This window comes from Hyla sarda, chromosome 3, assembly GCF_029499605.1.
Source record: "Hyla sarda isolate aHylSar1 chromosome 3, aHylSar1.hap1, whole genome shotgun sequence".
Classification (NCBI taxonomy): Eukaryota; Metazoa; Chordata; class Amphibia; order Anura; family Hylidae; genus Hyla; species Hyla sarda.
The window spans coordinates 216,331,834-216,403,922 of NC_079191.1; the positions used below are offsets into that span (position 1 = coordinate 216,331,834).

A 72,089-nucleotide genomic window follows, 5' to 3' on the forward strand; every position below is an offset into this window, starting at 1 on the left:
CACCTCTGGGTACAATCAGGTACTTTATTGTGAATACCCTACATTTTGTATTCAACAGCTGAATATACAGATGAGTGATCTTCTTCACTTGCTATGTGAATCTATAATGTATTCTTTCTACAAGTAGCAAAAAAGTCAAAGTTTGTAGACTTTTTACTGCCTTTCCTTATGCAGAGAAACCGATGATATACTGCTGGATGTTACACTGGACTAGAGTTTAAGAGCTTATATGCAGAGTACATATTTAAATTCTCTTGTTGCCTAATCCTTATATTTTTACATGGTTATATTACTCCTCAGAAAAAAAGAATGGAGTTTATATTGTTTAACGTATAGTTTTGGGATTTAGCCTTGCAGCAAATTTAAACTTTTGCAATGTAACATGCATCTAATAATTATTTTCAATGCATTGTTTTTGCCTACAGCCTTTAACTGTGCCTTACAAAACAGAAAACAGAACTTAAAGGGGTTATCCAGTGGAAAAAATTTTTTTTAAATGAACTGATGCCAGAAAGTTAAACAGATTTGTAAATTACTTCTATTAAAAAATCATTACCCTTCCAGTACTTTTTAGCAGCTGTATGCTATGGAGGAAATTATTTTCTTTTTTATCTTGTCCACAGTGCTCTCTTCTGACACCTCTGTCCGTGTCAGGAACTGTTCAGAGCAGCATAGGTTTGCAATGGGGATTTTCTCCTGCTCTGGACAGATCCTGATATGGGCATCAGGTGTCAGCAGAGAGCATTGTGGACAACACAAAAAAGAAATTAAAAAAGAAAAGAATTTTCTCTGTAGCATACAGCTGCTAAAAATTACTGGAAGGGTAAAGATTTTTTAATAGAAGTAATTTACAGATCTGTTTAACTTTCTGGCACCAGTTGATTTTTAAAAAAATGTTTTCCACCAGAGTACCCCTTTAAGCAGAATATAGATAGATCATTTGATTTGTCATTTGATTTGATCAGTAGAGTAAGCCAGGTGAAGTGTCCAAGATGGTCTCATACTATAAATCTATAGGGTCCTCTTAGCATTTGAACACTCAGACGCCAACCAATGAAAAGTTTTGACCTGTCCCTACAACATGTCTCTAAGAAGTTTATATACTCAGTAGCTATGTTTTCTAAGTCCAAATATCATGCATGCAGTGTCATCTTAAATATTCACAGCTCAAAAAAAAAGGGAACACTTAAACAACACAATATAACTCCAAGTCAATCACACTTCTGTGAAATCGCACTGTCCACTCAGGAAACAACACTGCTTGACAATCAATTTCACATGCTGTTGTGCAAATGGACCAGACAACAGGTGGAAATTATAGGCAATTAGCAAGACACCCCCAATAAAGGAGTGGTTCTGCAGGTGATCACCACAGACCACTTCTCAATTCCTATGCTTCCTGGCTGATGTTTTGGTCTCTTTTGAATGCTGGCGGTGCTTTCACTCTAGTGGTGGCATGAGACGGAGTCTACAACCCACACAATTGGCTCAGGTAGTGCAGATCATCCAGGATGGCACATCAATGCGAGCTGTGGCAAAAAGGATTGCTTTGTCTGTCAGCATAGTGTCCAGAGCATGGAGGCGCTACAAGGAGACAGGCCAGTACATCAGGAGACATGGAGGAGGCCATAGGAGGGCAGCAACCCGGAGGCAGGACAGTTATCTCTGTGCAATGAGGAGCAGGAGGAGCACTGCCATAGCCATGCAAAATGACCTCCAACAGGCCGCAAATGTGCATGTGTCCACTCAAACGGTCAGAAACAGACTCCATGCGGTCGGTATGGGGGCCCAACATCCACAGGTGGGGGTTGTGCTTACAGCCCAACACCATGCAGGAAGTTTGGCATTTGCTCGAGAACACCAAAATTGCAGGCACCGATGATTGAAGTCATCAATGCCTGCACTGCGTGAGGGCGGACGTCACATCTCCTCTCTGTGTAGGCCGCAGATACGGCTCACACAGAGAGGATGCTTTCTGCTGTATGTGCGTGAGCCGCACTTACAACAGAAAGCAGCGCTCTTCTGTCTGGGGATCCGGGACAAGTATCCCGGATCCTCAGTAGCAGCGTCCAAACGGACCAGCTGGTCAGTCCGCCCCTGATATTTACATCAAAATAGCCTCCATGGTCCCATTGCAGAAAATGTATATAAAATGTGACACTATACAGGTAAGAAAAAATGGATTGGAAGTCATTATTATGCAGACTTTTCTGCCTTTTTTTAGGACAGTCTTTAGTACATAAGGACTTATGAAGAAAAATTTATCGAAGCCTGTGCAGAGGAAAAGTTGACCAGTTGCCTATAGAAACCAGATTACCTTTTTGCTTTTTAAAAAGGCTTCTAAAAGTAAAAGAAGCGATCTGATTGGTTTCCATGGACAACTGATCCGCCTTTCCTATGCACAGGTATTGAATAATCTCACCAATACTGTTTAGACATATGTATTCTAAAGTGGATAGTAAGGGAGAATACGAAAGAATACATGGAAGTGCCCTGTAAACTGTACAAGAGTAGACTAATAGAAAAAATGGTGCAGCTCACAATTAATCACTATCCGAGTTATAATGGGCAAACACCGATACCCAAGGTTTATATACAATATATGGCAAAAAAGAGAAAAATTGCCCAACCTCTAGGGTAGTGAGAAATAATAATTATAGAATACTGTTTGACTAAGACCGTGCTTCAAATAACAATGAATTCTTTCTTTATATAAAATAATGAATGCATAAAAATTCCCCTCACAGGGCCCTTGTGGGAGGAATATTAAGTTACATATACACTAAAATCATTCAGAGTGAGTGGATAGTTTTAGTTATATGACCAACTGATAGTCCGGCAAGGTTCAAGCAAAGTTCAATCAAATTGCAATATCTACAATGGAATATTAAATATATGTCCATATACTGTTACATATTCTGCTCATATGATAATTATACCGCTATGCCGTAATGCTATATATTACCAGCTGTATTTATAAATGCTGGCTCCTTTCGTTGTAAGTATTATGCTCAATGGAGCGCAAGCTGACCTTTAAGCGCTGGCGGGAGCTGTGTGAAGCTGGTCCAGACTGTGCTGGACCCGATGTTTGTCACACGGAGACTCCAGAGGTGCGTGTGTTCACACGGATGGCAGTTCCGCGTGATGTTGGCATCTGACGTCATCAGGCAATGGCAATGGTAGGTGGAAAACAGGAGCGGCAGTTGTCAGCGGGGAGCTGAGGCATTAGATGGAAAGCAAAAGCAGCAGATGGATCTCAGGAACAGCAGCTGTGTCTTTTAGAGCAGGTAGATGGATCACACAGAGAGATCTCAGAGATGTCAAATAAGCAAGTGTATTTGTAAAAACAGCTCTCAGTGGTTCGGACTGACACAGGCTTTCAATCCACAAACTCACAATGCGTCTTTTTTCTCAGCTAAATGCATTTCAGGGTGCTTGGCATAAAGTATTCGACCCCTTCCTCAGTAGCTATAAATATATAAATGGCTACTGAAGAAGGGGTGCCCCAAATACCCCAATGTTAATAACATGGGATTGAAATTACTATAAAATTTAGATCCTGCCTTACATTTTGAGCACATATACACTTACCCTTAGACAACTGTATTCCTTCTCTCACTATTGACAGAATTCTTAGAGCAATTGCTTTAGAAAATATGTGATGGACAAAGAGCCTGGGATTACATAGGCACTCGTGTTCTTGTATTATATATGTATTATTTAGTCCAAATTGAATAGGAGATATGTAATTATTCAGTGACACCCTATGTATCTCAGATGGACTTAGTTTCAAATCAACTGGGGACAGAAAGTTACACAGATTTTTCAGTTACTTTTATAAAAGAAAAAAAATTAAATACATTAACCCTTTCAGTACTTTTCAGGTGCTGTATGCCCCAGAGGAAGTTGTGTAGTTCTTTCCAGTTAGGCACTGTGCTCTCTGCTGCTACCTCTGTCCATGTTAGGAACTATCCAAAGCAGTAGCAAATCCCCATGTCAAAGCATTGTGTTCAGACTGGAAAGAACTACACAACTTTCTTCTGAGCATACAGCAGCTGATTACTCAAGTACTGGAAGGCTTGAGTTTTTAAAGAGAAATATAACTTACTTTCACCAGTTGATTTGAAACCTTTTTTTTCTCCAAAGTACTCCTTGTATAGCGTGCTAACATTTAAGAGAATATCTAATTTATTGAAGACTCTGCATCCCAAAGTCTAGCATGGGATATAATAAAAGCATGTATTCATTTAGTGTATATCAAATATTTTAACTAAACAGATTAGGAATGAACAGTTGGTATTTTGCCAATTCAAGTCACAGATGATATGTAATATCTTCATTCCTATCTTGAGAGTATCGTTCTACCTGTCATGTCTACCTGTCATGCCTATTATGGTGGAAGAGCCCCAATTGATGGCCAGTCTGTCAAACAAAATTAAATTATTTCGAGATTATTTGATCCTAAAGTTATGGTTATTTTAATCATTTTAATCATAGGAGTGACCATGAGGTGATGGGGCATACACACCCATCAATGTACAACAATTACACCCCATGACTGTATAATCCTGCCCATCACCTGATTATCATTTTATTTATTAAGTCCCGCACATCTGACTGATTTCCTGAATTGGTGGACAAACTAAAAAGGCAAATGACCAGGACAACCTAAGCTATTTAATGACAGTAACATCTAATTTTATTTGAGTTGGCTACAGATCCTCTTTAAAATCAATCACAGGATCTAAATTCATCGGGACTCAGTAGTGCGATCACAGGTTCCCCATCAGCTAACAAGATGGCCAGAGTGTCCCTACTTGGACCCGTGCTGTCTGATATTGACTTTGCTTTTCCAGGCTGCTTTACAGGCTGGTGAAGAAAAGCAACAATAACATTGATCAATGCTATACTATGAAATAGCAGTGAAAAGTGTTCACAATCGAAAGGTATAATAGTGCATGTAATAGTTTGAATTTAAAAAAAAACTTTTCTATTATAGACATGAACACATTTGGCATCACCGCATGCAATCATGTCCGAACGATCAAAATATTATGTTAATGAAACAGCATGAAGAATAGCAGAAATGACATCGATAAAAACTTCAGCTCATGACACAAATAATTTGTTACCATACAGCCCCCTATACAGAAAAATAAGAAGAAAGTTAATCAAATGGCAATTTAGAATTTTTAAAACTAGTAAAGCATGAGGAAAACTAAACAAATTGGGTATTGTCGTAATAATACTGAAGGGAATAATAAAGATATCATGTTAGCTTGACCATATGGTAAATGGTCTAAGAAGAAGCCTCTCTCAACTAATCAAAATTGTGTTTTTTTTTTTTTACATTTTGCCCCACAGATATTTTTTTTTTCCTTCGGTGGTAAAATTTATAATGTCATTACAAAATACACTTGGCACTACAAAAATAAGCTATCATATGGGCTTGTAGATTCAAAAAATTTAAAGAGTTATACATTTTAAAAGGCAAAGAGGAAAAAAGAAAAAACGCAAAAATGAAAATTTGCTCCATCATAAAAGGATTAAAAGGGTACACCGCCAAAGAATAGGGGATCCCCACAATCTCAGCGCAGCACCCAGCATTCTGAACGAATGCTGGGTTCCAGCAGCAGTGGTCATGACATCACGTTACACCCCCTCGAGATGTCACGTCACGCCCCCCATCCCACCCTACAGACATGCATGGATAGGGGATAAGATGCCTAGTGGAAGAGTTCTGGTCAAATAAAACTCCATAAAAATGTAGTATATAATGATTAATGTACATTGTTATAAAACTGGTTGCTAGACAGCAAAATTGAGCTTCACCTACAGCGGTCTCCTTTCCCGGTTCCTAACTGTTGCTTTCAACCTCCAAGACTTACAGGAGAGCTGGAAAGTAACAAAAATGAGTTTGGTAACTCAACATTAGATGTCTGTAACTTGAGATGATAGATTACATTATGATGCAAACAAATGATAATGAGGATGAAAGAAAGAAAGAAAGAAAGAAAGAAAGAAGAAAGAAATAGAAAGCCAAGAAAGAAATAGAAGATGACAATCAGGAACCAATACAAGTGCAGGCAGGAGCTCTCTCTAATCTTTCCCTAGATCATTCCCTAAACTTTACACTAACACCATTAAACCTCACTTTCCCTGCAATATCCCTATGATACTCCTAGACTATGAACTATAAACTAGATTGGAGAAAAAGAACAGAGGGAAGATTTCTGCTATTTGTAACAATGAACACATTTTTTTAAATTCAAGAGATGTCTTTGTGACGTATGATGTCTTTGTAACGTATGACTGGATATTCTGATGGGAAAGTGTAGATATTGTGATTGCATGGGGTTGACTGCACAATGGTGAACTCAATGGTGACTGCACAATGGTGAACTCAATGGTGACTGCACAATGGTGGACTCAATGGTGACTGCACAATGGTGGACTCAATGCTGGCTGCATGGAAAGGCAAGGGGACCTGGTGGATGCTTGCTTCAGCTTTGTTTCTGTATAAAAAAAACTAATTTATGTAAAGATGTTCTCTCTTATAAATGAGAACTTATAGATTTGTTTAGCTAGTTATGGGGTGTTATGGTAAAGTTTAATTACTGATATATAGAAATATAAAGACTCTAATGACCACTAGCGATGTCTATCTCCATATGCCCTCACTAAGTGTGTCAGCTAAAGGATGAGATAAAACCATGTGATAGGAAAAGAACATAAAACTAAAATAGTTACTGGAAGCACAAGCAATATAAAACTAAGTGCAATTTTTCATGTATGGGTAACTGGTAAGAAGAGTATAGGTTTTGTAGCTTTACAGGCAACAAGTTAAGTTACTTTCATTAGCTTTGAGTTAAAGGGGTACTCCGGTGGAAAACATTTTTTTTTTTTAAATCAACTGGTGCCAGAAAGTTAAATAGATTTGTAAATTACTTCTATTAAAAGTCTCAATCCTTCCAGTACTTATCAGCTGCTGTATACTACAGAGGAAGTTCTTTTCTTTGTGAATTTATTTTCTGTCTGACCACAGTGCTCTCTGCTGACACCTCTGTCCATGTCAGGAACTGTCCAAAGCAGGAGCAAATCCCCATAGTAAAACCTCTCCTGCTCTAAACAGTTCCTGACATGGACAGAGGTGTCAGCAGAGAGCACTGTGGTCAGACAGAAAAGAAAGGAACTTCCTGTGGAGCATACAGCTGCTGTTAAGCACTGGAAGGGTTTAGATTTTTAAATTGAAGTAATTTACAAATTGGTCAAACTTTCTGGCGCCTATTGATTTAAACAAATGTTTTCCACTGGAGTACCCCTTTAAGTATTAATATTAATGAGGATTAATATATCAATACATATCACACCAAAGTCTATCAACAGCGCTACATTCTTCCATAAGTATAAATGTGCTAGTTGTAAAAATATAAGCATATGTGAGATAAAGATGTTGAATGTCTGAAAATAACAGATGTCTGCATGAAGGAAGCTTTGCCCTTTATACCTAGAACCGCAATATATCACTATGGTGACTAATATAGTTAGAGTTGCTAAAGGACATTTTCCAGGACATATAATACTCATGTCAGATTATGTATTAGAAAGAATGCTTTCAATGGGATTTTAGTTGTATAACGGGTTTATGAGTACAGTAGAACATCAAAGGGTTATATTGCCAGCTATCCTTTTTTTGTGTACAAGCCTTGCAGAATCCTTTAACATTAAAGCATGCTTCTATTTTCAAGCCTCTCATTTATTTTAAAAGCAATTGTTACACAGATGAATAGCAAAATCTGTATATTTGTCATTGTTTACATTAGATAATCTAAAGTGTAAGATAATGGCGAAGTTAGTACAACGCGTAGGGAAGGCCATTGAGGTTACCCTTTATGTAATCACACAATAATAATAATTTTATTTATATAGCCCCAACAGATTCTGCAGTACTTTACAATTTCACATTGATATGACAAGACGAATGCTCAAATGCAAAGCATTATTACCCGAGAGTCTATTCAAATTTCTTTTTATTTTACAATATTCTGTAATTTTTTCAATGGTGACATGCGGTAGATTTGTGAATTTTGGTCATTGATGCTGCCAAGTATTTTCAATGTATAATATATGTGATAGGTGATCATTCCAACATATATCATACATAAATATATATATATATATATATATATATATATATATATATATTGAAACAGGATATGGCAGGTGGCTGATTCCTCTGGGCCTGTGTGAATGATGTCGTGAGCCGTGCCAAGAAGCGGATTCTAAGGTCCCGCTGGTTTTCACCAGAGCCCGCCGCAAAGTGGGATGGTCTTGCTGCGGCAGGCGGCACCCAGGTTGCTACCCCTAGCATGACTCGTCCACACAGGTAGCTGGGAGGTGGCGTGGCACAGAAGGAGACGGGTCGGACGTTGCAAGATGACAGTAGGTCAGGGCAGGAACACAGGTGCAGGGTAGGTAGGTAGCAAGGAACAGGTACACAGTAACGGAGACACAGAACTTTCACTATGGCAATAGACAACCAAATATCTGGCAGGGAACCAAGGAAGGAGCTGATATTTAAGGACCAGGATGCAGGTGTAGACACTTAATTAAGTGAGAGCTGGCCCTTGAAGAATGAGAGCTCCGGCACGCACGCACCCTAGGAGGGGGGGTACGCGCGTCGGGGCTGCGAGGACACAGAGAGGCGGGAGGTGATTGATGGACTGGGATTCGCATGCGGGTGCATCATGTGATGTGAATCCCAGCCCCTCTGGCAGCGGGGACATGATCAAAGAGTGCTCACGTCCGGCATGTCCGGCCAGAGTGCAGGCGTTACAGTACCCCCCCTTTGGTCTCCCCCTCTTCTTTGTAATTCAGAGAGTTCCCCACTACATGAGACCAGGTGATTTCTGGAATGGGCAAAGGCTGTAAGGAACTTGCAGGCTTCTGTCGTGGATTCTTCCGTCTTCTAAGGTGACCAACTGGCAAGGAAGAATGTCCCCAATTCAAGACTTTACATCTGAGTTTAACAGGCACGGAAGGTATCACTGGAGGAACAAGACAGTAATCTTGGTGATATTGTCCCCAACAAGTGATTTCACCAGATGTCCAGTCAAGATGTGGAGAATGACGTCGAAGCCAAGGAAGACCAAGAAGAAGCTCCGAAGTATAATGTGGTAGCACACAGAACTCAATTTTTTCCTTATGCAAATTTCCTACTTGCATGACGAGAGGTTCCGTGCGAAATTGCACCTTAAAGATCAGATTTTGTCCATTAACAGAAGAGATGTAGAAGGGCTTGGCAAGCCGAGACACTGGAAGACGGTGCTTATGGACCTGGGAGGCACCAATGAAGTTACCTGCAGAACCGGAGTCCAAAAGAGCAGAAGCGATGAAAGAAGTCTTGGCAGAGGTAAACACTTGAACCGGGGTGGTCAAGTCAAGAGAGGAAATATTCCCATCAAGGGATGCCACTCCAACTTGTCCAAGATGAGAGAGTTCTCCCGAACTCGGAGGACATACAGTAGAGTCTTTGAGAAAGTGCTCCGGACTGGCACAATACACAAATTCTCATTGCGTCGAAGGGATCTTTCCTGCTGCATTAAGCGAAAACGGTCCACTTCCATAGCCTCTTCGGCAGGAGGGAAAGAAGACAGTAGAAGTGGATGTTGGAACACGGGTGCCAGACAAGGTAATCGGCATGTTCGGGCAGGTTCTTTTTCCAAAGGAAGTTTTTCCTGCCTCTCGGCAAAACGCACATCTATTCGAGTGGCTAAATGGATAAGTTCGCTCATGTTATTCGGAGAATCCCATGCAGCGAGAGCATCCTTGAGTCGAGAGGAAAGTCCTTTTTTAAAAGTAGCACACAAGGCCTCGTCGTTCCAAGAAAGTTCAGAGGTAAGAGTGCGGAACTGAACCGCATAGTTGCCAATGGAGGAGTTCCCTTGGCAAAGGTTCAGTATAGCCGTCTCGGCAGAGGAGGCTCGCACGGGTTCTTCAAAAGCATTGCGGAATTCTGGAAGGCTGACAGGTTCAAGGAGACCGGATCTCTACGATCCCAGAGAGGAGTAGCCCAGGCCAAAACTTTTCCAGACAGTAGACTGAACACAAACGCTACTTTAGCATGCTTCGTCGGGAACAAATCCGCCATGAGTTCAAGATGGATAGAACACTGACTAATCAAAGAGCCATGGGCTCTACCCAATATAACCAGACGAGTGCTACCAATGCTTCTGGTATATATACTAAACTACCGAACAAGAAAAGCATGTGCATAAAAGAAGTGCACACCAATTAATATGCAAACAATCATTTTATTATAGAAATCACACCAAAATAGCCTCACATGATAAAAGCATTTACAATGAGAAGGCATAATCTCCTAGCCACCCTCAGCCACAGAGGGGAACTCCGGAGTCCTGGAAGCTCCCCCCCCAAGGGACACCTGCTAGATCTCAATTTTACAACACACACTCCCTCAAATATCCTGCAACCCCCACAATATTGCACAATACAATTGAATAATATCAACAGAAGCTATATCAAAATAAATATATTTAAGTGCACAGTCAAAGCAAGAGTATACCAAGTGGCAACAAGGTGAACAATAGCAGCTGAGTAGTTGTAAACAGTTACACTAAAGTAAGCATGCAAGGGAGGAAATAGAGATACATCACACAATCATAAGGGCCAGTGTACCCCCAGAAAGGTCCCCACGTGTTCCGTCACTAACTAGTGACTTCCTCAGGGTCGCATTATCACAATGTGTCACAAAGCCTGTACACAGCTTGGGATCTCTGTCATACTTTGAAGGCAAGGACAGATGAAATTTGGTCCCGGAGGAAGCTGCAGAAACACGAGGCTCAGGAACAAGTGGCTGCTGCTGAGCGGCAAGGAGCTGTTGCACCATGGCTGAAAGTTGATCCAGTTGTTGTGCCTGATGGGCTAACTGCTGCGACTGCTAAGCCACGATGGTGGAAAGATCCGAGACATCTGGCAAAGGCACCCCAGCGGGATCCACTGCCGGATCTTACTGTAAAGGGATACGGCAGGTGGTGGACCCTCTGGGCCTGTGTGGATGATGACGTGAGCCGTGCCAGGGAGTGGAGTCTAAGGTGCCACAGGTTTTCATCAGAGCCCGCCGCAAAGTGGGATGGTCTTGCTGCGGCAGGCGGCTCCCAGGTCACTATCCCTGGCGTGACTCGTCCACACAGGTAGCTGGGAGCTGGCGTGGCACAGAAAGAGACTGGAAGGAAGTGGCAAGATGACAGTAGGTCGGGAACACAGGTGCAAGGTAGGTAGGAAGCAAGTGAGAGAAGGTGAAAGGTATTGTGTTGGATGGGCGATATGTGTCACCAAGGCTCCTGGCTTTGGTAAAGTAAGAGCCGATATTCATTCAGTGTCTGTGCTGCAATGCAGACTGACACTATGGCCGTAGTATGGCTGGAAGGCCAATCCGGAATGGCTCTTACTGGGAATGACCAAGTGCAGGGTGGGGGTCATTCCCCACAATCCACGTTGCCTTTTGTTGGCCTTAAAGGCAACCTGTTTCACCAGCTGAGGGGGATTTGCTAGTTGCAGCTCACACTCTCAGAGAGAGCTGAGAGTGGAGTTCTTCCCTACGTTTGCTCCAAGGTTGGAAGCTGGTGAGCAGCCTGCCTTGAGACCTGGAAAAGCCTTGCTTGATGTCGCATGGCATGGTCTGATGTGTGAACAAACACTAAAGGACTTTTGTTACGTTTTCCTTTCTTCTGCATTTAAAGACTGTTTGCTGTGAGATAAGTGTGAATAAAACACTGAGCTTTGATTTGGAAAATACTGTTTCCTGAGTTCTGCTGTACATGCTTTTCAGTGTCAGTTCTGATATACAGACTGTAGCACATGTAGTGTCTGCAGTACACGTGCAAGTTTCACAGTTTTTACTCTGCTATACATGCTGTGCAGCATCAACTCTGCTATGTGGCAGGAAGTTTTGACTGAGGGAAAATCGTCTGAGGGGTGACAGCGTTTTGGATGAGGGAGTTTCGGATGAGGGAGGAGGGAGTTGTGGCTGACGACTGACAGAGGATTGGTGTGAGGGAAGAGGCGGGATCCTGTTTCACCTAATGGGGGACTGAGTTGCGGCTGATGACTGACAGAGATTGGTCTGAGGGAGGAGGTGGGATGGAATTACAGCTGATGACTGACAATGTCCTAAAATGGATGCCGTATTATCAAAATATCTCCAGCCGTTTGGAAGTTATGCAGTAACAAATATTTCCCATAGACTTGTATGGGATTTAACCCCTTTCTGTTTTTGCACTTTTGTTTTTTCCTCCTTACCTTTTAAAAATCATAACCCTTTAAATTTTGCACCTAAAAATCCATATGAGGGCTTATTTTTTGCGCCACCAATTCTACTTTGTAATGACATCAGTCATTTTACCCAAAAATCTACGGCGAAAGGGAAGAAAACATAATTATGCGACAAAATTGAAGAAAAAACACAATTTTGTAAATTTTGTGGGCTTCCATTTCTACGCCGTACATTATTCTGTAGGTCCATACAATTAAAATGATACCCTACCTGTATATATAAAAATGACATTCATTTTTATGTGCAAAAAAGAAAGGAACGTTCCCATGTTTGAGTTGCCAAAATTGTAACAGCATTATAAAAACTGATGTGATTTGTCATCCATTAACAGGTACTAAAATTCCTATAAAAGGCTGGTACAATTGCAACTCTAAACATTTAGTTTACATGTTAAAATGTCCCTGTGGACAAGTTTATGTGGGGCAGAGGATGAGGAATATAAAATGCCGGATTAATGAACATCGATGCGCAATCCGGAATATGAAAGGAGGTTCAAGCCAGATAGAAATAGGGAATAAGTTCGATGAAACAGGAGTAGCAAAACATTTTTATGATTTTGGTCATCAAGTCAGGGAATTACGCTGGTTGGTTATTGAAGAGATAGAAGGTGACTGAGAAGAGAAAATTAAAAGAAAATGACTACAATGAGAAGTGTATTGGATAGAAACTTTAAACTCTCTGAGTCTAGATGGGCTCAACGAATTATGCAATTTCTCAGTTTTCCTGTAAGTTGTTGTTAACATCTAACTTAATATTGCTGTGATGGAATGTTTTTAATTATGAAGCATGCGTGTGCCCATATTTTAATATGAAAACTTTCACTTTCAGAAATCAGCTCTCGCGAGATATGAATGCTATGTAATGGGTGCACGATAGGGTTACTTGAGAAAGGGAGTGTGTCCTCCGAAATGTCGGAAGTGTCCGGCAAACACTCACCTGTCTACCCCTTCATGAGAGGAAGGAAGACCAGCTCCAATATGCCCGTAAAAGGGTGAAACTATACTGGCTGCTGGATCAGGACTGTCGGACGTTTATTAGTGAGCACTGTGGGTGAAGTAACTTTTGTATCTTTTTACTTTCAAATAATGGAGATTGCTCCGATTTTGTACTAAGAAGTTGAAACTACTAAAAGCATTTCTTAAAAATGCATATTGTTGTCAAGTGTGAATTACTTTTTATGTTTAAAGCCTGGTCCTGCCAGGCTTTATCATTCTGGGCACCGGAGGGACCGCAGCAGGAGAGGTAAGCCCTCAGGCTACCTCAGAAGTGGATCGCCCCTCCGCGATCACGCTGCAGGGGGGGGGCGATCCACCCCACTGGACCACCAGGGAATGGATACAGGCACCTTTAGACCTATCTAAAGGATTAATAGCCGGCCGCGGCGATCGCCGCATGTTGGCTATTAACGCCGGTCCCCAGCTACAGGAATCAGCTGGGGGCCGGCCGGTATGACGCGGCTCGAGTCGAGAGCCCGCGTCATACCCCGTTAACGGCCATTGGACAAGCATAGACGTCCATGGTCGTTATTGAGTTAAAACAAAAACCTGGACTCTCACAAATGGGGGTGTGAAAGGGTTAAATTACCTATCCTATGTTTGTTGTTTACATATAAGTAACGTGTACCAAGTTTCATGTTAATATCTTTAGCCGTTTGGAAGTGATGCTGGAACATACACACGTACACACATACATACACACATTGGGGGAGATTTAACAAAACCTGTGCAAAGGAAAAGTTGCCTAGTTGCCCATACCAATCAGATTGCTTCATTCATTTTGCAGAGGCCTTGCCAAAAATATAAGAAGCAATCTAATTGGTTGCTATGGGCAACTAGGCAACTTTTCCTCTGGAAAGGTTGTGATAAATCTCCCCCCTTGAGTTTTATATATTGTGATGACTCGCTCTTACAGATAGGTGCAGTTGCAGTAGAGAGGCAAGGAGACAGTGCTTTCCAAATCAAAGTTCAGTGTTTTATTCACACTAAGCCCATGGCAAACAGTCTTTAATACAGAACAAAGGGAAAACATTACAAAAGTCCACCTGAATTTCCTAGGTGTTTGTTCACACCTGAGTTTCTGCCATGCGGCATCAAGCAAAACTTTTCCAGGCCTCCAGCTATGCTGTTCAGCAGCTTCCACTCTTGAAGCAACCACAGGGAAGAACTCCACACACAGCTTTCTCTGGCAGTGTGAGCTGCAACTAGCAAATCCCCCTCAGCTGGTGAGGCAGAATAGCTTTAAGGCCAACAAAAGCCGACCTGGATTGTGAGGAATGACTCCCACCCTACACTTGATCATTCTCAGTAAGAGCCATCTCAGATTGGCCTTCCAGCCATACTACGGCCATAGTGTCAGTCTGCATCACATATCCCGTCCTCATATCCCTACCTCATATCCTGACCTCATATCCCGTCCTCATATCCCATCCTCATATCCCGGCCACATATCCCGACCTCATATCCCGACCTCATATCCCGTCCTCATATCCCGTCCTCATATCCTGTCCTCATATCCAGTCCTCATATCCCGTCCTCATATCCCTTTCTCCTATCTCGACCTCCTATCTCGACATCCTATATCGACCTCCTATCCCGACCTCCTATCCCAACCTTATATCCTGTCCTCTTATCCCGACCTGTAATATGTGTACCAGGTATTGAAATATCTCCAGCCATACATACATTTCCCATTGATTTGCTTTAAACAAAAACCCTGACCCTCAAAAACCGGGGTAGTTAAGGGTTAAATTAACTATCCTATATTTTAAGTGGACATATAAGTAACATGTGAACAAGTATTATCGAAATATCTCCAGCCGTTTGGAAGTTATGCAGTAACATATATCTCCCATAGACTTGTATGGGACTTTAAACAAAAACCCCAACCCTGGCAAATGGAGGTGACTAAGGGTTAAGTCACCTACCCTATGTTTGTTGTTGACATATAAGTAACGTATGTGCCAAGCTTCATGTTAATATCTTTAGCCGTTTGGACGTGATGCTGGAACATACACATACACACACACAAACACACATACACACATTGGGTTTTATATATATGACCCCAAATCCCCTCCTCTTATTCCGACCTCATATCCTGTCCTAATATCCCCATCCTCATATCCCGTCCTCATATCCCATCCTCATGTCCCATCCTTATATCCCGACCTCATATCCCGTCCCCATATCCCATCCCATATCCCGACCTCATAGCCCCTCTTCATATCCAATCCTCATATCCTGTCCCCATATCCAGACCTCATATTCTGACCTCATATTCTGCCCTCATATCCCGTCCTTATATCCCATCCCAATGTCCCATCCCCATATCCCAACCTCATATCTTGTCCTAATATCCTGTCCCCACATCCCAACCTCATATCCAACCTCATAACCTGACCTCATATCCTGTCCCAATGTCCTGTTCCCAATATCTAATCCTGGTTTCTAATTCTCATATCTCGCCCTCAGGTGGGGCTGAGTTGTGATGAAGATATTATAAGCTGAAAATAAAAGGGGTGTGGATTAAATGGTGGGCGTGTCTTTTCAAGATGGGGCATGGAATGCGGGGAGGATGCGGCTTGCCAGCCGAGCTGGCGCATTCACCAGGAGATGCAGAGCGGAGCTTGTGGAGTAAGGTACCAGAATTTCCATACTTGAAACAGACTTGAAACAAAAAACCCATACTTCACATAAAGGGGTAGGTTAGGGTTAATTTAACCATTATATATTTTTATAAGTAACATGTATGAGTAACGGAAGTTATGCTGGAACATACATTTCCCATAGAATTGCATTGGACTTAAAGCAAAAACCCAGACCCTTGCAAATGGGGGGGGGGGGGGGGGTAGGTTGGGGTCAAATTAACTATCCTATATTTTCAGTGGACTTATAGGTAACATATAACGTATTATCGAAATACCTCCAGCTGTTTGGAAGTTATGCAGTAACATATATTTCCCTTAGACCTGTATGGGTCTGTAAACAAAAACCCCAACAAAAATTGTGTGGGTAAGGGCTATCCTATGTTTGTTGTTGACATAAGTAACATGTGTACCAAGTTTCATGGCAATATCTTTAGTCGCTTGGAAGTGATGCTGGAACACACACACACACATTTTTTTCATCCGTCTGTAAGACGGCTTCCACTAATAAGCCTGAAAATTAAAATTAAAATACTCACCACCCTGGCTTCTGGGCTGTAGCTCCACCTCTAATGATGTAATCACTAGGGGGGGGGGGAGTTACACAGTTCTGGCCTGGCCGAGCTAGGGTGGTAAATGGCTTCTGTATAAAGTATATACAGCTATGTTTAGATAGCTGTATACACTTTAAAACCCCCAAAGGGTTCACCAACACTGCACAGCATAGTGCACAGCCCAGCAAGTGGACCAGCGATCGATGTGTGTACTGTATACACATTGTAGCTTCACTGTAAATTCTAGCTGGGCAGTAGATATATGACATATCCAGATCTCTGCAGGGATAGTTTCTAGTGCAGCACTATGCTGCGCTGGAATACTGTATGGCTGCGGAGGGAAGTAGGGATGCTATGCTAAAAATTCAAAACAAATCCAGATGAAAATGTGTAGATTGTGTTGCAGATTTGCTGCAGGTCTGGTGCAAATTTTACCTTTCACATCCACTATCCCATAGACTTACATAGAGCACATATATTTAGCAAAAATGGGTGCAAATTTTCCACAATTGCTCTGATGCATTTTTTTTAAATGGGTACTCCGGCCCCAAGACATCTTATCCCCTATCCAAAGTATAGGGGATAAGATGTCTGATCGCGGGAGTCCTGCCACTGGGGACCCCCGCAATCTAGCATGCAGCTACCACCTGCAAGCACTGCTGGAAGCGCTGGAGGCTTTCAGTGCCTCCCGACCACGGGGACTGAGTGTCGTGACGTCATGACCCCACCCCCGTTTGACGTCACACCCCGCCCCCTCAATGCAAGTCTATGGGAGGGGGCGTGATGTCCGTCACGCCCCCTCCCATAGACTTGCATTGAGGGGGCGGGACAGGGCGGGACGGGGCGGGACGTCACACGGGGCGGGGTCGTGACGTGACAATACTCCCTCCCCGTGGTCGGGAGGCATAACACTGAGAGTTTCCAGCAGTGCTTACAGGTGGGTGCTGCATGCTAGATTGTGGGGATCCCCAGTGGCGAGACCCCCACAATCAGACATCTTATCCCCTATCCTTTGGACAGGGGATAAGATGTCTTGGGGCCGAGGTACCCCTTTAAATATAAAATACCTGAAAATACACTGTGTGAACATGATCTAAAACTGAAAAGTACACAAGTCTAGTTAAAAAAGGAGGCCCAGTTTTTTCAATCTGAGGCAAAAATGTGAACAGTAACCAATTGCATATTTTTTCTGGGAAACAGAAATTGGTTGCTTTCCATCAGAAACAAAAATCAGACACATTTTTATCTCAGACAGATTGATAAATCTGGGTCAGTGTTCATGCCTAGACTACCAAGATGAATAAAATAGTGTCTTATCATCTCTGATGTTGAAATAGAAAGGAGTAAACTTATTTGTACACTACACAATGATAACAACTCATTTCCATATAAAGTGCAGGTATTCCAATTTTTTTTCATTGTATCTAGAGTGGACTTTGATATGCTCAGCCTGAGACAGCTTAGAGGAAAACACATTTTTACTTAAATCTTTTCATGCATCATCAACAGAGAAGTGGAACAGAACAAGGTGACAAGGCGGAATGTAAAACTTTTTGCTGTAGCTTATGGAAAGGAAATCTGTAAGGAATATATATATATATATATATATATATATATATATATATATATATGTATATATATATATATAAATACATACATCTGTTTATTTTTGAGTTTTTACAAAAATTTCCATTAAAGGGGTACTCCAGCGAAAAACTTTTTCTAAATCAACTGGTGCCAGAAAGTTAAACAGATTTGTAAATTACTTCTATTAAAAAATCTTAATCCTTCCTGTACTTATTAGCTGCTGAATACTACAGTGGAAATTCTTTTCTTTTTGAAACACAGAGCTGTCTGCTGACATCATGACCACATTGCTCTCTGCTGACATCTCTGTCCATTTTAGGAACTGTTCAGAACAGCATATGTTTGCTATGGGGATTTCCTTTTACTCTGGACAGTTCCTAAAATGGACAGAGATGTCAGCAGGGAGCACTGTGCTCATGATGTCAGCAGACAGCTCTGTGTTTCAAACGGAAAAGAATTTCCACTGTAGTATTCAGCAGCTAATAAGTACAAGAAGGATTAAGATTTTTTAATAGAAGAAATTTACAAATCTGTTTAACTTTCTGGCACCAGTTGATTTAAAAAAAAAATATTTTTCACCGGAGTAACCCTTTAACATATGGATAACATACAGGAACAAAAGACAAAGAAGAAAGAAAATTACAATTCTTAAGAGTTACCATCTACACATGTCCATCTGAAACAAAACATCAGTAAGGCAAATCCGAGACACATATATAATTAAGACTTATATCATCAATTGGATGTCTCCTACCTATATAAACTTTTCTAACAATATTTAAAGACAGGATGTTTATCATGTAAGGTGAAAACAAAATGAGAATCCCTTCACCAGATCTTACCCAAGAAATAAGAGTATCCAACAGAAATGGTACACCTTGGGCAAATTTTAATCAGACTTCATTAGGTCATATGTTCAAGTGAAAGGGAAGAATATGATAACTTAGGTTTGTGTTCGGGGCTACACAATCATGCTCGTAATTACCATGGTATATACTTACTTGTTATGTAAGACATTTAAACCTAACATATCGGTCTGAATTGTGCCCAATGACCGAGACCGAGGCCACGCCTTTAGTGGGCATGCCCTATAATGGATGAATTTTAAATGAAATGGAGAAAAAGAGGGAGGTTTGGGAGGTGTCCGCAAATGTCATGAACGCCCTCCTCATAGGAGGCAGGGGAATTATATACCCCTGCCCCCACCAACAACCCCTTATGTCCCGCCTGGCCGTGCAGTGGGGTGGAGATACATCCGCCCCTCTCACAAACAAAGCCTAATTAGGCTTTCACTTGTGATCAGGGCTACACAATCGTGCTCGTGATTACCATGGTATATACTTACTTGTTATGCAAGACATTTAAACCTAACATATCGGTCTGAATTGTGCCCAATGACCGAGACCGAGGCCACGCCTTCAGTGGGCAAAAATCAATATGGTAGGGGAAAAATTAATATAATAATCATGAAACTGATGCCCCTAACTTGACACAAACCAAGATATAGCTCTAAAGGTAAGACTGACGTTAACTGAGAGCGAACTGACTGTCCTGGGATACAATGCTTAGAAACTGAAGAACTGTGGTAGTCATGCCTACTCTAAGTGAAACCTGAGTTGGCACTTTGAGCAGGGTTGAGCTAATATCCGAGCTGCCAATTGGTTTTGCATGCTTGCCCAATATCTCAGGATGAGATTGAACAATTATAACCTGTCAGGCCTAATGAAGCTCATCATGTCTCTGCTATTAAGTGGCAAAATACAAACTGCTAGCAAGATGACGCACAAGCACCACAACCCGAGTAACCTGGCGGCAACAGCCTGTAGATCAAACAATGTCCGAAAACACCTTTCCTAAACTGGCCAAACCTGAACTGCCCCATTCCTGACTCCACTAGTAACAGGAGTGGTGTCCCCCTGCGAGTGACCCATCCTTTGATTCCACTGTGTCTATAGTTTTAGCAAACCCAAAGAACCTGCAGACATTAATGCTCTATGCGTGAGCCATCGTACCCTCAACTGGGCCCTTGAGCATATGATGGTGCTGAAGTGTCAGGCACTGACCGGATATTAGTCATACAGATAACCGACCGCCTGTGTGCCTACAGGTCTATTGCTCTGAGGCTGTGTCAATAACGGTGAATTGCATGAAACCTTCCCCTGCAGACGTGGCAGGCATAACGAGTAAACAGCCACCTAAGTGACGAATATTTTTTTTAAGACGTGTCAGTAATCAATAACCTATGTGGTATCTCCCCCTGAAGCCTTGGCAGTTATATCAGGTAACAATCCCCTATGTATCGATAAGTTATTGCTCTGAAATAATTCAGTAACAACAACCTGTGTGGTGCCTCCCCCTGCAGACATGGCAGGCATATCAAGTAAACAACCACCTAGGTGTCGAAATGTTATTGCTCTGAAAAATGTGTCAGTAACAACAACCTGTATGGTGCTTCCCCCTGCAGACGTGGCAGGAATAACGGGTTAACAACCACCTATGCGTCGAAATGTTATTGCTCTGAAAATGTGTCAGTAACAATAACCTGTGTGGTGCCCCCCCCCCATGCAGACGTGGCAGGAATAACGGGTAAACCACCTATGCGTCCAAATGTTATTGCTCTGAGGACGTGTCAGTAACAATAACCTGCGTGGTGCCCCCCCCCTGCAGACGTGGCAGGCATAACGGGTAAACAACCACCTATGTGTTGAAATGTTATTGTTCTGAAAACGTGTCAGTAACAACAACCTGTGTGGTGCCTCCCCCTGCAGATGTGGTAGGAATAACAGGTAAAAACCACCTATGCGTCGAAATGTTATTGCTCTGAAAACGTGTCAGTAACAATAATCTGTGTGGTGCCCCCCTGCAGACGTGGCAGGAATAACGGGTAAACCACCTGTGCGTTGAAATGTTATTGCTCTGAGGATGTGTCAGTAACAATAACCTGCGTGGTGCCCCCCCTGCAGACGTGGCAGGCATAACGGGTAAACAACCACCTATGTGACGAAATGTTATTGCTCTGAAAATGTGTTAGTAACAATATGCTGTGTGGTGCCTCCCCCTGCAGACGTGGCAGGAATAACGGGTAAACAACCACCTATGCATCGAAACGTTATTGCTCAGAAAACATGTCAGTAACAAGAACCTATGTGGTGCCCCCCTGCAAACGTGGCAGGAATAACGGGTAAACCACCTGTGCATTGAAATGTTATTGCTCTGAGGACGTGTCAGTAACAAGAACCTGCATGGTCCCCCCCCTGCAGACGTGGCAGGCATAACGGGGAAACAACCACCTAGGTGTCAAAATGTTATTGCTCTGAAAACGTGTCAGTAACAATAAGCTGTGTGGTGCCCCCCCCCCTCAGACGTGGCAGGAATAACAGGTAAAGCCACCTGTGCGTTGAGATGTTATTGCTCTGAAGACGTGACAGTAACAATAACCTGTGTGGTGCCCCCCCCCCTGCAGACGTGACAGGCATAACAGGTAAACAACCACCTATGTGTCGAAATGTTATTGCTCTGAAAACATGTCAGTAACAATAGCCTACGTGGTGCCCCCTTGCAGTCGTGGCAGGCATAATGGGTATACAACCACCTATGTGTCGAAAATTATTGCTCTGAAGACGTGTCATTACCAATAACCTGAGTGGTGCTCCCCCTGCAGACGTTGCAGGCAAACGGGTAACAACCACCTATGGGTCAAATGTGATTGCTCAGAAACGCGTCCGTAAGAATAACCAGATGTGGCGGAATAACCACATATATGTCGTAAAGTTATGCTCTGAAGCTGTGCCAATGACGGTAAACTGTGTGAAAACTGCCCCTGCAGACGACAGGCATAACCGATAAACCAAATACCTATGTGACATTATGTTGTTGTTCTAAAAAGTGTTAGTGAGAACAATTATGCCTCCCCCTGCAGATGTGGCAGGTATACTGGGTATGCAACCACCTGTATGTCGTGATGTTGTGCTCTGAAGATGTGACAGTAACAAATGACTATGTAGTGCATCCCCTTTCCGATGCGGCAGGTACGCAGGGTAAACAACCGCCTATGTGTCATAACGATGTTGCTCCAGATACATGTCAGTAACAACAACTGTGCAATGTAATACCCTGAAAACGTGGCAGGAATGTTGGGAAACTGCTATGAATCATGATGTAATTTGCAAAAGCGTGCCTGTGGCAATGACCATAGTGCGTGCCCTTTGGGTAAAAGACTAAAAAGTGGAGACTGGATATGACATGTCAAAATAGAAGTGCTAATATGTGACCGAGATGCTGACTTGTAACTAAGAAGTCGCCCAGCTACTGACATAACCTATCAGCTGCGGAAACAAAAGCTAAATTTAACAGCAATGTAGCGTATGCACAAGATATGAACTGTAACATGCGAGGTCAACTAAGTTTGAGTGGTGTGCTGAACCAATCCTCGCAATGAATGAGACTGCCGGAATGCAAAGCAGTTATGTACGGAATGATAACAGTATGAAAGCTATGATGTATGTCCGTATCCAGACATGGCCTGGGCACCTATGAGCATGAATTAAGTGTGAGTGACAAGAGCGAAATCATATAAACAATGCGATCAGAACTTGAGGCTGTGATCGTATGTGCCCTATAAATGTAATCATGTGCACCATGTTTGCCGGAATGCTACGCATATATGCACCAAGTAATTATAAACAAAATACATGCATAAACTATGACCATTTGTACCACATCAATGCTAGACCTACTGAATGAATCGAAAATGCTGCAAGCCTATGAAGCATGACTGGAGAGAAATGCTACGTGGTTTACGACTAATACAACGTATGTATATATGCACAGTATAACGGTAAGAGCTTGTTAACAGTATAGCTGTGAGCATATGTATAGTAACGCAGTGTCACGCTAAATGAAGTTACCGCTATGATCGCATGTTCCTTGTAAATGGCACAAACGTATGTACAGTATAACTAGCATGAGCATGAAAAACGATATAACAAGGGAATCTGCGGTACTAATGATATGACCGTGTGTACATTAGAAGTATCAGCATGTGTACTATGTCAATGGTATCGGCAAGTACAGTGTAATTACTAGCGTGAATAGTGCAAGACCTAATTCATGTATCAAAATTCTGCGAGCCTATGAAGCAGGACTGGAGAGAAATGTGACGTAGTTATGAAACAACCAATGTATGTATAGTATGTACAGCATCACGCTATAAGCTTGTGAACAGTATGTTGTGAGCATGTATGGTGACACAGTGTAAGCTAAGTGAAGTTACAGCTATAATCGTATGTTCCGTATAAATGGCGCAAACATACACACAGTATAACTTGCCAGAGCATAATGTACTATATGACACTGATCAAATCTGCAGTACTAATGATATGAGCGAGAGAACCTGGAACTATCAACGTGTGTACTGTGACAATGGTATCGGCAAGTACAGCGTGATTACTAACGTAAATAATGCAAGATCTAATGCATGCATCGAAAAGCTGTGAGCCTATGAAGCAGGATTGAAGAGAAATGCTATGTGGTTACGAAACTACAAACGTATGTATAGTATGTACAGTATCACAATAAAAGTTTGTGAACAGTATAGTTGTGAGCATATATATTCACAAAGTATAAGCTAAAATGAAGTTACAGCTATGATCGCATGTTCCGTATAAAAGCGCCAACGTTGTTCAGTATGACTTGCCCTAGCATAATGTGCAATATGACACCAAGTGAATCTACAGTACTGATGATATGAGCGTGTGTATCTTGAAATTGTCCCTAGCGTGCACGGTACAGGCGTATGTACATAAACCAACTACTGTTGTACCAACCACTAACCTATTGTACCGTATAAATTGATGCCAGCTTATGTACCGTATACAAGTGTGTGTACATATAACAACTACTAACACATGTACTATAAAGACCCTACTACAGTCACAACTACTAGCATGAGTACAGTATCAATGGTTCGAAAACGTTTGTACAGCAATCAACTACCAGCGTGTGTACCGTATAACTACAACAGGGAAACAACCATTGATGTATGATCATTGTGCAGAACCAAGTTCTATCGTATGTAGTGATTGACAATTACCATAGTAGACAACAACTACTAGCACATGTACAGTATAACAACTACTACGGTTGCTAACACTAGCATATGAACCGTGTGAATGCACAAAAACAAGTATGCAACAAACAACTACCTGCATGTGTACCGTATAACTAAAACAGTGAAACAATCATTGATATATGTTGTTTGTACTAGCGTATGAACAATGTGAATGGTACAGGCGTATGCGTAGTGACCAACTACTGGCGTATGTACAGCATGACCATTACTATAGTAACTACTAGCGGATGTACGGTATAAATGAAACCTGCGTATGTATAGACTAAACCATTGTAGTTTAAACAACCACTAACGTATAATCAGTATGGATTATGAAGCAGTATAAGAGATATGGTTGTGCAAGATTTATATATATATATATATATATATATATATATATATATATTATTTTTCCCTTCTTCTTCTGGAGCACAGCCACAATGTTATGAAATGAAGAACAGAAAGAACAATATGAATATCATGAGCACGTAACCAGTATAAATACCATGACAGTATGAACCGTATAAAGCCATGAGCGGGTGATACAGTATAAAACATGATCATATTAACGATATTAGTGCCACAGTATTGACGCTTTGAAATATAACATGGCTGCCCGGTTAAAAATGCTAGCTGTTTAACAGCGAAAAAATGTCTTATCGACAGACAAGCAATACCATCCTATTAAAAAGAGGTTGTTCATCAGCCAGGTGTGCCCCCTTTTATTTTTTTTAAATGTGTATATAACTCTGCAACTTAAACGTACCAAGGTTTGCAATGCAACGTCAACACAGTAAGGCTAAAGAATGTGCACATAGTATGATGACATCAGACCGCACTACTCGCAGCATGCCCCGGACAGCGTAGCTCCAGAAGAGTGAGTGCCTGCCGGAGGCATGAAGCAAGGAATGGTAAGTATGATTTCCAACAGTATCTCCCCTGCACTACAAGCCTGTACCCAAAGGTAAATGCGGGTGATACTGACGGCAGATTTGGTTCAATAGGCATAATTAGTTCATTTCATGTCAAATAGTAGGACTGAAATGCAATGAACCTAATAAATAACGTAATGTTATTTATCCCAGTTCTTAAAATCATCTTGTTTTAGAAATGTACACAGCACAAGCCATCATATCACTGTATTGTAATTTTTGTGCAGGAAATGATACTCCAAGTGCACACTAGTGATCCCTTTTCTGAAAAAAGATGCAAACATCCTACAATTCTGTCACAGGTTTGGTTTGCTAGCTGTCAACACACGTGGTGTTAATTACATGGTGGTACATCTATTCTAATTAGAATGTACTACACAGAATTGGCCTTCTGCCACAGGAAAGGATTGCCAACATTGTACTGCTTCAGCTTTGCCTTCTGCCAGATTAACACTCCTACCTTATGTACTGCACTGTCTATGTCTCCCTTTAATTCCCAGGAAATCAGCTGTATGCTATCAAGTAGAAAAGGCTTTTTGTGTTTGCACTAGAATCTAGGAAAAGAGTAAGATTATAAGCATGGGATGTAAACAATACAGGTCCTGCGCCAGCATAGGTGCAAATGTAAAGCAAAGGCATATCACTTACAGATGTATGAAGAGTACAATAAATCATATTCCTCAAAATATTCAGCTTTGTATTTGAAGCAATATCATTATTTATGGCACATATACATATGACAAAACTACATATGAAAATTATTATTTATTAATAATTTAGCATTGACATTATATACAGTGGTGTAGCTATAGAGGTCCCATTGGTCGCAATCGCGACCGGGCCCCATAATACTATGTGCTACAGCAGCAGGTCCGGCTGACAAGTCGGCCATCGCTGTCAGCACATTGTACTGTGTGTTTATACACTTGTGTAGTGTGTGTCTCTGTATGTAAGGGTGTGTATTTATATGATGTCTGTTATGTATGTAGCATGATGCTTTTTGTCAGTTATGTAGAGATACCAAAGAGGTTGTGCAGCAGCTCTTCCTTTCTCCCACTCTGGCATTGAGGATGGAGGGATGTTGTTTCTTGCTAGGGAAGACAATAGCCACGGAATCTAGATGACTCCCAGCAGGTATCCAAATAATTAAAGTAGGTCATATGTATAGAACACGCTAAGCTTTAGTCATTTCCTTGACAATTGTCTTGTCTGCAATAACGTCCCTCCATGCTTGATGTCAGATTGGGCAAACTCTAAGGGTCTATTCACATGGCAGAATTTCCAAAATGTCAACAGGAGTGCAGAATCCCATTTGAGGTGGAATTCCACTAGCAAAATTCCGCCGTGTCAAAAGGCCCTTAAAGTGCATCTGTCAGGCTGCGTTCACATCACGTTTTATGCAATACGGGACTGCATACGGCTGGGGGGAGCTAAAACTGGGCACTCTCGTATCCCTGCCGTATGCGACCCGTATATAATTTATTTCAATGAGCCGACTGGAGTGAATCGCTGACTCCGGTCGGCTCATTTTTGTCCCGTTTTCCCACCAGACCTAAAGCCACAGCATTGCATAAAAAAGGTATGGTTAGCATGAGAAAACTAACCCCTGTTGGGCTGCAAGGGCAGGTTTATAGGGTGAAGATATACACTGGCCCATCATTATTATGATATGCTTATATGTGAGAAATCATGACAATTACTAATTGATGTGAAAAAAAATCTGCAATATATAAAAAAAACTCAACTTGACCCACCGCAGTGTCAGATTGTGTGGCAGGGTTAAATTTAGAGGGTACAGTGTCTAGCAGTATCAATGGGGCACAGTGTGTATCATTATTATATTCAGAGGGTACAGTGTGTGGCAGTATTTTATTCAGGGGGTTCAGTATTAGTGTTGAGCAGCATAGGCTATATTCGAATTTGTGATATTTTGCGAATATATGGACGAATATTCGTCATATATTTCGCGAATAAAATTCGCATTGCCAACATTCGCGAGCAACAGTATGGGGTAGTATTACATTCAGGTAGTATAGTATTTGGCAGCATTATAATGATTATTGTTTTGATAGAGGATGAGGATCTTCCCATAAAGTGAGAAACCAATGATATCTGGCTGTCAGACTTTGCAAAGAGTAGACATACCTGGAAGAAGTCCTGGTGCTGGACCAACAGAGAAGACGTCACTCTGGTCACTGATATCATTGTGTATTCTCCTCACTGTCCTATCACTTGTAAGTTCTGCAGTGATGATGGGTGACGATGTACCCCAATCTGTGGGTCTCCAACTGTTGCAAAACTACAACTCCCATAATGCCTGAGACTCTCCAGAGACGATGGGAGTTGCAGCTTAGTAATAGCCGGAGAGCCACTTAAACCGAGCTGATCAGCATATATATATATATATATATATATATATATATATATATATATATATATACACATAGATAGATAGATAGATAGATAGATAGATGGACAGATAGATATATAGACATCCCTTTGTATTCCATTTTTTTCTATCATGTGATGTGACCAAAAATCTGCAATTTGGAGTTGGGTATTTTTTAACATTTACACCATTCATCATATGGGATTATTAACATTAAATTTGAATAGTTTTTTATTACTCACTTTACATTTTTTAAGTCTAAAAGTCCCCACAATTAATAGCAATCACTAGATTGCGATTACATTTCAGCACTATTCAATAGCATAGCACTGATCAGTAATATCAGGGATACACTTGTACAGCTTGCCAGATGGCAGACTATGTAAGAATATCCTTGAAGAATGGCATAAAGCAGGTGAGGAGACTTCTGGCCTCCATCTTTACTTATTGGACCCCCGTGATCATGCTATGGGTGGCCAATAAGAGTCACCAAAGCCCTGCAACTGCTTTAGATGCTAAAATCAGTATTGATCACGGAATCTAAAGGGTTACTGGTAAACACCAACAAGATTGCTGATGTCAGCCATTAGCGGTGAGATCCTGGTAGCTGATAGCAGCTGGGACCCACCATTTTCATAGATTGTGAACATTTTAGAGTGTAAATGTACACCTTGGTGCATGAAGTCCCGGACAGCCAGGGCATACATTAATGCCCTGTATCTTTAAAGGGTTAATTTGACTTGGAGATATTTGACTTGGAAGGTGTTCTACCATAATATATTCCACCTGAAGTTTAGATAAACATTACATGCTAACACCTGTCTGTATAATTTTCTGTAATTGGGAATTGAAAATAGAAGTAGGATTGGCAGGCAATTGTTTATATGTCTTTTTAGCCGACAGTGTAGACATATTGAGAGACTGATACAACCCCCTGTCAAGGAGAAGGATGGCAAAACCCTTCATCTGCTTGGCATATAATAAATTCAACCTGTTCTTTTAATTCTTGCAAAGCCATCCTTTCCCTGAATTTAAAGCTGCTTTATCTCTCAACAGGTGTATGATGCAAAACTGTTACCTCCTATTATACTGCATCCTGAAAAACATCTAGGACCGAAGTCCCAGATGAGACTGACTAGAACTGAGGGATTGAGTGTGTTAAATTCAGGTGTAGATATGTTCTCATGAATAGACATCAGCCATTGACTGCAGCTCCAATATCATACATAATTCCTCTAATGTTTGGGCATGGAACCAGTGGTACACCCATTTCTCCAAAGTGTCCCAAGAACCACATGTGAAAAATTGGCCTAACTTTTAAAAACTAACATTATTTATCCCAAAGGATAAATAGCAGTAAAAAAATAACAACATTTATACATCATTGCATTATAGTAATTGTGCTGATCAATCTAATACATTCAAAATGTCAGTTCTACCTCATAGCCGGGTTGAATTCTATTGTAAATAAAGTATGCCCCTACAAAAATTTATCCCTCAAAAATCAAGCCCCCATATATTTCTGGCAATGTTAAAATGGCACAGCATTGTTCAGTGAATGCATTAAAAAGACTGCATGTAATATTCCCATATTGGTAAAAGGAAAAAATGTTAATAAATGTGTAAAAGCCCCTTCCCAAATTAAAGTTGAAATCAACCTCCTTTTCCCATTTTATAAATAGTAATAATGTAAACAAAGATAAACATATGTGGTATCATAACCCAGCGAAAATTTCCAAAGTCCAAAATAGTGCATTTTTGGTGACTTTTTAAATCATGAAAAAATGTACCTTAAAGGGGTACTCCACTTTCCAGCTATGCCCCCTCCCATAGACTTGCATTGAGGAGGCGCAGCCTGCCATCACGAGGGGGCATGGTCGACCCTTGCAGCGCGAACACAGGATGGGTAAATCCCCGTCCTTCCCTGGCAACCCATCTGCAGCCTGTGATTACATCGCGGAGCTACAGATGGGTCCCCATAGACCCCAGAGATTACCGACATTTAATGTTTAATGTTTAGGTACCAGTACATCATAGGTCGGGAAGGGGTTAATGTCTGAACTATTAAAATATAATTAAAATCTAGAATTTATATTTTGCGGTCCCTTTATATAGCAAAAAAAAATGTATAAAAAGACCCATCAAAAGAAAAAAACTAGTGCGAATAATAAACTACAGTTCATGACACAAAAAATGAGCCCTCATATAGCCCTGACTACTCTAAAATAAAAGTGTTATAGGGGTCAGAAGAAGGCATGTTTAAGCATACAAATTGTTGCACAAAATGTTGTAATTTATGTAGTAGTAAAATAAAACAAAACCTATATAACTTGGGTATCATTTTAATCGTATGGACCTACAGAATAGAGGTAACATGTCAATTCTACTGGAAAGTGCACTGCAAAGCAACAAAGGTCCCCAAAAGTTTTAAAATGGTGATTGTTTGTTTTTTTTTTTCAATTTTGCGCTGCAAATATATATATATATATTTTTGTTTCACCATAGATTTGGTGGTAAAAAGAGTGATGTCATTACAAATTAAAACTGGTAGAGCAAAGAACAAGTCCTTAAATAAGTATAAAAACTTATTGCTATTAGAGCAAGAGGGGGGGAAGAATGTGCAAAATATTTAGATGTCTACGATAGTGTAGTTGTTTAGGGAATAAACAGAGGACGGGGGTCTGTTAAAGCAACATCCTATGCAGACTTAAAGGGGTTATCCAGGAAAAAACATTTTTTAAATATCAACTGGCTCCAGAAAGTTAAACAGATTTGTAAATTACTTCTATTAAAAAATCTTAATCCTTTCAGTACTTATGAGCTTCTGAAGTTAAGGTTGTTCCTTTCTGTCCAAGTGCTCTTGTGACACGTGTGACACGTGTCTCGGGAACCGCCCAGTTTAGAAGAAGTTTGCTATGGGGATTTGCTTCTAAACTGGGCGGTTCCCGAGACACGTGTCATCATAGAGCACCTGTGGGGTGTTCAGGCTCACTATACCCCTTGTTACATTCCGTGAGGGGTGTAGTTTCCAAAATGGGGTCACATGTCGGTATTTATTTTTTTGCGTTTATGTGCAAATCATCCAATTTAGGCCTCAAATGTACATAGTGCACTCTCATTCCTGAGCCTTGTTGTGTGTCCGCAGAGCATTTTACGCCCACATATGGGGTATTTCCGTACTCAGGAGAAATTGTGTTACAAATTTTGGGGGTCTTTTTTTCCTTTTACCTCTTGTGAAAATAAAAAGTAAAGGGCAACTCCAGCATGTTAGTGTAAAAAATTTTTTTTTTACACTAACAGGCTGGTGTAGACCCCAACTTTTCCTTTTCATAAGGGGTAAAAGGAGAAAAAGCCCCCCAAAATTTGTAATGTAATTTCTCCCAAGTACGGAAATACCCCATATGTGGCCCTAAACTGGGCTCCGATGTGAGAGAGCGCCATGCGCATTTGAGGACTAAATTAGGGATTGCATAGGGGTGGACATAGGGGTATTCTACGCCAGTGATTCCCAAACAGGGTGCCTCCAGCTGTTGCTAAACTCCCAGCATGCCTGGACAGTCAGTGGCTGTCCAGAAATGCTGAGAGTTGTTGTTTTGCAACAGCTGGAGGCTCCGTTTTGGAAACACTGCTGTAAAATACGTTTTAAATTTTTATTGGGGGGGGGGGGGACAGTGTAAGGGGGTGTATACGTTCACATGGGGGGGCAAACCTCCAGCTGTTTCAAAACTACAACTCCCAGCATGTACTGATCAGTACATGCTGGGAGTTGTACTTTTGCAACAGCTGGAGGCACACTGGTTGGAAAACCTTCAGTTAGGTTCTGTTATCTAACTCAATATTTTCCAACCAGTGTGCCTCCAGCTGTTGCAAAACTACAATTCCCAGCATGTACTGATCACCGAAGGGCATGCTGGGAGATGTAGTTATGCAACAGCTGGAGGGATCGCAACTACAACTCCCAGCATGCTGGGATTTGCAGTTTTGCAACATCTGGAGAGCTACAGTATAGAGACCACTGCAAACTGTGGCCCTCCAGATGCTGCAAAACTACAAATCTCAGCATGCCCAGACAGCAAGCCATTGTGTGGGCATGCTAGGAGTTGTAGCAAGATCTGGAGGGCTATAGTTCAGAGACTAGCATATAGTGGTCTCAAACTGTAGCCCTCCAGCTGTTGCAAAACTACAACTCCCAGCATGCCCAAACAGCTGTCTGGGCATGCTGGGAGTTGTAGTTTTGCAACATCTGGAGTGCTACAGTATAGAGACCACTATATAGTGGTCTCGGACTGCAGCCCTACAGATGTTGCTAGGCAACTTACCAGCTTCCGTCAGATCCAGGGAGCTTGCTGCACGACATCGCCGCCTGCCGATCTCTGACGCCGATCGTCGCCCGCAGCCTCCGCAGATCGGTAAGTGGTCTCGGGCGGCCGGTCCTCTGTCATTTCCCCGTTCTGCCCCGCCTATTGTGGGTGGGCAGAATGGGGAAAACGAAAGTTAACCCCCCCGCCCCCGATCTGCTATTGGTGGTCGCGTCTAGACCACCAATAGCAGCGATAGGAGGGGTGGCACCCCTGCCACCTCACTCCTATCTCTTCAGGGGGATTGTGGGTGCCTTAGACACCCGCGATCCCCCTTATATTCCGGGTCACCGGGTCACCATAGACCCGTAATGACCCGGAATCGCGCAAATCGCAAGTGTAAATTCACTTGCGATTTGCGCCGATCGCCGACATGGGGGGGTCTGATGACCCCCCCCCCCCGGGCATTTGCGCAGGGTGCCTGCTGATAGATATTAGCAGTCACCCCGGTCCGGTCCCCGCCCGGCACGTGGCGGTGACCGAAATTCCCACGGACGTACAGGTACGCCCTTGGTCCTTAAGTACCAGGGAGCAAAGGCGTACCTGTATGCCCTTGGTCCTTAAGGGGTTAATGATCTTGAAAAATGGCTGCTTTTCTGTCACATCACATTCCCAAAAAAATTTATAAAAAGTGATTAAAAAGTCACATATGAGCATTAAAATAAAATGTAATAAAAAAAATCCTATGTGGTGCTGCCACGTGGGTAAATGTCCAAAGTATTAAAATATAAGGTTAGCTAAACCACATGGTCAATGGCTTTACACGTAAAATAAAAAAAGATACCAAAGTCCAAAATTGTGCATTTTTGGTCACTTCATATATCATAAATTTTTTTTTTATAAAAAGCAATAAGAAAAATCCCATCAAAACAAAAATGGTATCGATAAAAACGACAGACCACAATGTAAAAAATCACTGTATGCAGAAAAATAAAAAAGTTATAGGGGCCAAAATATGACAATTTTAAACATACTAATTTTGGTGCTAAGTAGTTATAGTTTTTTTTGTGATTCAGGGTCATCCCGCCTACTTCCCTTCCTGCCTTGCCTTCCCGCCTTCCCAGCGTTCCTTGCCCCATGTACTGACATGTGGATCCGCCATTTTAGATGCCCTGGAGCCTGAACAGCAGCAAATGGAGTTTAATGAAGAGATTTGCGCGATCGAATATTTCGTCAGCTTCAATTTGCTCATCTCTAGTTAATACTCAGAATACATGACAAAATACAGACAAAATCTAAGGTGCATCATAAACCAGACATGGTCAGAGTACAGGTCTAATTAACAGCATAGAACAGCACCTGAAGAGGCCTTAAATATTATCCCAATGCTAGAGTTAGGAAGGTTAACTCTTCCCTTCCCAGGGAGAATTAACGCAGAAACTGTTCAGACACAAACCTAAATTTGAAACAGGACCCAAAGCAGAAAATACAAAATACAGATAAAAAGACATTACAAGTCTTCCATAGAAGTCAGTAGTGTCAGCTTCAGTCTATTGTTCCTATGTTCATGAGTATTGATGTAAAGCATATCTGTAAATGCTGTTAAAAGCAGCTAAGGTTAATAAAAAATTATATATATAAATATATATATATATATATATATATATATATATATATGTAAAAAACTACAATCATATAACAAATTCGAAAAAAAAACATATTTCAGTATCTGACTTATGTATTCCCTTTTAGTTACTAATAAACCTTGTCTCCGTCACGATTCTATCATATTATTGTGGTGTACATATCTGTTACCATTATACTCCAAAGTGACAAAAATATACTTTTCTTCCACCTACATATTTACATCTCTAAACTGCCACCTACTCATTTGTAATGGAAATTTTGTGACTGTCTATAATGATCCTGTTGTTGCCATCACTGATTACATTTCCAAATTGCTAAGGATGACAATAAAAACAATTAGGTTTAGAAAATACATGATTTATCAATGTCACTGACACGTATAACTGTGAGCCTGAAATGTCACTCATTCCCCATCTAATGCAATATCAAATCTAATCTGAATGTTAAAGAATACAAAGTGTCATAATTTATAATTTTTGGGATAGTCAAGAACAAAAGTTTGTTAAGAATGCAAAATGTACAACTACACAGTGGAGTTGCTTAAGATGGATAGAGAGATGGATAGATATATAGATAGATAGATGATAGATAGATGATAGATAGATAATAGATAGATAGATAGATGATAGATAGATAGATAGATAGATACATGATAGATAGATAGATAGATAGATAGATGATAGATAATAGATAGATAGATAGATGATAGATAGATATATAGATAGATAGATAGATGATAGATAGATAGATAGATAGATAGATGATAGATAGACTAAGTCTATAAATAATAGATCATTTGACAGTATCCAAAGAGGCAAGTTTAATAAGAATTTTAAAAAGCTTTATTCCTCCATACATTGATATGCATCAATATTTTGAGCCCAAAGGGGTCTTTTTATGGTTGTGCTGAGTATAATTAGGTTAGGAGAGAAGAGACACTCATCCTGAGAAAGGAGATTTAATTCTCCCCAAAATCAACAGTGAGGACCTCTCAGCCACAGCTTCATTCATTGTTTAGAGGCCCCTGTGCTGCACTGAATGCTGGAATTGTCCGGTGGCCCCACAGGGAAGGAATACCTTCTCTGATACCCACTAATCTACTTGTTATCCCCTATCCTATCCCAGTTGATAGTGGATAACTTAATGAGATGTTAGAATAGACACATGTACATACACACAAATTAAAAAGAAAATCCTGCACTTTCATAAAACTTTCATAAAATACCATAAAAGTTCAAGTGCACATGATCAACGCGTTTCAGGCTGCAACCCCTTAGTCATGATGTATGTAATGTTAAAAATGGGTGGTTTATGTATCAATAAACCCCACCCACAACACCTGTAGCATATTTAAGAGCCTGTGTCCACTTAAAACAACAGACCATACAGAATTCAAAACAACATAGGTGCAAATATCAAATGTACTTGTTTCTTAGAGAAAAAAAATGACTATAGATTATAACCACTCATTTGTAACATTACATAGATCATGACAAAGGGCTAACAGCCTGAAACGTGCCGATTAGGGCTTTTCCTGCATATTTGTACCTTGACTGTGCAATCCTTTTTTTTCAAGCATTTACGCAAGTTCTGGAATTTCTTCCATTTTGTCTGGAAGTCTGTTTCAACGAAAATGGTAGACAGGTGAGCTGTTTACACCTTCACTATTACATAAACACAAATGTGCACATTACATTCAGATATATACATTCACACAGACATTACACACATATATACATGTACAAGTGAGTGCACACTACACACATACAAATAACATGCAAAAGAAATGCACAATACAAACATACACACACATTCACAGATATTACCAGATGCATATTAGGTATAGACATATTACTATTATAAAGTGACTAGTTTCCCATAGCAACCAATCAGATGGCTTCTTTTATTTTTCAAAAATTAAAGAAGTGATCTGATTGGTTGCTATGGCCAACTGGTCGACTTTTCCTCAGCAGAAGTTTTAACCCCTTAACCCCTTAAGGACACATGACGTTCTCATACGTCTCCATTTCCGAGTCCTTAAGGACACATGACGTATGAGAACGTCATGTGCTTTACCGGCCCCCCGCAACCATCTGGAGCGGAGCCGGCGCCCGATGCCTGCTGAAATAGTTCAGCAGGCTTCGGGCATAACGCCCAGGGGGGTCATGATGACCCCCCATGTCGGCGATGGCCGCAGATCGCTGGACAATTCAGTCCAGCGATCTGCGGCGGATTCCGGGTCAATCGGGTCTCCAGTGACCCGGTGACCCGAAATTATTGGCTGATCGGGGCTGTCAGAGACGGCCCCGAACAGCCAGAGCCAGCAGGGGTGAGGTGGAACTGGTGCCACCTCACGATCGCCCTGATTCGTCGGCCGGATTACCGGCCGACCAATCAGGGCGCCTGCTGCGGGTGTCACTCCCGCACCCGCTCCGCCCCTCTTCCGGAGGACGTGAGCGGGTGCGGGACGTGCACCCTGGGTGCTGGGGACCCCGATCCCCGGCGTCCCTGTTGGGATCGGGGCCCCAGGAGCAGCGGCGGCGGCGGCGACGACGAGGGACTGACCTGTGCGGCGAGGATCGTTGGAGGTGAGAGACAGCCTCCTGCTGTTGCTTAGCAACAGCTCCCAGCATGCAAAAAGGGCATGCTGGGAGCTGTAGTTATGCAACAGCAGGAGGCAGACCACCACAACTCCCAGCATTCCCTTATGGGCATGCTGGGACTTGTAGTTTTGCAACAGCTGGAGGCACATTCTTTCTATGGAAAAGTGTACCTTCAGCTGTTGTATAACTACAACTCCCAGCTTGCACAATCAGCTAAAGTGCATGCTGGGAGTTGTAGTGGTGCATCTGGTGGTTGCATAACTACAACTCCCAGCATGCCCGTTGGCTGTCGGTGACTGCTGAGAGTTGTAGTTTTGCAACAGCTGAAGGCACACTGAGTTAAGTAGCAAACCAGTGTGTCTCCAGCTGTTGCATAACTACAATCCCCAGCATCCCCAGCCAAAGTAGTATGCATCCAGCTGTTGCATAACTACAACACCCAGCATGCCCTTCCGCTGTCCGTACATGCTGGGGGTTGTAGCTTTTGCAACAGCTGAAGACACACTGGTTGCAAAACACTGAGTTTGTTACCAAACTCGGTGTTTCACAACCAGTGTGCCTCCAGCTGTTGCAAAACTACAACTCCCAGCATGCACTGATAGACCGTACATGCTGGGAGTTGTAGTTTTGCAACAGCTGGATGTTCCCCCCCCCCTTTATGAATGTACTGGGTACACTCACATGGGCGGAGGATTACAGTAAGTATCCGGCTGAAAGTTTGAGGTGCGGCAAAATTTCTGCCGCAGCTCAAACTGCCAGCGAGAAACTACTGTGAACCCCCGCCCGTGCGACTGTACCCTAAAAACACTACACTAACACACAATAAAATAAAAAGTAAAAAAACACTACGTATACACATACCCCTACACAGCCCCTCTCCCCAATAAAAATTAAAAACGTCTGGTACGCCACTGTTTCCAAAACGGAGCCTCCAGCGGTTGCAAAACTACAACTCCCAGCATGCACTGATAGACCGTACATGCTGGGAGTTGTAGTTTTGCAACAGCTGGATGTCCCCCCCCCCCCCCCAATGTGAACGTACAGGGTACATTCACATGGGCGGAGGATTACAGTAAGTATCCGGCTGCAAGTTTTAGCTGCGTCAAATTTTCTGCCGCATCTCAAACTGGCAGCGAGAAACTACTGCGAACCCCCGCCCATGTGACTGTACCCTAAAAACACTACACTACATTAACACAAAATAAAATAAAAAGTAAAAAAGCGCCAGCAGAGCACTTTTTACCCCCATATGGGGTGTTTTCTGAATCGGGAGAAATTGGGCTTCAAATTTTGGGGGGTATTTTCCGCTATTACCCTTTTTAAAAATGTAAACATTTTGGGAAAACAAGCATTTTAGGTAAAAAATTTTTTTTTTTTTTACATATACAAAAGTCGTGAAACACCTGTAGGGCATTAAGGTTCACGTTACCCCTTGTTACGTTCTCCGAGGGGTCTAGTTTCCAAAATGGTATGCCATGTGTTTTTTTTTTTTGCTGTTCTGGCACCATAGGGGCTTCCTAAATGCAGCATACCCCCAGAGCAAAATTTGCTTTCAAAAAGCCAAATGTGACTCCTTCTCTTCTGAGACCTGTATTGCGCCAGCAGAGCACTTTTCACCCCCATGCGAGGTGTTTTCTGTATCGGGAGAAATTGGGCTTCAAATTTTGGGGGTTATTTTCTGCTATTACCCTTTTTAAAAATGTAAAATTTTTGGGAAACCAAGCATTTTAGGTAAAAAATATATATTTTTTTTACATATGCAAAAGTCGTGAATCACCTGTAGGGTATTAAGGTTCACTTTACCACTTGTTACGTTCCCTGAGGGGTCTAGCTTCCAAAATGGTATGCCATGTGGTTTTTTTTGCTGTCCTGGCACCATAGGGGCTTCCTAAATGCGGCATGCCCCCCAAAAACCATTTGTCGCTCCTTCCCTTCTGAGCCCTCTACTGCGCCCGCCGAACAATTAACATAGACATATGAGGTATGTGCTTACTCGAGAGAAATTGGGTTTCAAATACAAGTAAAAATTTTCTCCTTTTTACCCCTTGCAAAAATTCATAAATTGGGTCTACAAGAACATTCGAGTGTAAAAAATGAAGATTTTGAATTTTCTCCTTCACTTTGCTGCTATTCCTGTGAAACACCTAAAGGGTTAATACACTTACTGAATGTCATTTTGAATACTTTGGGGGGTGCAGTTTTTATAATGGGGTCTTTTATGGGATATTTCTAATATGAAGACCCTTCAAATCCACTTCAAAACTGAACTGGTCCCTGAAAAATAGTGAGTTTGAAAATTTTGTGAAAAATTTCAAGATTGCTGCTGAACTTTGAAGCCCTCTGGTGTCTTCCAAAAGTAAAAACTCATAAATTTTATGATGCAAACATAAAGTAGACATATTGTATATGTGAACCCAAGAAAAAATATATTTTGAATATCCATTTTCCTTACAAGCAGAGAGCTTCAAAGTTAGAAAAATGCAAAATTTTCATTTTTTTCATCAAATTTTGGGATTTTTCACCAAGAAAGGATGCAAGTTACCATAAAATTTTACCACTAAGTTAAAGTAGAATATGTCACGAAAAACAATCTCGGAATCAGAATGATAACTAAAAGCATTCCAGAGTTATTAATGTTTAAAGTGACAGTGGTCAGAATTGCAAAAAGCGCTCCCGTCCTTAAGGTGTAAAATGGCCTGGTCCTTAAGGGGTTAAGGACACAGCCCATTTTGACCTTAAGGACACAACCAATTTGATTTTTGCGTTTTAGTTTTTTCCTCCTCGTCTCCTAAAGTCTGTAACTCTTTTAAATTTCCCTTCACAGACCCATATGAGGGCTTGTTTTTTGCACTTCGTAATGACATCACTCATTTTACCCAAAAATGTATGGTAAACCCTCAAAAAAAATTTTTGTGTAAGGAAATTTAAAATGAAAGTCATAATTTAGCAAATTTGGGGGGGGGGTTCGTTTTCACCCTGTACACTTTACTGTAAAAAAATTATATGTTTTCTTTATTCTCTGGGTCAATATAATTACAATGATACCCATGGTTACATACATTTCTATTATGGTACTGCTTTTAAAAAATTGCAAACTTTTTTTTACAAAATCAGTAAGTTTAAAATTGCCCAATTACACCACCTCTAACTCTCTTATTTTTCCGTCTTCAGGGATGTGTGAGGGCTAATTTTTTGCGCCATGATCTGTTTTAGTACCATGTTTGCGCATGTGGGACTTTTGATTGCTTTTTATTACATTTTTTGCAGTTTGATGTGACAAAAAAGCTGACATTTTCGACTTTTTTTTTTTTTTTAACGGTTACGCCTTTTGCCATAGGGGATCATTAACATTATATTTTTATAGTTCGGACATTTATGCACATGACGATATATGTTTATTATTTATTGTTTTTGTTACGCTTTTGTGTAATAATATGGGGAAAAGGGGTGATTTCAAACTTTATTGGAGGAGGGGCTTTTCACTTTTTTTAACATTTATTTTACACTTTTATAGTCCCCATAAGGGTCTATTTACAGCAATCATTTCATTGCTAATACTGTTCAGTGCTATGCATAGGGCATAGCACTGATCAGTATCATCGGCGATCTTCTGCTCTGGTCTGCTGGAAGGCAGATCAGTGCAGAAGACCCCAGGAGACAGATGGAGGCAGGTGAGGGGACCGCCATCTTGGCTGATCTAATCAGCGATTAGGTCAGCCATTCAAAGTTCTGCATTACTGCAGATGCCGTGATCTGTATTGATCACGGCATCTGAGAGGTTAATTGCAGACATCAGCGCAATCACTGATGTCTGCCTTTACCAGCGGGTCCGCGGCTGCTGACATTCGCCGGGACCCGCGGGGAATGAAGCGAGCGCAACTCCTGCGCTTGCATCACAGCTGCGCTGTAAATGTACTGCACTATGCGCTAAGTGATGCTATGCAGTGCCGTACATCTACGGTGCATGTCCTTAAGGGGTTACTGAATCTTCCCCATCATGCCTGTGTTTTGACAACCTCCTTTAAAACACATTCATTACTACTTTTTTTTTTTGCTATAGCTTTAACTTGTGACAGAGTTTATAACCCTGCATAAATTGCGCACAAGTCTGATTAAAACAGAAGAGGAGCAATTATGTCAGATTATTCAGAATTGTAAAGTCAATAAATTACAGGTGCAATACAGGAAGGAAAAGAAAATTAGAACCTGTGGGTGTGACAATTAATTTTCAAACTGACAAGTTATCATGCTGAGATACTATTCTGAAAGGACGAAACGAAGGCAGACACAAACAGAAAAAAAATAACAAAATGCAAGTTCTTCAAGTGACTTCATTGAATTTTAAACATTCATTTGACTTTTTTACACTTCAATGAAACACAGATTGCGCTTTGCATTTAGTTTCTCTAATAGCATGGCTCATCAGTTTCACATTAGCTTAGTTTATGCTATGTACGTAGCATAACATATTCAACAAATATTTTATATTATGCATGCAATCTGCAAAGTGTGAGTCTCTTGGAAATGTTGCACAAATAAGCAATTGGAAAAGTCTAGTAAAATACCCAAAGTTCCATTAGAAAGGATGAAGTATTAGAAAGTGCGATAAATAAAAATCATAGAGTTCTTGAGGAAAACTAAAACTCAAGCTTAAAGTGTACCTGCCATTGACAAAAACTTTTAAGATAATGTAGAAAATATCAGTATATGTATATTTGCAATATACATTGTTAAAAAAAAGTTGTATATTTTTGGGTAAAGAAAATGCTGTCCCTGCAGCTATTGCCTGTGTGTCTCTGTGAGGAGACCAAATAAAGGAAGTGGGGGCAGGACAATCAGGGCTCTGTGCAGGCTCTTGGCTAGTCAATCTGCACAAAGCCCTGCTTGTCCTCACTTCACAGAGCCCTGCTTGTCCTCACTGCACAGAGCCCTGCTTGTCCTCAGTGTACAGAGCCCTGCTTGTCCTCAGTATACAGAGCCCTGCTTGTCCTCAGTGTACAGAGCCCTGCTTGTCCTCAGTGTACAGAGCCCTGCTTGCCCTCAGTGCACAGAGCCCTGCTGGTCCTCAGTGTACAGAGCCCTGCTTGTCCTCAGTGTACAGAGCCCTGCATGTCCTCAGTGGGCAGAGCCCTTCTTGTCCTCAGTGTACAGAACTCTGTATGTCCTCAGTGTACAGAGCCCTGCTTGTCCTCAGTGTACAGAGCTCTGCTTGTCCTCAGTGCCTAGTCAATCTGCACAAAGCCCTGCTTGTCCTCACTTCACAGAGCCCTGCTTGTCCTCAGTGTACAGAGCCCTGCTTGTCCTCAGTGTACAGAGCCATACTTGTCCTCAGTGTACAGAGCCCTGCTTGTCCTCAGTGTTCAGAGCACTGCTTGTCCTCAGTGCACAGAGCCCTGCTTGTCCTCAGTGTACAGAGCTCTGCTTGTCCTCAGTGCCTAGAGCCCTGCTTGTCCTCAGTGTACAGAACTCTGCCTGTCCTCAGTGTACAGAGCCCTGCTTGTTCTCACTGCACAGAGCCCTGCTTGTCCTCAGTGTCCAGAGCCCTGATTGTCCTCACTGCAGTATATAAAAAAATGTTTTTAACGAAAGGTATACTTTAACAAAATTGACAGCAAAGTTATGATCTTAATTGCCGAATCGGTCTTCATTATTAATCCAAGAAGTCATATTTAAAACAGAAGTCATTGCTTTGGTAGCAAGTCTTGTTGGGTTCAATACACATGTGGGCTGTTCTCTGGTTATCCAACTCTGCAAGGAGGATTCTACGTATGGCTAATTGCCATTCTGATCTGCCGCATATCAAACTGAAATGCATTATGATATTTGTTACTCCTCTCTCTGTATACTCTTATCTGTGACCACCATTGCCTGAACAAGTGTTCAACATTTTAACTGATTGACTGCTTGATGTTACTGCATCACACCACCTTGATTGGAAGCCTTCAAGGCCTAGAAGACAAAGGCACTTATAGGAAGAAGATTGAGGAACAGTGAGTATTATTTGTTTTTCTTTAAGCCATGCACAGAAGTGTACAAAAAACGTGGGACAAGTGTGTGTGTGTGTGTGTGTGTGTGTGTGTGTCTGTGAGGATGGGTGGGGGGTGGTAGTGTTTACAAAGAGGGTGTTATTTGTAAGAAGCATAAAAATGGGGAATTATTTCTTATTTAATTTCCAAAGGGAGGATTATTAAGAAGGGATGGCACACCTCAGTGGGCACTATTACTAAGTATGGGGCACTATTATTGTTTTTGAGAACTATATTGTCACAGCGAGCGCTCCGTTCCCCTCCTCCGGACTGGAGCACCCGCTTCCTCAGCCCCCATCCACGGGATCCCGGCGCCTCCCGGTCAGACACGCTGAACGGGAGCACGGGTCCCCTTGTGTCGGGGACGCGGCTGCCGTGGCGGCTGGTCCCCGCTCAGGCGCCGTGTCCCGCTCTGTCTCACCTTGCTCCTCGCTCCCTGCGTCGACGGTCTCTGCCTCCCGGCGAGCGCGGCCCCGCTCTCTAGGGCACGTGCGCGCCGGCTTCTGTAAATTTAAAGGGCCAGCGTGCCATTGATTGGTGCGCTGGTTACTGACCTCTGGTTCCTTCCCTATTAATGTAACCTGCCCCCTCCTGCCCTTGCCGGATCTTTGTGCACTTGTCCCTTTGAGAAAGCGTTCCCTGTAGCCTTGTATTGCCTTGCCTGTTGCCGAACCCGTTGCTACTGACTACTCGCCTGTGAACCCTTGCTGCATGCCCTGACCTCTGCTACGTCCGACTACGCTCTTGCCTGCTCCCTGTGTACCACGCCATATCAGCCACCAGAGAGGTTGAGTCGTTACTGGGGGACACGACCTGTTAGTTACCGCCGCAGCAAGTCCATCCCGCTTTGCGGCGGACTCTGGTGAAGACCAGTAACTGCTTAGAACTGATCCCCCAGTACGACCCGCGCCATCGCCTCTGTGGTCTAGAGGATCAACTACCTGTTCTGCCGGTTCGTGACATATATATTATTGAGAACTATTATCATGCAGTTTCTGCAAAGAACATATAGGAAAAATAAAATGAGTTAAATAATGTATGCAACACAACAAAGCCACTATTTTCAGTAAAGTAGAGCTTGAGAAATCCCGGGTGCAAGGTCATCATGGGGACTAAGAATTTCATTGTTGCACCCAGGTTTTTGTCAGCCCTTTTCAATGAGTATTTATCCTTTAAAAAAAAAAAAAATGTTTTAATGTTTTTTTACTTACCTCCCCCTATGTTCCTGTACTGTTCCTCCCTCCTGCCTGCAGTCAGCACTCCAGTGTTACAGGAGAAGTGTATGTCAGGTGACTGTCACAGCCAGTCAGTTGCCTCAGCAGTGATGCTCTGTACTGAGAAGTACAGAGTGCCACATCGAGGCTGCTGATTGGCTGGGGCACTCACACGACACCTGTGCATCAACCAAAGACATCCAGTTATGAACACCAGGGGTAAAATCGGGAATCAGCGCGTTAACGGAGGCAGAGGTAGTTGAGGATAAACAGCTTGCATTCGGTTTTTTTTTCTCTCTTTTTTTTTTTAAGATGAGAGGACACTTATAACTATGAAGCACAGGGGAGAGATGAGAAGACATTAATGACACACAGGGATGAAGATGACGGGACAGTAATAACTGACACTGGGGTGATGAGGGGACAGTAAGGAAGACCAATGACATTAGTTTATGTTATGTGCAGCATGCTGGTTTCTAACTTTGCTGCATTCTAGAATCAAAACAAATTTGTCAGGCCCTGCAGTAAGAGTACTACCACCACGAAGATGTGTGCAGAACAAGAGTGGAGTCAAAGATATATGAGCCGAAAATTGTGCAAAACCGAGTCATGGCGGCCATGGTCAGATGGAGAACAAGAGAACAACTGCAATCAGAGAAAATGCCTCCTGTGAATCTTTGAATTAAACTATATTATTAATTTATACAGTCTATAGAGTGCCTGCATGGAAATTATATATAGGCGGTCTGGAGAAGCGCCGGGAGCGGCTCGAAATGGCTATTACCATCATGGCTCCCGTTCAGTGCTGGTCTGATGCATTTTAACATCTACCTGGCGTCCCTGCTGCTGTAACAACCTCCTGAATAAAATCCGGACAAGAGGAAATCGTGAGTGCCCCCTGTCTTCTTTATCGCTTATGGTGTATAGAAATTATATCTCCCATTATAATATCACTGATAACTGGGGAACTGTGATTGCCTTCCTCAAGTATTAGCTATATGTTTCTATAGAACAGTACCAGGCATACGTTCCAGCATCATCTCCTTGGTAAATGCAGATTTCTGGTTCATCCAATCCTTCATACTCTACACTTGCTTCTCTTTAGTCCGATGTAACTTTGTTTTTCTTGGTTTGCGTGTCCTTGCTGGTTTCAGCTGGCATTTTTATACCTTAATCCCATTTTACTCAAATCTTTTGTAGTACTGTCACATTGACACCTATTTCCGTCCATTTCTTTTTTTATTGGTGTTGTTGAGCGTTTTCTTTTCTCATGGCATATTGGAGTTTTCTCATCTGATGTGTAACATCGCTTCTGTGTGAAAATCCACTGCAAAAGTTTTCAAGCAGAAATGTAGCCCATATATATGTTTTATCTGAAATAGTTTCAGGTGTACGGGGTGACAACAACATTCCTATTTCTCCAAGAATTTCAAACCAAAAGAAGTTTGCTTTTTAATTTACTATGTTTTTTTTTTTTTAATCTGAGTTCTTTGCAGCTACCACGTAAACATATTTATCTGGATCAGGAAGCATTTTGTCTTTTTCTCCGAGCAGGAATAGCATGATCTGAAGCAAAATACATTATCATGTCTATGGACTGCTGAATGCCTGTTGCTTATTTCTGTGCTTCTGTTTAGAATTCAGTGTGTAATATAAGTGGCTATGGAAAAAAGGAAAAATATTTAAAAAAAAAGTCAAATGTTCATTACATAATTAAGACATGCACACTACTTCACAGAAGTGATAGAGAATTTGAGTAAAGAAGTATAATTTGGATGTAAATACTCTTCATCTAATAACCTCATGAGCTACTGTAGATTATAGCTGGTTACATCCCAAGTCTACATTTCAGTGCATAAGCACTGACTAGTTGTGACTTGCTCAGAGGAAAAAATGCCTCTTTAGCTTAAGCATGTGTGAAATGAATCCATCAAAAATAGATAAGGGCAGCACACAGGGAGCTAACATAATTCTTGCTCCAACTGACTGTAATACTCAATGTACCCGTAAAGCTTTAAAAGAGCAGTGCAGCAATAAATATACAAAGACAGGTAATATGGAAAATGGCGATAAGAGAGAAATATGCAGCCATCTGTAATGACGTGAAATAAGGTAGTAGCAAACATGTCTGGCTGAAAAGATACTGAAATTCAACTATTGGTATATGTTATCCTAGTGTATCCTCCTATTAGAAAACACCTTGTAATCAAGATAGAGGCTTAACATTACACCAGAAAACTAATTAGCTTGTAAATGATATTTCTAGAAGAAGCATGGGATTAAAACTACTGATAGGGTTATATACTGTAGTATCAAATGCTTCTGAAATCTTTTCATTCCGAGTATATTTGATTAACTTGCTTTTATGTTTTCACCTTTATAGTTCATTAGTACTTTTTCAAAGGACAGCCGCAAAATGGAAAAAGAAAAATCTAGAAACAGAATTTCCAGAGCTGGTCTCTTTCATGAAGCCTTTTGATATTCTATTCACCAGTTTCTGATATACATATTTGGTTTTCTATTTTGGTAGCACATGCTGGTTGACAATCACTGATAAAATTCACTAAATGGGGTATGTTGTCAACATGTTACCTGTTTTATACTGCATATAAATATATTACTAAATAGTACATAGAGATAAACTAAACTAAAATTGATACTTTAAGGAAATCTATCAGCAGGTTAGGGCATCCTAATGCAGTAGCTCAGGTCAGGGTTGATGGTGACTTGACCACCATGAGGTATGTGTGTCCCTCTCATTCCGCCTATACTCTATGTGCACACATCCCCACTGGCTTATGTTCAAGTTCTTCCATTCTCTGTAATCAAGGACCTCAGAAAAAGACCATCTCTAAAGACTTTAAGTAAATCACAGTCAGACAGAGTGTGTAAAAATGTAAGAAATGTAAGACCATTATAACCCCCCCAGGAGTGGTCAACAAAGATAACACCAATGGCAAGATATATAATAGTCCACTAGGTTACTAAGGAAGACAAAGTAATATCTAAGCAAGTAAAGGCCTTTCACATATTAGGCTAATATTAATGTTCACTATCTGGAAGACAACAATGGTGTGCTAAGCAGGGTTGCAAGGATAAAGCTTCTGCACTCCAACAAGAACATTGCTGCCCATCTGCTGTTTGCTAAAGATCACCTGGAAAGCCAAAAGGATATCGGAACAATGTTTTTGGACCAAATAAAACCAACCTAGAGCTTTGCGGTTTAAATCAGAAACATTGGACCAAATTTATCAATCTGTGTGAGTGAAAAAGTGGAGGGATTTTTCCCCCCAGCTACCAATCACAGCTCAGCTTTCAATTTACCAGATCTTGTTAGCTGAGCTGTGTTTGGTTGCTGTGGGAAAATCTCTCCACTTATTCACACAGTTTGATAAATCTGGGCCATTGTATTTGGAGAAGGAAAACACTTCATGCCAGCAATAAAAAATCCATACCACTGTCTTTTAACATGACAATATCCGGTTGGCTTAGAAGCAGCTGATTGACATTGTAGCAGCTGAATGAATAGAACCAATGGTATTTGTCTGAACAGAGTCTTACAATATTAAATAGTTTTCAGTTATATCTGAATGTCTGTTTATGTCTCCAACAATTTCTATTGCACTGAAACTTCCAAATAAAAATTAGAAAGTTAAAATGACCTTATACTGTAAATGTGTGACATGTAGCAATAGACACTAATGGAACCTTAAAGCCATTCTCAATATCTTTCTCTTTATGCCTAGAATATCTCTTATTTTTTGACATTTTCTTACTGTTTCTCATTTGGATTATAGAGAACTGATAGGGCACTGTGTGCCCTCATTATCTCCTGCCACCTTAGCAAGTGTGATGGAGAGAACATCTATTGGAAGAGAAATAATGTGCTCAAAGAACATTTAAAATCATCATTACACCTTAGTGACTTAGATATAAAGACTTCTTACTGGGAAAAAGATTTTCAAGTATGTAAAGAAGGATTTTTAATCATATCAGTACCTACATATAATTATGGTATAAATGTTAATGTCATTGTTACATTTCAAAGTATGCATTTGGTGTAGAAATATTGTCTGTACTGCATGTCTTTTTGGGTTAAATTATCAATAGTTCTTCTCCAATGTTCTTATGTGGCACAACAGTTATGATGACATTCTAATGATTAGGACTTTTAATGCATATCTCAATAAATGGGAATAAGGCCAATGTAAAGCATTTATTTTTTTTTTATTTTTTTTTTTGGGGGGGGGGGGGGGGCATTTTTTTTCACTCTCCAGTGGCGTTTTTTTCTGACAGGTTTTCAAAATCACTGCATGTGTTTTACCCATAGACTTCTATAGGTTTAAACACATGTATACATGTAAGTGGGTGTTAATTTCTAATGGGTTTTTCCCCAACAATTCTTCAGTAGAAATGCCTATATTATTACACACTGGCCCTGATTTACTAAGAGTGGAGTGTAGTTTTCTGTGTGGGTTTTGTTTTTCGACAGGTATTTTTCCACAGTATTTACTATTGTTTCTCTACATTTTGCCTTTTTTTTCCAGCTACTCTGAGCTGTGGGGTTTTACAGAGCACAAATCCACCACATTTTCTGTGGAAACATTAGTAAATATGGTGGGGTTTTTCGAAAATGTCGGGAACACGCCCACTTTTTGGAGGTCACACCCCTTTCCCTGGAGATCATGCCCCTTTTTTGGGTTTAAAATGGAGAGTTGGTCAGATTTTTGAACTTTTGGCAAAAATTCTGGTGCAGACACAATATATATATATATATATATATATATATATATTGTTTATTGTTTCCCAGTTTATTGTTTCCCAGTAATATTGTCCTTGCATCTGTAAGATGGAGGAAAACTACATCCCAAAGTGGTTTCTTGTTTGAAATTACATTCCTTTATATTACAGGAATAGGGGACTTACTGAAAGTAACGTTCACATATAACTGTTACTTTTATCAATTAAAAATATATTTGTGTATTTCCTATCTGTATAATAGCAGACAATGAGGGTATTTGACAAATGAGAACTTGCTTTTTGCTCAATTTAGAGCAAACAAAGTTGCCAGGAAAGTGGCGTCCGTACGCCAAATTTATCAAATGGCGCACGGACGTTGATGAAATCCAGCTGAATTGCTCTGGTTTAATTTTGCATAGCAGCGGCGGGCCGTGCGACAATTGTATTAAAAGTCGCACAGACCTTAAGACAATTGTCACATGGAGTGATATAGGGCAGGGTTGAACTGTAGAAGAGAAGAAAGGGCTAGCCGACTGCCTTAATGAATACTTCTGTTCAGTTTTTACAGAAGAAAAAGGACCTCGATTAGGGAGGAAGACTAATGAATGGTTTGATGCATGTATCTTTAAAGAGGAAGAGGTTCTACGTTTGCTGTCTAAAGTGAAGACAAATAAGTCACAGGGGCCTGATGGGATCCACCCAAAATTATTGAAAGAGCTTAGCGGTGAACTAGCAAAACCGTTAACATATTTATTTAACCAATCACTGGTAACAGGAGTCGTCCCAGAAGATTGGAAATGAGCAAGAAAGGTAATAGGGAGGAATCAAGCAACTATAGGCCAGTAAGTCTGACATCAATAGTGGGGAAATTAATGGAAACCCTACTAAAGGATAGGATTGTGAAACTCCAACTTTGAATGGGCTCAGGCTCTCAAATCTTTAAAACAACACACATCGTGTTTAGGCCATAGAGAACAATTTTTCAAGATCTATGTGGTACTATACTCCAACCAAATTGCATTACATGATCCCCTCTTGTTCCCAACTATGCTGGAGGGGTTGCGGGTTGACAAGCACCACAAATCACATTTTCTGGTCATGTCCTATACTCCACACATTGAAAAAAGGTGTGGAGGAATTAGTACAACTGATTTCACACAAGTCATTATCCATATCCAGCCAACTTGTACTTTTAAACATTAGCCTCCACACAATAGATGCCACTTATATAACACCTTTATGCCATATCCTAATAGCCTACAGATCCCAACTTGCAGCTAGGTGGAAATCCTCTTCTGTCCCTTCTACACCCGACATTATAGAAGCAGTCAAGTCCGATTGTTTCCCCTAAACGACATATGCCTGCAAGCTAAACAACAGACAGACCTGCGAGTCGAGATGGAAGACATGGAAGAAGTAATATCCACTGACCTAGGTGTTGCTAATTAGCCATGCGCATCACTTCTATCATGGTGTGCTTGGGTTTCATGCTGTTCTGAGATTCATTCCATTAAATTGTGTTCATCCTATATTATTAAATGATATTACCCTCACTTCACATTACCACTTATCATTACTGTGCGATAAACTTTGCATATGTTTCCCGTGAGTCTTCCTATGACGAGAGAGGGGAGGACTTAGTCATGAAAAATCCTATTCTTCACTGCAGTGTTTTAGGTATGACTATATAATACTTTAAAACCTATATAATGTTTTTACTTTTCAAGATGACCTATAATGATCTACCGGATACGTCTATAATATCCGCAACATCCAAACACATGATTCTGCAAATTAATATTTCTACATACAGCGTGATTTGTGGTAGCTTGGGGGGTTGCAGGGTGAATAGGGTGTAGCTGTGCAGGGATGAAGGAGTGTAGCATTAACCCTTAACTGTCGTGACGCCAGGGTGCGGGTTCCTCTGCATATATATCCTACCGCCACCCGTCCTAGGAACGATAGGGAGGAATAAAGGATTGTCCACAACCAGAATTGTAATAAACGGGAAATAACTTTACTGCAGATTTTATGCAGGATGCAATCAGCAAACTGTCTTTACAAGAGGACCAGACTTTAGGCTCCTCACAGGTTGGCTTGGACTTTGTAGGGAATAAGCTTTGAGGCTTGCTTTACGCTGTTCCACTGAATTTAGGGGTTTGATTTAGGTTCAGTAGTCACGTAGAATTAGCTAAATTGGAGTTAGGTAGACTCACGGCTATCAAGAAGTTGAAGAGATAGGCTTCAGGCCTAATTAGTCTCGTAGATTTGCACAGGGCTCTGCTCGCTGTCATATCCCGGGGGAAAGAGAGCGATCATTGGTTAACAGCGCCCTCATATCTTAAGGGGCAGGCTCAAGCTTATTGGTACCCCAAACCTGTCAGTCCTATCACAAAGGATTGTGGTACATCACATGACTAAATCACATGACCTGAAAGGTCCTTAACTTAGCATAACACATTTACTATAGATCACATGACCTAAGGGCCTGTAAGTAACCTTTATATTATTACATATATTAAATATATACAATAAATTAAATTTTTATGAGGCGACTGAGGGTTATCCCACTGAGAGAATCCTAACAGTACGAAGGAACTCTGACTATGGGGATTTACAACACAAGGTTCACGACCAGGTACAGTATTGGGACACCACAAACCCCTTTACTTGAGATGAGTCGACCTCGACGACCGTCCCCTGAGACAGAGGGATGAAGTGCTGAGAGTTTTTAAACAGTCCTGGGCATATGTAAACTGTCCATTTGATCAGGCTGTAGAAACACATAACATAAGAGTCCTTGCACACGATAAATGTCCTTGCAGGCTCCAAATAAAACGTTATAATTATTATTTTTTCCTTTTTATGTTAACAGGATTACATTACATTGACTTGACTGTACAAACATGGGATACTAGTAAACTCACAGGCAGGATTGTATTGCCCATTAATTCACAAACAGAATGACATTACTCTGGCTAGAATTATGCATGAGATACACTCTTATTTATTTACCTTTATTGACTATTTTTTTTCTGTTTTGACTGACTAAACTAGAAGTATGTATACTGAGTTGAAGGTTACTACATACTAGAACATTAGAAATCTCACTTTACATTTTATTTATACCACGTTAGATTACTTGTTACGTACACTTTGTGTTGAGTTTCATGAAGTGTGAGATATTTGTTTTGTGTGCTAAAATGTGTTTGAGGTAAGTACACTGAAGAGGTTATGATATGTACTATGTGTACATGAAACTATTAGGAAGTCAGTCTTGGTATCTGAGGGGTAGATTTCCCTTTAAGGTGTTAGAGTGGGGTAACATGAGTGTTACTCCCAGTGGAGCCGGGAGAGCCACCTATATAAAGCTACTATAACACCCTTAAAATTTGGTGTACAGGTGTACAGAGATTAAAATTTCCTGCACCATAACCAATTACAGTGGTTGAACATTTTGACACACATTTATTGAAGAACATAAAATTTACAGGTGCATTCACCTGGCAGAAGTGCAAATGAGCAACACAAGAAGACAATATATTATTTAGAGTTATATACATGTAAAGAGACACACAAGGATCAGCAGTCCACCTGTGCTAAGAGTTCAGTAAACACGGCTGCTACCACTTAGCCGGGCCCACACTTACGAATCTCCTAAAGACCAGGAGTCTCTTGGCCATAGGCCAGGCACAAGCTTGTTGGTTACATTACAGAACTGGAACTTTCATGGCATAGTCCTGCCAGGCACTTTCTTGAACGTTGCAACAGTCTGTGAAAGACAAAACTGAACCCAAAACATTAAGGCAGATTTTTACATGAATCCCTTTCTGACACGCCCCCCTCTCCTGATGGAACACTTGTCTCTTTGCGACTCAGGACGAGATGAGGACCCCTTGACAGGGTTGATGGTCGTGTCCCAGGCAACATTTGTAAGTGTGGATTGAGACACAGTGGGATTCACATTGACCATAAAGTTAATGGCTGCTGCTGTTGATGGCTGGGGTGCAATCGTTGGTGCTGGTTGATCCGGTCCCACCTCTTTGGTAGGAGTGGGCCGTGGCACTTCCGTGGGTGCCTGATGGCTAGGCCAAACCTCCAGGCAAGGAGTAGGCCTAGGCACATTTTCAGACTTGGTTGGGTGCGTTGGCCCTTTAAAGGAAGCTTGAGTGCGCTGGCCCTTTAAATGCAGCTTGACACTTTGGTACGCTGGCCCTTTAAGATGAGCCTTGGCATGCTGCAGCAGGGTGATTTGGGACAGGGGGATCTCTGTTTCTGGGCTGGAGGAGGAGGAAAAGGCGGCTCCCGCCGGAGTATTCACAGTTGACTCCTCCAATGGGATCTCGGCCCAGGACCCCCATGTCCAATGGTGAGGGGACAGTCTCACCTGTGATGCCACTCTGGAAGTCCCTGAAGATTCCCCTGTTGGGGTAGCCGGCCACTTGTCGTCCTCGGGTAGCGGTGGTATGCTGCAGGCTTCCTCGGCCCTGATGGACAACTACTGCAAGCGATCGGCAAGATTCCCGAACAGTTGCGCTGCGGCCGCAACAACTTTTCGCTGTTCAGGTGCCATCTTGGAACTCCCTCCACGTGGAACGCTGCTCTCCGCCATATCTGTACTGTCCTCTTCGTGCAGACTGAAAAGGTCGCTCTGCAGTGTTCCTTTTATCTTGGGCTTCTCCAAAATGGTTGCGAAACACTGAGTTAAGTAACAAACTCTCAGTGTTTTGCAACCAATGTGCCTCCAGCTGCTGCATCACTACAACTCCCAGCATGTATGGTCTGTCAGTGCATGCTGGGAGTTGTAGTTTTGCAACAACTGGAGGTTTGCAAGCCCCCCCCCCCATGTGAATGTACAGGGTACATTCATACGGGCGGGTGTTTACGGCGATTTCTACTGAATACAGCAAGAAACTCACTGTAAACCTGCCCATGTAAATGTACACTAACACTACACTACACAAACACAAAATAAAAAGGAAAACACTACATATACATAGACCCTTACACACTTCCCCCTCCACCCCCTCCCAATAAAAAAAAGTCTCATACGGCACTGTTTCCAAAACGTTACCTCCAATGTTGCAGAGGTGTTCTAAAATACTTATACAGAAGGTAAATGGGACATCTTTAAATCAACTCTAAATAATTATACAGCTAAATATATACCAAAGGGGAACAAATATAAACGATTAAAACTAAATCCTACATGGCTGACAAATGAGGTTAAAAGAGCAATAAACAACAAAAAAATAGCCTTCAAAAAATACAAATCTGATGAGTCAGCTATAACATTTAAACAGTACAAGGAGCTTAATAAAATCTGTAAAAATGTAATAAAAACAGCAAAAATTCAAAATGACAGACAGGTGGCCAAAGAAAGCAAAACTAATCCTAAATATTTTTTTAGATATATAAATACAAAAAAACCAAGGACAGAGCATGTAGGACCACTTAATAATGATAATGGTGATGTTGTCACGGGCGATCAAGAGAAGGCAGAGCTACTGAATGGGTTCTTTAGTTCTGTATACACTATGGAAAAAGGAGCTGACATTGGCCAGGTCAGTGCTGGTAACACATCATGTAATGTACTGAACTGGCTTAATGTAGAGATGGTACAAGGTAAGTTAAGTAAAGTAAATGTAAGCAAATCTCCAGGGCCGGATGGACTACACCCAAGAGTTCTTAGAGAGGTAAGTTCAGTAACATCTGTACCCTTGTTCATGATATTTAGAGATTCTCTGGTGTCTGGTATTGTGCCAAGGGACTGGCGCAAGGCGAATGTGGTACCAATCTTCAAGAAGGGCTCTAGGTCTTCTCCAGGCAATTATAGACCGGTAAGTCTAACGTGCATTGTGGGTAAATTGTTTGAAGGACTTATAAGGGATTACATACAGGAATACATAGGGGATAATAGTATTATAAGTGATAGCCAGCATGGGTTTACTAAGGATAGAAGTTGTCAAACCAATCTAATTTGCTTTTATGAAGAGGTGAGTAGAAGCCTTGACAGAGGAATGGCTGTGGATATAGTGTTTCTGGATTTTGCCAAAGCGTTTGATACTGTCCCTCATAGACGTCTGACAGGTAAGTTAAGGTCTTTGGGTTTGGAAACTTTAGTTTGTAACTGGATTGAACACTGGCTCATGGATCGTACCCAGAGAGTGGTGGTCAATGATTCGTACTCTGATTGGTCCCCGGTTATTAGTGGTGTACCCCAAGGTTCAGTACTGGGCCCGCTGCTGTTTAATTTATTTATCAATGATATAGAGGATGGTATTAACAGCTCTGTTTCTATCTTTGCAGATGACACCAAGCTTTGTAGCACGGTACAGTCTATAGAGGATGTGCATAAGTTACAAGATGACTTGGATAGACTAAGTGTCTGGGCATCCACTTGGCAAATGAGGTTCAATGTGGATAAATGTAAAGTTATGCATCTGGGTACTAATAACCTGCATGCATCGTATGTCTTAGGGGGGATTAAACTGGCAGAGTCACTGGTAGAGAAGGATCTGGGTGTACTTGTAGAATAGCATGCAATGTCAGGCTGCTGCTTCCAAAGCCGGCAGGATATTGTCATGTATAAAAAGAGGCATGGACTCGAGGGACAGGGACATAATACTCCCCCTTTATAAAGCATTGGTACGGCCTCACCTGGAATATGCTGTTCAGTTTTGGTCGCCTGTTCATAAAAGGGACACTGCGGAGTTGGAAAGGGTGCAGAGACGCGCGTCTAAACTAATATGGGGCATGGAACATCTTAGCTATGAGGAGCTATTAAAGGAGTTACAATTGTTTAGTCTTGAGAAGAGACGTTTAAGGGGGGATATGATTAACGTATATAAGTATATAAATGGCCCATACAAAAAATATGGAGAAAAACTGTTCCAGGTTAAACCCCCCCAAAGGACGAGGGGGCACTCCCTCCATCTGGAGAAGAAAAGGTTTAGTCTAAAGGGGCGACACACCTTCTTTACCGTCAGGACTGTGAATTTATGGAACGGTCTACCTCAGGAACTGGTCACAGCAGGAACAATTGACAGCTTTAAAACAGGGTTAGATACATTCCTGGAACAAAATAACATTAATGCTTATGCAGAATTATAAAACTACATCCCTTCCTCTTATCCCCTTACACCTTTCCCTTCAATTCCCTGGTTGAACTTGATGGACGTATGTCTTTTTTCAACCATACTAACTATGTAACTATGTAACTATTGAAAAACAACAACTCCCAGTATTGCCGGACAGCCACTGACTGTCCAGGCATGCTGGGAGTTTTGCAACAGCTGGAGACACCCTGTTTGGGAAACACTGCCGTATTTTTGTGGCGGATGCAAATCCCCAATTTAGGCCTCAAATGCGCATGATGCTCTCTTGCTTTTGAGCCCTGTTGTATTTTCAGGCAACAGTTTAGGGCCACACAGGGGCGGACATATCGCATGTGCAGCTGGTTCAGCTGCACAGGAGCCCAGCGTGTGAGGGGGCCCGCCACCGTTTGAAAGGGCAGCGGGCCCCCTCACACGACACACACATGAGCGCTAGTATGTGGGCACTTTAGACCAGTGATTCCCAACTGGGGTGCCTTTAGGGTCCGCCTGGGTGCCGCGAAAATCCGGTGGGTGAATGGCAGCAAATTTATTATTATTGCCCGCCTCCCCCTTTTCTTTTTTGTAATCTCCCACCAAGCAGTAAGCGTCATGCCACTGACTGATGCATCATGACGCTTACCGCTGGACGAATCGGATGTCGGGCAGGTACCACCCATGCCATTGGACGCATCCCGCCGGAAAGGAACCTCCATTCACCAACTTTAGCCAATGGAGCTGTCTTAGTCCAGCACTGAAAAGTGCTGAGTCATGTAACATTCCACGGCAAAACACAAAATATGGCACTACACCAGCACTCTCCTCCTTAGCAACATGTTTAACATGCTGGTGCCCCACCTTCTGAAGTCCCATCAATAAGGGCAGTGTTTCCCAACCTGATTGCCACAAGTGTTGCAAAACTATAACTCCCAGCATGCCTGGACAGCTAAAGACTTTCCGGGCGTGCTGGGAGTTGTAGTTTTGCAACAGCTGGAGAGACACTGTTTTGAAAACACAGCCTTAGTCAGTGTGTTCCAACCTGAGTTCCTCCAGCTGTTGCAAAACTACAACTCCCAGCATGCCTGGACAGTCTTTAGCTGTCCAGGCATGCTAGGAGTTATAGTTTTGTAACAGGTGGAGGCACTCAGGTTTATTAGGTAGGTCCTTAGTCCAGTGTTTCCCAACCTTAGTGCCAACAGCTGTTGCAAAACTATAACTCCCAGCTAAAGACTGTCCGGGCTGGGACAGTTGTAGTTGTAGTTTTGCAACAGCTGGAGGCACCCAGGTTGGGAAATACTGACTAAAGCAGTGTTTTTGAAACAGTGTCTCTCCAGCTGTTGCAAAACTTGAACTCCCAGCATGCCTGGACAGTCTATAGCTGCATGGGCAAGCCAGAATTATAGTTTTGCAACAGCTGGAGGCACTTTGGTAGGTAGGCCCTTAGTCCAGTGTTTCCCAACCTGAGTGCCTCCAGCTGTTGCTAAACTATAACTCCCAGCATGCTCAGACAGCTAAAGGCTGTCAAGGCATGCTGGGAATTGTAGTTTTGCAACAGCTGGAGGTACACTGTTTGGAAAACCCTTGACTAAGGGCCTACCTACCAAATGTGTTACCTGTCTGCCTACCCACCTACCAACCAAACATACACCTACCTACCTACCTAGCAAACGCTTTTCCTGCCTACCTAGCAAATGTATTGCCTGCCTACCTAGCAAACATATAACCTGCCTACCTACCTAGCACCCGAACCTTTTACCTACCTACCTACTGAACTTACTACCTGCCTAAATAACTAGCAAACTTACTACTTGCCTACCTACTTAGAAAATGTTCTACCTACCGTACTACCTGCAAACATACTACTTGTCTACTTAGCAAACATACTACCTGTCTACTTAGCAAACGTACTACCTGCCCACCTAGCAAACGTACTACCTGTCTACCTAGCAAACATACTACCTGCCTACCTAGCAAATGTACTACCTGCCTACCTACAAAACGTACTACCTGGGGGGGGGGGCAGGCCCATTCTTTGCACAGGGGCCCTCTGCTGTCTGTGTCCGCCCCTGGGGACACATATGGGGTATTTCCGGACTCGGGAGAAATTGCGCTACAAATTTTGGGGGGCATTTTCTCCTTTTACTCTTTATGAAAAGGTAAAGTTGGGGTCTACACCAGCATGTTAGTGTAAAAAAAAAATTTTTACACTAACATGCTGGTGTTGTGCCGTACTTTTAATTTTCACAGGTGGTAAAAGGAAAAAAAGACCCCCAAAATTTATGACGCAATTTCTCCTGAGTACAGAACTACCCCATATGTGGGCGTAAAGTGATCTGTGGACACACAACAAGGCTCAGGAGTGAGAGCGCACCATGAACATTTGAGGTCTAAATTGGTGATTTGCACAGGGGTGGATGATTTTACAGCAGTTCTGGCATAAATGCAAAACAATAAATACCCACATGTGAACCAATTTGGTAACTACACCCCTCAAAGAACGTAACACGGGGTATAGTGAGCCTTAAAACCCCACAGGTGTTTGAAGAATTTTCGTTAAAGTTGGATGTGGATGAAAAAATTTTCACTAAAATGTTGGCGCTACCCTACATTTTTCATTTTCACAAGGGAAAATAGGAAAAAGCCCCCCAAAATTTGTAGCCCCATTTCTACTGAATAAGAACATACCCCATATGTGGATGTAAAGTGCTCTGCGGGCGAACTACAATGCTCAGAAGAGAAGGAGTGCCATTGGGCTTTTGGAGAGAGTGTGTCCAAAATTGAAGGCCATGTGTGTTTACAAAGCCCCCATAGTGCTAGAACAGTGGACCCCTCCCCCTACATGTGACCCCATTTTGGAAACTACACCCCTCACATAATGTAATAAGGGTTACAGTGAGCATTTACACCCCACAGGTGTCTGACAGATTTTTGGAACAGTGATCTGTGAAAATGAAAAATTGTATTTTTCATTTGCACAGCCCACTGTTCCAAAGATCTGTCAAACGCTAGTGGGGTGTAAATGCTCGCAGCACCCCTTATTAAATTCTGTGAAGGGTGTAGTTTCCAAAATGGGGTCACATGTGGGGGGTCCACTGTTCTGGCACCATGGGGGCTTTGTAAACGATCATGGCCCCCGACTTCCATTCCAACCAAATTCTTTCTCCAAAAGCTCCCCTGCCACTAAACTAAATGCTGACAGGTCGGCACTACGCGGGCCTGGGCCTGGGGTGGAAGGGAGCGTAGCTGCTAGCAAGTTTCTTCATGCTAGCAACTACACATGGGCCTTTTCTTTCCTGGCAGCCTCCCAGTTTGAATGGGAGAGCATGGTAAGTGTGTTATAACATCCTGTTCACACTGGTGTGGTGCTGTGCGGCGTCCGTTGCTGCCGTGGCGCCGTGTCTGCCAGTGCGACCCATGGACTGGTTTGAGTGGCATTGGGGCCGCTCTGCCAGTGGGTCGTTCCCCCTGTGGGCACTGGTGTCGCGGCGGTGGTGGTCGCTGCCCAGTGCTACGCCATTTTATGCTATGGACGTTAGGGACCCACTCTAAATAGGTGGCCTTGACGTGGCGAGTGGGCTTTGCACTTTTTGATCAAAACGTATATACTAACAACCTGTTAGTTTTTGAAATTATGCTGAGAAGCAATTGGATCATTGTGCAGGATTGTAGATGTGCACCATGTCTGTTTTCTACCTGAATTCTAATTGTCATATGTATAGTCATAAATCTAGAAATTAGATATTGCCCATCTTGAAACCATGATGTTGCCACTCCCAGAGTAATATACCTATTTCCTATTTGATATCCAAACTAACCTAGTAACTGTTGTTGTATTGTAACAAAGTTACTAACTAAAGATTTGTTGTTCTACTGTTATGCAGCTAACCAACAGAAGCGTATAATGCTTTACTAATTTTTGAGATATAACTCATTAATGTTTACTACTTACAACCAATAAATCTGAATATTTTTATAATCCCTGTGTATTATTTTATTATATTGCAAAACTACCTTCCTAGCATATAGACATAAAAATAACTTCATATCTCTGAGAATTAGTTAGCTCAGATGTGAATTGCATTTGTTGACCATTGGGTTCAATGTACCAAATGTAGGCTACTAGTGACTATAGTCAATCAATAGTTGGACACAACATCAAGGTGCCTCAACATCACTGTGCCTTTTGCCCTTGTGTTATGGATTTTATCAGTGGCGTAGCTATACAGGTCGCAAAGGTCGCCATGGCGACTGGGCCCGACACCCACTAAACTAAACTAAACTAAATGCTGACAGGTCGGCACTGCGTGGGCCTGGGCCTGGGGTGGAAGGGAGCGTAGCTGCTAGCAAGTTTCTTCATGCCGGACCGTGTCCTTTACAAAATGAGCGCAGCAGGGTCGGACTGACCATCGCGTCATCTGCCTGTTTTAAAGCATTTATTTTTAAAGTGTGCGGCTGCGGACGCCCTGCCTCTATGATGCCCCATAGATAGTTGCAGGGACTGCTGGCAGATTACATACCCACATCGGCTCCAAGCACATCTCTGCGCTCAATCCTGCCACCTTACAGTCCCTGCGCTCAACTCTGCCACACTGTAAACGGAAGCAGCATCCTGCCTCCTCACACATCCTCTGCGGTCACGTGCACTGCGATCTCCTATGGCGCCAACCCCGCTACTTCCCTGGCACCCGGCAAGCCGCGGCAGTGATCCCCAGGAGCTGGGTGAGTGAACTGTGGGGTGAAGATACTGAGGATGGGTGTGTATGTGTATATGATTGATGTGTCTGTATGTATGCATGTATGATTGATGTGTCTGTATATATGCATGTATGATTGATGTGTCTGTATGTATGCATGTATGATTGATGTGTCTGTATGTATGCATGTATGATTGATGTGTCTGTATGTATGCATGTATGATTGATGTGTCTGTATGTATGCATGTATGATTGATGTGTCTGTATGTATACTTGTATGATTGATGTGCCTGTATGTATGCATGTATGATTGATGTGTCTGTATGTATACATGTATGATTGATGTGTCCGTATGTATGCGTGTATGATTGATGTGTCTGTATGTATGCTTGATAGATTTGTGTAATACTACAGCTGCAGGTCTGAAGGGGAGGCCTGTTGCTGTCAGTACACTTTTATTTATTTTAATGCTGGGACCTTAAAAATAAATAAATAATAATAATAATTAAAAAAAAAGCTAAGGGCAAGCTCTGGCCACTTTTCCCCCTGCAGGAGCCTCACTCTGGGCCGGCCGTTAGCGCAATAGGGTTGGGCAGGGACACTGCCCCCTTAAGAGCAGAGGGCTGCTGGGAGCAGACATGCCCCATGCAGGTAAGCACATCTGCACCAAGCCCCTGACAAGTCCCTGCCTGCGACCGCCGCTACATCCACAGCACCTGCAGAAAAAGCAGCAGCCTCTGCTCCACTCCATCCCCTACAATCACCAGCAGTATAATCTCCTCTGCCTCGCTGCATCCCCAGCACCTGGTGAGTGGCAGGCCATGGTGCTGATCTCCAGGAGGGTGAGAGGTTGGGGATATGTGTATGTGTGATAGAATGTGTATATGTGTGTATGTATGATGTATGTATGTATGACGGATGTGTGTATGCACAATTGATGTATGTATGATGTAAGTGTGTATGCATGATGTATGTATGTATGACAGATGTGTGTATATATGATAAATGTATGTATGATGGATTTGTGTATGATAGATGTATGTATGAATGATAAATGTGTGTATGTATGATAGATGTGTGTATGTATGCTAGATTTGTATGTGTATGATAGATGGTTGTATGATGTGTAGATGTATCATACATCTATCATAATACATATACACATCTACCATACATACACCAGTCACATACACATCTATCATACATAAATACATATACAGTACATCAATGCGGAGGGGTGAGGAGCCAGGGGGTGATTGGGTACAGGTCGGATATTGGGCTTTGGGGAGTGGGGCAGAGGAGCCTGGAGCGGAATCTGGGGGTCTAGGGAGAGGGGAAGAGGAGCATGTAGGAGGTCATAGGGGTCTGGGGGGGGCAGTCAAAGGAGCCTGGAGAGGACTTAGAAGTATGAGAGGGGGGAGTGGAACAAAGGAGCTGGGAGGAGGACAGACTGGTCTGGAGGAGGACAGGTTGGATTCAGCTAAACTGAGAAGAAACTGTGTGACAATATTATTATTATTATGGGTACAGTGTGTGGCAGTGTTATATTCAGAGGGTACATTGTGTGGCAAGTTTATATTCAGAGTGTACAGTGTGTAGCAGGGTTATATCTTGTGGGTTTTTATTGAGGGGCACAGTGTGTGGCAGTATTATATTCAGGGGCTACAGTGGGTGGTAGTATTATATTCATGGGCACAGTTTGGCAGTATTATAATCAGAGGGTACAGTGTGGGGCAGTATTATATTCATAGGGTACAGTGTGTAGCAGGAATATACACAGTGGGTACAGTGTGGTAGTATTATATTCAGAGGGCACAGTATGTGGTATTATATTCAGAGAGTACACTGTGTGGCAGTATTATATTCAGGGATATAGTGTGTGGCAGGGTTATATTTCGGGGGCACAGTGTGTGGCAGTATTATATTCAGGGGGTATAGTGTGTGGCAGTATTATATTCAGGGGGTAAAGTATTTGGCAGGATTATAATGATTTTGTCTTTTAAACAGAGGATGAGGATCTACTGACAAAGTGAGGAGTTAATGATGTCCGGGCGTCAGACTCTACAGAGAAGATGTAGCTGGAAGACGTCCTGACCATTTGAAGAAGAAAAGGAAAGACAACAGAGAAGACATCACTCAGGTCACTTTGTATATTCTTCTGACTGTCTCATCAGCTAGAGTCACTTGTAAGGTCTGCAGTGATGATGGCTGTACCCATGCTTGGCTCTCCAGCTGTTGCAAAAGTACAGCTCCCATAATGCCTGAGGCTCTACAGACATGATGGGAGTTATAGCTTTACAACAGCTAGAGAGCCACTTGAACCAAGGTAATTGGTGGGGGTCCCAGCATTGGAAAAAAATGGGCTGCTTATTTTAAAATGCCAGGGTGTATTTTTGATACCAGTCCAGCCCTGCCTGTTTGTCACTTATATCATTGTGTATTCTCTTGACTTTGTCCCATCAGTGCTGTAGTCACTGATATCTTTGTGCGGCCAAGGCCTGGTAAGGGGATCGTCCGGGATTGGGGAAGCGGGTCGTCAGGTGGTTGAGGGGCCCAGGGCAATTTTTCGCATTTGATCAAAACATTACTGCATTTAATCACCACAGCAGAATTCCAGTAATAACATCAGAAGTAATTACAAAATAAGACATCATTATAGGTAAGCCGATTTCAACCTTTGCTATGGGGTACCCTCTCTTCTGTGTACACCACTGATCAATTTAGTTATTTATTTTACTCCCTAAAAGAAAACAATATAAAAAATTCTTGTTGGGACTATGGTAGTTACCATATTTATCGGGGTATACCACGCACCGGCCTATAACACGCACCCTCATTTTACAAAGGATATTTGGGTAAAAAAGTTTTTTACCCAAATATCCTTGGTAAAATAAGGGTGCGTGTGTGTGCATGTGTATACCCCGATACACTGTTTCTGACCCCGCAGAAGCCCCCAGGAATGGCAGGGGGAGAGAGGCCGTCACTGCCCGCTTCTCTCCCCTGCCTTATCTGGGGTCTAGAGCCCTGCTGCCGCCGCTTCTCTCTGCCCCTCTCTCTAGAGCCCTGCTGCCGCGGCGCCGATAGACAGGGGGAGAGAAGGGGCAGCGGCACCCATTGCCGGCGCCGCTGCCCCATTGCCTCCCCCATCCCCGGTTGTATAATTACCTGTTGCCGGGGTCGGGTCCGCGCTGCTTCTTGCCTCCGGTGTGGAGTCCCCTGCGTCGTTGCTATGCGCTGCACGGCGCCGCACAATGACGAGTGACATCACTCATCATTTCGTCTCGCAGTGCATAGCAACGACGGAGGGGATGCCACACCGGAGGCAAGAAGCAGCGCCGGCGCCGCTTCTCTCCCCCTGGTCATTGGCGCCGGCAATGGGACAGCGGCACAGGTAGCCAGGGGAAGAGAAGGGGCAGCGGCGCTGATAGCAGGGGGAGAGAAGCGACAGCAGCAGGGCTCTAGACCCCAGGACAGGCAGGGGCAGAGAAGCCGGCAGCGGTGGCGGTCTCTGCACCTGCAAAGCCGCTGCAGTTCATTGATTTAAAGCGCCCGCTTTAAATCATTGAACTGCAGCTGCTTATCGGTGTATAACACGCAGAAAGACTTTAGGCTAAAAATTTGAGCCTAAAAAATGTGTGTTATACGCCGATAAATACGGTAAATATATTTCATTCTAGGTTGCTATCTAAAAAAGAATACAATTAAATAAAGGCTAATAGTTAATAACATTCAACCATTGATAATAAATCCTATCATGTTTGAAAATGCAAAGAAAATTTCACCAGGGATTATCTAACCTTTGAGATAGTCTCAGTATTTTAAAGCATGAAGGGAGGGTTATTCTTTTTGCTTTATAGGCTTAATATTTTTTACCATTTACCATTTGCAAATCAAAAGCCAGGCAACTGAAAGCCTAGTGTTTCAGCTTGGACTACAACTGCTTATAAGTCAGCCTAAGTACTGAAGGAACTATCAGCTTTGCATTTAGTTATGTGAACAATTGATGCTTTATCCTGAAGTAGCATCAAATAGTTTCACAGCTGGGTGTTAAAAATGTATTCAAAGAAATAGCAAGGTATAAAGTATAAAACAGATGTTAATCTCAAGCTAAATAGAATATACTTATATCAAACATTTACAAATAAATACAGTGCGTATGGAAAGTCTTCAGACACTTACACGTTTTTTTTCCACATATATTGTGGATTTGTGCAGAAATAACAAAAAAATTACTTTTCTCCCATCACCCCATAATGACAAAGTGAAAACAGAATATTAGAAATCTTTTAATATTAATTCAAAAGAAACAATGAGAATATTGCATTGGCATAAATATTAATACCCTTTGGTCAGCACTTAGTTAAAGGGATACTCCACTGGAAAACACTTCTTTTTAAATCACCTGGTGGCAGAAAGTTATAAAGATTTGTAAATTACTTCTATTAAAAAATCTTAATCCTTCCTGTACTTATTAGCTGCTGAATACTACAGAGGAAATTCTTTTCTTTTTGGAACACAGAGCTCTCTGCTGAAGCACGAGCACAGTGCTCTCTGCTGACATCTCTGTCCATTTTAAGAACTGTCCAGAGTAGGAGAAAATCCCAATAGCAAACATATGCTGCTCTGGAAGTTCCTAAAATGGACAGAGATGTCAGCAAAGAGCTCTGTGACTCTCCTCTGTAGAATTTCCTCTGTAGTATTCAGCAGCTAATAAGTACTGGAAGGATTAAGACTTTTTCCACAGGAGTACCCCTTTAAATGATCTTTATTCACTTTTCTTATTTTTTCACTTTTTTTTTTTTTTTTGCAATGTTATAGCTCCCATAGGGGGCTATAATACTGCACACACTGATCTTTTACATTGAACAATGGTTTCTCATAGGAAACCATTGATCAATGATTCTGCCGCTTGACTGCTCATGCCTGGATCTGAGGCACTGAGCAGTCATTCAGCGATCGGACAACAGGAGGCAGGTAAGGGGACCTTCCTGCTGTCCTACAGCTGTTCAGGATTCCGCAATTTCACTGCGACGATCCCGAACAGCTCCCTGAGCTAACCCGCATTGGTTTACTTTCACTTTAGACACAGCACTCGCGCTATTAGCGCCATGCTATTAGCCATGGTTCCCGGACCGTGGCCCCTGCGTTATAATAAGGGAGAGGACTCAGGACGTACCGGTGCGTCCTTGGTCCTTAAGGGGTCAAACTTGTACTCCACTGAAAAACTCTCTGCTGACACCTCTGTCCATTTTAGGAACTGTCCAGAGTAGGAGAAAATCCCCATAGAAAACCTATCCTGAGCTGGACAGTTCCTAAAATGGATAGAGGTGTAAGCAGAGAGCACTGTGATCAGGCAGAAAGGAAATTCAAAAAGAAAAGAACTTCCTATGGATCATAACAGCAGCTGATAAGTACTGGAAGGATTAATACTTTTCAATAGAATTCATTTGCAAATCTGCTTAAAGGGGTTATCCACCATAAGGTGATTTTAGTACATACCTGCCAGGAAGTAATGGGCATGCTTAGCAAAGGTCTACGCTTGTCTTGGGGCTAAATGGCTATTTTGTGAGATTATCTTAAAGGGGTATTCCAGGCCAAAACTTTTTTTTTATATATCAACTGGCTCCGGAAAGTTGAACAGATTTCTAAATTACTTCTATTAAAAACTCTTAATCCTTCCAATAGTTATTAGCTTCTGAAGTTGAGTTGTTGTTTTCTGTCTAACTGCTCTCTGATGACTCACGTCCCGGGAGCTGTGCAGTTCCTATGGGGATATTCTCCCATCATGCGCAGCTCCCGGGACGTGACATCATCATTGAGCAGTTAGACAGAAAACTTCAGAAGCTAATAACTATTGGAAGGATTAAGATATTTTAATATAAGTAATTTACAAATCTGTTTAACTTTCCGGAGCCAGTTGATTTATATAAAAAAAGGTTTTGTCTGGAATACCCCTTTAACACTGTGGCTATCATTTTGTGAACTGGTATTTCCTGTTTGATTTTTCTTTTTTTGACTACAAATCCCATAATTCCATGTTCCTCCCTCCCACACATCAGCCACCCCACCCATTGAAAAATAAAGGAGCTTCATCCATTCAAAAGACCTGTGGTTTTCAATCAAGGTGCCTACACCTGTTGCATTAGTTGCAGATTGATCTCACTCCCACCAAACGATCGCTCCCCCCATTGAAGCAGGCAGGCTCCCTGTCATCAGCTGACTAGTCAGTCAGGTCTCGGCCGCATTGCAACGTGGAAAAAATCTGAGACAACAGTCATTTTGTATGCTGGTAAAAATAAATATTTAAGTGAAAATCACATAAGAATTGAGAGAAAACCATCACACACACTATATTATAAACTACACTAACTTTACAGCTTCTGTAGCATAATCAAATAAATAAAAATCCTGGAATACCCCTTTAACTTTCTGGCAACAGTTGATTTAAAAAAGAAAGTTTTCCCGTGGAGTACTCCCATAAGGTTTTTTAGTATCACATGTTGGTGTACACAGTATATAAGAATGGTATTGAGAAACAGGAAGAAATCCCCAGCGGCCTGAGGTAATGCCTACCAACGTAAAACAGGACCTGTCGCCGGGTGCACATTCCTGCTCTCCTAACTCTGCATGTTCATGTCTGTGGACATTACAGCAAAGATATGTGGTGAGTGCTCTGATTGCTTCTTTCCCCCATGTTCCTTTATGCAGCAAATGTGTTCTACAGTACATCGTGCAGATTGTTTTACACTTACACCCATTTAGCTTTAGAGACGCTACCTGCTATAACATTACGTGGGCAGTGCTGGGAGTTTTCTTTCCTGGATGTGCTACAATACTAGGATGGCAGATCTTGGGGCCTTTATAAGGGCCCGGAGCTGTCATGATAATGCATTGGCACTCTGTGGCATCTAAAGTTCCCACTCTGACATCACTATTACCTATGTACCTATGTGAGGCAGCTAATTTACTTATAATGAAACTCTCTCTCTTTCTCTCTCTCTCTCTAAATGTATGTATATATATATCCTCCATTTGAAAAGTGATGACTTTTTTAACCAACACAGTGCACTGCTTTTTTTTTTTTTTCTTCTTTACTATTTCTTGTCTAACAAAAGGATTTGTAAAGTTTTCTTGCTTAACCCTTTACCCCTTAAGGATGCAGGACGTAAATGTACGTCCTGGTGCGGTGGTACTTAACGCACCAGGACGTACATTTGCGTCCTGTGCATAACCGCGGGCATCGGAGCGATGCCCGTGTAATGCGCGGCTGATCCCGGCTGCTGATCGCAGCCAGGGACCCGCCGGCAATGGCCGACGCCCGCGATCTCGCGGGCGTCCGCCATTAACCCCTCAGGTGCCGGGATCAATACAGATCCCGGCATCTGCGGCAGTGCGCGATTTCAATGAATGATCGGATCGCCCGCAGCGCTGCTGCGGGAATCCGATCATTCAGAACGCCGCACGGAGGTCCCCTCACCTTCCTCCTTCCGGCTCCCGGCGTCTTCTGCTCTGGTCTGAGATCGAGCAGACCAGAGCAGAAGATGACCGAAAATACTGATCTGTTCTATGTCCTATACATAGAACAGATCAGTATTAGCAATCATGGTATTGCTATGAATAGTCCCCTATAGGGACTATTCAAGTGTAAAAAAAAATTAAAAAAATTTAAAAGTAAAAGTAAAAAAAAAGTGAAAAATCCCCTCCCTCAATAAAAAAGTAAAACGTCAGTTTTTTCCTATTTTACCCGCAAAAAGCGTAAAAAATACATTTTATACACATATCTGGTATTGCCGCATGCGTAAATGTCTGAACTATTAAAATAAAATGTTAATGATCCCGTACGGGGAACGGCGTGAACGAAAAAAAAAAAGGCCAAAATTGCTACTTTTTTTAATACATTTTAGTTTTTTTATATGCAAATGTGGTATCAAAAAAAAGTACAGGTCATGGCGCAAAAAATGAGCCCCCATACCGCCACTTATACGGAAAAATAAAAAAGTTAGAGGTCATCAAAATAAAGGGATTATAAACGTACTAATTTGGTTAAAAAGTTTGTGATTTTTTTTAAGCACAACAATAAAAGAAAAGTATGTAATAATGGGTATCATTTTAATTGCATTGACCCTCAGAATAAAGAACACATGTCATTTTTACCATAAATTGTACGGCGGGAAAACGAAGCCTTCCAAAATTAGCAAAATTGCGTTTTTCTTTTTAATTTCCCCACACAAATAGTGTTTTTTGTTTGCGCCATACATTTTATGATATAATGAGTAATGTCATTACAAAGGACAACTGGTCGCGCAGAGTTATGATTTTTAGAAGGCGAGCAGGAAAAAATGAAATCGTAAAAATTAAATTGTCTGAGTCCTTAAGGACCAAGCATGTTTCTGTTTTTGAGCCTTCATTTTTTCCTTCTCATCTTTTAAAAATCATAACCCTTTCAATTTTGCACCTAAAAAACCTTATGAAGACTTTTTTTTTTTGCACCACCAATTCTACTTTGTAATGACATCAGTCATGTTACCCAAAAATCTACAGTGAAACAGAAAAAAAAAAAATCATTGTACGACAAATTTGAAGAAAACATTTGGGGGCTGCCGTTTCTATGCAGTACATTTTTGGGTAAAAATGACACTTTATCTTTATTCTGTAGGTCCATACGATTAAAATGATACCCTACTTATTTAGGTTTGATTTTTTTAGTACTTCTGGAAAAAATCATAACTACATGCAGGAAAATTAATACATTTAACATTGTCATCTTCTGACCCCTATAACTTTTTTATTTTTTCACATACGGGGCTGTGTGAGGGCTCATATTTTGAGCTGATCTGAAGTTTTTATCAGTACCATTTTTGTTTTGATCAGACTTTTTGATTGCTTTTCATTCATTTTTTATGGTATAAAAAGTGACTAAAAATAAGCTATTTTGGACTTTAGATTTTTTTGCGCGTACGCCACAGTACGTGTACGGTTTAATTAACTATATATTTTTATAGTTTGGGCATTATGCGGCGATACCACATATGTTTATTTTTATTAGGTTTATATTTTTTTTATATGAAATTTGGGAAAGGGGGGGGTTGAAACTTTTAATAATGTAATAAGGAATAATGTGTGTTTTTAACCCCTTAAGGACTCATGACGTACTGCTACGTCATGAGTCCGCTCCCGATCTATAACGCGCGGCCACGGCGTGGCCCCGCGTCATAGCGGGTCGGGCTCGGCCTCTAACAACAGCAGGGACACGTGGCTAATAGCGCGCGGCACTGATCGCAGTGCGGCGCGCTATTAACCCTTCAGATGCGGTGATCAAAGTTGATCGCCGCGTCTGAATACTAAAGTAAACCGTTCCCGGCAGCTCAGTCGGGCTGATCGGGACATCGCGATATAATCGAAATGTTCCGATCAGCTGGGACGCAGGCGGAGGTCTCCTTACCTCTCTCCATGGCGTCTGATCGTCGATTGATTGCTCCAAGCCTGAGCTACAGGCTTGAGCAAACGACTGCCTAACTGACTGATCCCTGCAAAGCTATGGCTTTGCAGGGATCAGCATAGGAGATCAGTGTGGGCAGTGTTATAGGTCCCTATGGGAGCTATAACACTGCAAAATAAAAGTGAAAAAAAAGTTAACAAAGGTCATTTAAAGGGGTACTCCGGTGAAAACCTTTTTTCTTTTAAATCAACTGGTGGCAGAATGTTAAACATATTTGTAAATTACTTCTATTAAAAAAATCTTAATCCTTCCAGTACTTATTAGCTGTTGAATGCTACAGAAGAAATTCCTTTCTTTTTGGAACACTGATGACATCACGAGCACAGTGCTCTCTGCTGACATCTCTGTCCATTTTAGAAACCATGCATAGCAAATGTATGCTAAGGGCAGCATGGTGGCTCAGTTGTTAGCACGACTTGGGTTCAAATCCCACCAAGGACAACAATAAATAAAGTGTTATTATTATTATTATAATATCGTCAGCAGAGAGAACTGTGCTTGTGATGTCATCAGAGAGCATTCGAAAAAGAAAAGAATTTCCTCTGTAGTATTCAGTAGCTAATAAGTACAGGAAGGATTAAGATTTTTTAATAGAAGTAATTTACAAATATGTTTAACTTTCTGCCACCAGTTGATTTAAAAGAAAAAAGGTTTTCACCGGAGTACCCCTTTAACCCCTTCCCTATTAAAAGTTTGAATCACCCCCCTTTTCCCGTAAAAAAAAAAAAAACTGTGTAAATAAAAATAAACATATGTGGTATTGCCGCGTGTGAAAATGTCCGAACTATAAAAATATATTGTTAATTAAATCGCACGGTCAATGGTGTGCGCGCAAAAAAATTCCAAACTCCAAAATAGTGTATTTTTGGTCACTTTTTTTATCATGAAAAAATGAATAAAAAGCGATCAAAAAGTCGGATCAATATAAAAATGGTACCGATAAAAACTTCAGAACACGGCGCAAAAAATGAGCCCTCATACCGGCCCGTACGTGGAAAAAAAAAAGTTATAGGGGTTAGAAGATGAAAATTTTTAACATAGAAATTTTCCTGCATGTAGTTATGATTTTTTCCCGAAGTACGACAATATGCAACCTATACAAGTAGGGTATCATTTTAACCGTATGGACCTACAAAATAAAGATAAGGTTTTATTTTTACCAAAAAATGCACTGCGTCGAAAAGGAAGCCCCCAAAAGTTACAAAATGAATTTTTTTCTTCAATTTTGTCGCACAATGATTTTTTTTTCCGTTTCGCTGTGGATTTTTTGGTAAAATGACTAATGTCACTGCAAAGTAGAATTGGTGGCGCAAAAAATAAGCCATAATATGGACTTTTTGGTGCAAAATTGAAAGCGTTATGATTTTTGGAAGGTGATGAGGGGTCCTTAAGGGGTTAAACTTTTTAAAACTTTTTTCTTTACACTTTTAGTCCCTTTTTTTTAAATCAACTGGTGCCAGAAAGTTAACCAGATTTGTAAATTACTTCTACTAAAAAATCTTAATCCTTCCAGTACTTATTAGCTTCTGAATACTACAGAGGAAATTCTTTTCTTTTTGGAACACAGTGCTCTCTGCTGACATCATGACCACAGTGCTCTCTGCTGACATCTCTGTCCATTTTAGGAACTGTTCAGAGCAGCATATGTTTGCTATGGGGATTTTCTACTACTCTGGACAGTTGGACAGAGGTGTCAGCAGAGAGCACTGTGGTCATGATGTCAGCAGAGAGCTCTGTGTTCCAAAAAGAAAATAATTTCCTCTGTAGTATTCAGCAGCTAATAAGTACTGGAAGTATTAATATATTTTATTAGAAGTAATTTACAAATCTGTTTAACTTTCTGGCACCAGTTGATAAAAAAAAAAAAAAAAAAAAAAAAAAACATCGTAGTACCCCTTTAAGGGAGCTGGGGCTTTGTTTGCAAGAAACCAAGAGGAGTGTTTTTTTTTTCTAACAATTGTTGTTAGTTTGTGAGCCTGTGTGTTCTTTTAGTAGCATTTTGGTGCATACACAAACCCTTATTAGTGCTACTTTGAGGCAGTCATAGTAGCTGCCAAATGCATTGCTGACTTCTTAGTGTCTGATCGTATATTTCCACCCATAATCTAATTAATTCTGTTTTCATTCACAACTGATATGGAAAATGTTTTAAAATTGTTTTTCCTCATTCGAGTTCTCAAAACTGGCATCCATTCACGTTTCCATGGTTTCTAACGAACTTTAAAATGGACATTTGTATTTTTATGTCTGTTTCTATACTTAATTGGCACCATGCATAATAGAAAAAATAATTTTTTTTATTTTGTTAAAATAGACAGAATTTTCTTTTCTATAAAGGTTAAATACTTACTAGATGCATTTTTTTTGCTAACCCCTTAAAGGGGTACTCCGGTGGAAAACTTTTTTTTTTTTTTTTTAATCAACTGGCGCCAGAAAGTTAGATTTGTAAATGACTTCTATTAAAAAAAATCTTAATGCTTCCAGTACTTATTAGCTGCTGAATACTACAGCGGAAATTATTTTCTTTTTGAAACACAGAGCTGTCTGCTGACATCATGAGCACAGTGTTCTCTGCTGACATCTCTGTCTGTTTTAGGAACTGTCCAGAGCAGTATATGTTTGCTATGGGGATTTTTTCCTACTCTGGTCAGTTCTCATTTTTTACACACGCATGTTCTTGTAGACCCAGTTTTTGAACTTTTACA

The 72,089-nt window shown here is 41.6% G+C and overlaps 1 long non-coding RNA gene across 1 annotated transcript; it reads right to left on the reverse strand.

Annotated features, from left to right (window-relative positions):
* Positions 1–4,612: 4,612 nt before the first annotated feature.
* LOC130362103 (uncharacterized) lies at positions 4,613–59,822 on the reverse strand. The gene is made up of 4 exons (XR_008891277.1): positions 59,709–59,822; positions 35,063–35,133; positions 5,837–5,895; positions 4,613–4,869 (listed from the first exon to the last, which is right to left on the reverse strand). It is a non-coding gene; the product is annotated as an uncharacterized LOC130362103 (long non-coding RNA).
* Positions 59,823–72,089: the final 12,267 nt, after the last annotated feature.